We start from the raw sequence: 60,948 nt of genomic DNA on the forward strand, positions 1-60,948 counted from the left end.
TATCACACACACTAGAAATAGCCGTGGAGCGTGCCTGACTCTGCCTAGACGCCTCTTCACAGCCTAAGAGCTAGCTACCCCTAAAGATAGGAAACAAAGCCTCACCTTGCCTCAGAGAAATTCCCCAAAGGTAAAGGCAGCCCCCCACAAGTATTGACTGTGAGTTTAAGAGGAATACACAAACACAGGAATGAAATAGGTTTCAGCAAAGGAGGCCAGTCTAACTAAACAGATTGAGGATAGTAAAGGGATCTTTGCGGTCAACACAAAAAACTACAAATAACCACACAGAGTGTGCAAAAAGACCCCCGCACCGACTCACGGTGCGGTGGTGCCACTCTGCACCCCCAGAGCTTCCAGCTAGCAAAGCAATATCATGGTAGCAAGCTGGATTAGCAAGAAAACAATGAGCACAAATAAACTAGCAGGACTTAGCTTTTGCTGGAATAGACAGGTCCTCAGAAAGGTCCCAGAGAGATCTGAACCAATGCTAAGACATCGACAGCTGGCATGCACTAACGATCTGAGTGGAGTTAAATAGAGAAGCCAGTCTAGCAATAAACGAGGAGCAGGTGAGGAACGCACCTCAATGGCTAGTAGCTCCACTCACAGCCACCAGAGGGAGTTCACAGACAGAACTCGCCGAAGTACCATTCATGACCACAGGAGGGAGTTTGAGAACGGAACTCACAACAGAGTACGTCATATGGGATTAAGGGGTTAATAAATATGTTAAAAGAAGAGTGCCCAATACTGACCCCTGTGGTACCCCACTGCTAACCGCGACCCAGTCCGAGTGTACTCCATTAATAACCACCCTTTGTTTCCTATCCCTGAACCAGCTCTTAATCCACTTACACATATTTTCCCCTATCCCCATTGTTCTCATTTTATACATCAACCTTTTGTGTGGCACAGTATCAAAAGCTTTTGAAAAGTCCATATACACTACGTCCACTGCGTTCCCTTGGTCCAGTAAGGAACTTACCTATTCAAAGAATCTTATCAGATTTGTCTGACATGAACGGTCCCTAGTAAAGTAAACCCATGCTGATATTGGGTCATGATGTTATTCAGAATATTTAAAAAAATCACCTACCCAGTGTAACCAACAGGTTAAATACCATAAATAAATGACCAAAATTTGCCTACAAATTCCCTGCAATAAGCCTGACTGATTACCTACCTGGCTGTGGAGGCTGGCACCCTAAAGAGCGATCTGGCGCCCCCACTCACCGTAGTCTATCCCTATCACAACCCTTGCCACAAGGTTGGAAAACAATATGTAAACAGAATAGGGATGAAGAGAGTCTTTTAGATATGTACACTTAATAGACTTAATTCAGCAGAAATATTGTATGACAAAATTAAACATACAACAACAAAAACATCCGTAATCAGCCATTAATACTGCTCCCACCAAAAACACTTTCCACAGTAATACATATCATGTATATGCCCTTCTAGGCCTTGGTACCATTACACCTGAGGACATCCCAGAACAATTCATTGAGACAATGTCATAATGACCAATACCATAGTGGAAAGAGATAAATACCAAAATTATACTGGGAATCAAACTTATCTGATCCAAATATACCCCATTTTTTCGCTTCTTATTATTTATGTAAAGAAAGTCTTGGGATTATTTTTACTCTCTCTGGCAATGAGTCTCTCTGTCTGAATTTTTGTAATGCTACTTGATCTCATCACCATTGTTTCCCTTATTTATTTATTTTTGTAATTCTTTATTTAAGGAAATTGTAATAATCATACAATACAAGAACTTTATGGCTCAGCCAATTAACAATCAACATAAGCTCCATAAAGCAGAAAATATTTGCTCAAACAGTAACCAAAGCAATATATTAATTCTAGATAGAGTATCGGTTACATCTCTATGAAGCTGTACTGGCAGAGACCATTGAACAAGGGAAATAATAAAAAGAACGAATATCAGGTATTAGCAACTTAGTAGGTATAATAACGGTTCCCAAAAGAACAAAGTCGTATCCCTTGGAAACTTGCAAAGATGAGACACTAGGAGAAAAGAATGCAGAAAACAAGATACTTAAGGTAAGTAAAAAAAATGAGTAATGAGATCTATCTGAGTTAGAAATATTTGATACAAATTGATGAGATTTGAGGTCGGGCTCTGTCACGTCGGCAATGGAAGAGCACAGAATCTCGGCAGCAGAAAGCAGGACCAGGAAAAGGAGAGGGGAGTGTGTAGCCAAGACAAAAGTCGAAAGTTGATAGCTGTCAAGAAGAGGGAATGGGTTTATTTATCCACGGAAGCCAAATTTACCATGAGTGCGCGAATCCCAACTTGACAGCTCCTCCATTCTGTAAATATCCTGAACCTTAGGTATCCACTCAGCAATTGTAGGGGGGGAGGGTTGTCTCCAATGTATGGATATTAGGTGCTTTGCTGCTGCTAGCAAAAGAGGGAGTAGATCATGTTTCTTGGGCCTAAACTCGTTGGTAGGTAGCGATAATAGAACTTCTTGAGGAGTTAGGTTCGGCTTAGTTAAGCCTAATTGGCAAAGATATCTATTAATTTCTGACCAATATTTGGAGATGACAGGGCACGACCAAAAAATATGAGCCAGGTTTCCAACCGAACCAGAACACCTCCAGCAAAGGGGAGAGGAGGTTAAACCCATGTGGAACAGTCTATCCGGAGTTTTATACCAACGTGAGAGGATTTTTAAAGCGTTTTCCTGTAATAGAATACACCTTGAGAAGCCATGGGAGTTATTTAAGATTTGACTAGACTCCTTGGGAGATAGGGACAGATTTAGTTCCGATTCCCACGAGGATAAATAGAGTGGCTTGAATTGAGAGGGCGGATTGACAAGATTAGCATACAATTTAGAGATGAGTTTAGGGGGAATAGACCAAAGACCGAAGACCTACCAAAAATTCCAGCCATAGCCAATCAGAATTATGCTTATGTCCCGACCTGAGTTTTGAAATAATAAAGTTTACATGGAGTTTTTGTAAGAGATCCCGAGGTTGTTTCCTGGCTTCCTTTGGCCAGTCTTCTATGCAGGGGACCTGGTTTGAAAGAAGGTGTGAGATTGGTAGATTCGGTAAAAAATCCCAAAGTCCATAAACATCAACATAATTTGGATCAGTAAGCCAAGGGATGACTCTTAATGGGATATTGTCTAAAAAATAACAATGAGGTAATATATTAGGAACTAAAGAGCGTCTAATAGTTAACGTGCTATAAGTTATTGCATCAATCGAGTGAGTAGTCAGGGTACAGGAAGACCACAGAAAAATCTCCGCCATATTACCCATGAGACTAACTTCAAGATTTGAATCCCTCTCATCAGGGTTGGTCTTGACCATACGTAGCCAACGAGTAAGGTGAATGGCATGATAGTATTTTTTGAAGTCGGGAAGGCCAAGACCCCCTTTATGTTTTGGTAGAAAAAGAATTTTAGGAGGTAGACTGGCTCTTTTGTTTTCCATATGAATTTTGCAACTAATTTATTCACAATGATAAAAAAAGAGTTGAGAAGGGGGATAAGGACCATATTCATTACATAAAATTTTTTCGGAAAGATATAGGATTTGACAACGTTGATCCTTCCTATCCAAGAATGGTAGGGTAGATCGTATGAAATGAGTAAAGTTTGTAAGTTGGACAAGAGAGGGAGAAAATTAAATTTATATAGTGAAGAGGGGTCTGTGGCTAAATAAATCCCCAGGAATTTTAATTTCTCAGTGGGCCAATTAAAAGGGGTCGTTTGTTTTAGAATCGAAATCTACTTTTCTGATGACCCCAATCGCAGACTGTACAGACTAGGTTATATTGCATTTTTTAGTGTGATGTATTAATGTCACGTAACAGCACTCTGTGATATCTTTAGTTTGGCTTCTGTGCCTGCTGTGGCTGCTAACACAAATTTGTGGAAATGTGAACAGTCACGGTTGGTCTAAATCTACTGGGTTAGTTGTAGTGGAAGACGTCCCGGTCCCAATTATACTGTTTCTATTGTCATGACAGGTATTCCACTTCGGTAGTGTCAGGCTCTGATTTTGTAAAATGTGATCACTTCTGGTGGGGTGTCCATCTGCTGCATTGTGTGTAGTGGAAGACCTGTTGGTCCCTATTATACTATTTCTACTGTGGTGAAATTGATGCCACTTTGGTGGTGTCTTCCAATAATTTTTGGAAATGTGAACACTCCTGGTTGGGTGTCCATCTGCTGGATTGGGTATAGTGAAAGACCTGTCGGTCCCTATTATACTATTTCTACTGTGGTGAAATTGATGCCACTTCTGTGGTGTAAGGCCCTTATTTCTTTAAATGTGAACACTCCTGGTTGGGTGTCCATCTGCTGCCCTGGGTGTATTGGATGAACTTTCAGTCCCTATTATACTATTTCTACTGTGGTGAAATGTATGCCACTTTGGTGGTGTCTGTCAATAATTTTTGGAAATGTGAAAACTCATGGTTGGGTCTCCTTTATGCGTGTTGCCTGTAGCAGTAGGCCTCCAACACCATCAGGCCTCCACTTCCTTGGACTCAACTACCTGTGTTACTATCCTTAAATTTTTCTGACAATGGTAGTCTACAAAACTGATATTTGTACCAATTGAGTGTGACTCAGCATGAAAGCAGGTAGAGGTGTTGCGTGTGGTATCAGGGCTCCCAGCAAAGGGGCCCTACACCGATCCTTCACCCACCTCATCTGTAACATTCAATTGAAAGCTGTAAATGCTGTCCCAGACCCAGATACCTCATGCCTGGTTGATTGCTGCAGTTCCATGCTGCAATTTGTACTGAATTGAGGCCACTTTTCTGGTGTCTGTCCCTCATTTGTCTGATGAAGGGAGCTGAGTAGTCGCGAAAGCTTGCAATTTGTTGCCATCTTTACAGTTAGCCATTAAAAGGTATCAACTGTAATAGTATGCAGGTACTGAGTATGTCACCACGGAACAGACAGACCAACAGTTGAGGGGTTTAATAACAGGAAACAGGTTCTCCTCGCAGGGAGGAAGCAATGGAATATACAGTAACTAGCAATAAAACAGTGCAAAATTATGGGAGTCAAACAGTAACAGAAGAAAGCAGGATTTCTTGAGAAAAGAACACTTATCAGTCTGATGAGGACTTGCTTGAAGGGTCGTCTTATCCAGCGTAGGCGCCGAGAAACAGCGGCACTTGTCGTCCCTCTGTTGTCCGTGGGCTGAGTAGTCTCTAGGAGCCTGCTGCCTGGGGTTTCGGGAGTTAATGTGATATGCACAGGCTCTGAGTCTTTAGCTTTTACAGCTCAGCCTATCCCGGGAAAACGATGGTCAGTCTATTATTAAGTCTCTCACCAGGAATCAGGGGCTCTGCACTGTTAAGTCTCTCACCAGGAATCAGGGGTTACAGTCTCTGTACTGATACCGCGGGTATACTGCAGTCTCTACACAGGCCAATGTCTCTACTCGGGTCTCAAAGCGCCTCTCTCCAGTCGCAGCAGAGTCCGTTTTCATGTACTCACAAGATGCAGTCTTTCTGGGCAATCTCCCTGTATTTGTCCTCTGACCGTGAGCTCTCTCTCCCGGAGTGCAGCTGCACGATGCTCTGACCGCTGCTCACGCTGCTCTGTTCCTTGCGTGCGTGCCTTTCCCGCTCTCTGCCCGGCTTCCTTACCGTCCCAGTCTCTAAGTCTGCCCCCTGGGGAACCTGTAGCACAGCTCAATGGTTCCAGGCACAGAGCCGAGAAGGTAACCGCCCCCAGACTCTTCTTGTGCTTCACCTCCTTACACAACCACTGAGGACTCTCAATTCCAAATATTTGTCCCTCATTTGATGTGTTTTGGCAGCATTTGGGGCTGTTATAAGGTGTTGTGCATACGTTTGTTTTTGCCTCCCATTGACGTGAATGGTGTTCGGTAATGTTCAGTGAATATTCAACTAATAAATCGGCGAATATTGCAAATTTGGCGATCGTAATCTGAACCGAATATTGAGATATCCGCTCATCTCTAATTATGAGAATGACAACACAACTAACTTATTTGGCATGAAGGGCCCTAAGTGTGGATTTTTTCCTTGTCATATATGTATAGCTTGCCCAAATATGGAAAGGAGATTGACATTTAGCTCGAGTGATGGAAGTTTCAATTACGATATTATCCATCACATAACATGTGAGACAGAGTTTGTCATCTACTTTGCTACTTGTTCTTGCAAGCTAATATATATAGGACTCACGTCAAGGAAACTTAGAGTCAGAGTAATTCAATTCTAAAAAGATTGAAGACCTGACTCAATTAAAAACATTGCCGAGACATTTCAAGACAATATGTAATTGTGATTCCAGCTTAGGCTAGGGTCACATTGCGTTAGGGCAATCCGTTAAGCGCATAGCGCTAGCGGATTGCGCTAACGCAATGCTTCTCTAGGGTCCGCGTTCGGCATCCCCGCTAGCGCAGATCCCCGATCTGCACTAGCGAGGAACGGACCTCGGGCGCGCCGCGGACGCTGCAAGCAGCGTCCGAGGTCCGTCGCTCAAATGACGCGAGATCGCTAGCGCACGCCCAATGTGGGCGGGCGCTAGCGACGCGCTCACCATTATAGGTTATGGCGGCGTTAACGGACTACGTTAACACCGCGTTATGCCGCGGTGTAACGTAGTCCGTTAAACGCGGTCACATAACGCAATGTGACCCTAACCTTACTCCGTGTCTTTGGCATCGATAGGGTCCTGACTACCAATAGGGGTGGCGATTAGAAAAAGATCTTCTCACAATCTGAAACTAAATGGATCTGGCAACTAAATACCTTACGTCCAAATGGTCTAAATTAAGTTCTCAGTTTCTCTCCTTTCCTATAACGTGTTTAGTAGACCACATTCTCTACACCCTTTTTTAAATAAAAGTTTTATCTGATTTTAAGGTGTCTTATTTGTTTTTTTATTTACCTTCTTTTTTTTAAAAAAAAAGGTTTCCTCATAATACAATGGTCAAAAACTAGCCTATCTGCACTTTAACACTTTCGTGCCCGGCCTGTTTTTGCCTTCGTGACCGGGCAAATTTTTCCAATTCTGACTAGTGTCACTTTATAAGATAATAACTTTGGAATGTTTCAATGGATCCCTGTGATTCTGAGACTGCTTACTTGTGACATATTGTACTTCATGTTAGAGCTAAAATTTCTTCGATATGACTTGTGTTTATTTGTGAAAAAAAAACAGCCGTTTGGTGAAAATCTTGAAAATTTTGCAATTTTCAAACTTTTAGTTTCCATGCCCTTAAACCAGAGAGTTATATAACTCAAAATAGTTAATAAATTACATTTCCCACATGTTTATTTTACATCAGCACAATTTTGGAACCAACATTTTTTTTGTTAGGACATTGTAATGGTTAAAATTTGACAAGCTATTTTTCATTTTTTTAACAAATTTTGCAAAACCATTTTTTTAGCGACCAACTCACATTTTAAGTCACTTTGAGGGGTCTATAGGAAAGGAAATACCCCAAAATGACACCACTGTAAAAACTGCACCCCTCAAGGTGCGCAAAACAATTTACTTTCCTTTCACAAAAATGTTCCTTTAGACCTATTTTTTTTTACTTTTGCAAGGGTAACAAGAGAAAATGGACCATACAGTTTGTTTTGCAATTACTCCTGAGCATGCCGATACCCCATATGTGAGGGAAATCTACTGTTTGGGCGCACGGCAGGGCTCAGAAGAGAAGGAGCACCATTTGCCTTTTTGAATGTAAAATATGCTGGAATAATTAGCGGTTGCCATGTCGCATTTGGAGAGCCCCTGATGTGCCTAAACAGCGGAAACCCCCAACAACTGACATCATTTTAGAAACTAGACCCCTTAGGGAACTTATCTAGTGGTATATAGAGCACCTTGAACCCACAAGTGCTTCACACAAGTTTATAACGTAGAGCCTTGGAAATAAATAAAAGTAACATTTTTCCCAAATAAATCCTTTAGCTCTATATTTTGCATTTTCATAAAGGTAACAGAAGAAATTGCACCATACAGTTTGTTGTGCAATTTCTCCTGATACCTCCTTTGTGGGGGAATACTACTGTTTGGGCGCACGGCAGGGCTCAGAAGGGAAGGAGCGCCATTTGACTTTTGGAATGCAAAATTGGCAGGAATTGATAGTGGACGCCATGTTGCATTTGGAAAGCCCCTGACGTGCCTAAACAGTGGAAACCCCCAACAAGTGACCCAATTTTGGAAACTAGACCCCTCAAGGAATTTCTTTAGATGTCTGGTGAGCACCTTGAACCTCCAGGGGCTTCACAGAATTTTATAATATTGAGCGGTCAAAATAAGAAAAACATTTTTACCACAAAAATGCTATTTTAGCCCCCACTTTTTATTTTCACAGGGGTAGCAAGAACAAATGGACGGAAAAGTTTGTTGTGCAATTTCTCCTGAGTATACCAATACCCAGTCTGTGGTGGAAACCTACTGTCTGGGAGCATGGCAGGGCATGAAAGGGAAGGAGCGCCATATTACAGTACAGGTTTTACGTCATTGGTTTGAGGGGGCCATGTCAAATTGGCAGAGCCCCTGAGGTGCCAGAACAGCATAAACCCCCATATGATGCACCCCATAGGCAGCCTCTATAGCATAATGTGAGTCACCTGCCACAGCTTGGGGTACTTGGTACAGGGTCTGGTCACAATTAAAGGGGTGTTCACGGTGGCAGCAACCCGGTCTGTGGCCCTGGGCACTCAAGTAAATTGGGGAAAAGTCTTTATAGGTTTTAATACGGTTTGTGTTTGTGACGACACCTGTGGTATTCGGTCAGTGGGGACCGACGCTGCTTTAAGGGGTGTGCTGGGGTGATGTTAAGGAAGCTGAGATGGTGTAATGTCCCACAGGTGAAGTAGGTCCCCAGGGATCCCGGTTTGTTTGGCAGGGATGGTGAATGCTGGCAAATTTATGGAGGACACAGGGTTGCAGTCTTTACCTGATTTACTGAAGTTGTAGTCAGCCTCAGTCCAGGGTACCAGCAACAGGTATATAACAGCTCTCACATGTATACTTTACATCAGCACAATGTTGGAAACATAATTTTTTTTGTTAGGACATTATAAGGTGTGGCATAGCGCCTACTACGTGTCTTGGGGGACACTCGCTTGGCACGGGATTAACCCCTTCATGACCCAGCCTATTTTGGCCTTAATGACCTTGCCGTTTTTTGCAATTCTGACCAGTGTCCCTTTATGAGGTAATAACTCAGGAACGCTTCAACGGATCATAGCGATTCTGAGATTATTTTTCGTGACATATTGGGCTTCATGTTAGTGGTAAATTTAGGTCGATAATTTCTGAGTTTATTTGTGAAAAAAAACGGAAATTTGGCCAAAATTTTGAAAATTTTGCAATTTTCACATTTTGAATTTTTATTCTGTTAAACCAGAGAGTTATGTGACACAAAATAGTTAATAAATAACATTTCCCACATGTCTACTTTACATCAGCACAATTTTGGAAACAATTTTTTTTTTTGCTAGGAAGTTATAAGGGTTAAAATTTGACCAGTGATTTCTCATTTTTACAACAAAATTTACAAAACCATTTTTTTTAGGGACCACCTCACATTTGAAGTCAGTTTGAGGGTTCTATATGGCTGAAAATACCCAAAAGTGACACCATTCTAAAAACTGCACCCCTCAAGGTGCTCAAAACCACATTCAAGAAGTTTATTAACCCTTCGGGTGTTTCACAGCAGCAGAAGCAACATGGAAGTAAAAAATGAACATTTAACTTTTTAGTCACAAAAATGATCTTTTAGCGAAATTTTTTTATTTTCCCAAGGGTAAAAGGAGAAACTGGACCACGAACGTTGTTATCCAATTTGTCCTGAGTACGCTGATACCTCATTTGTGGGGGTAAACCACTGTTTATGCGCACGGCAGGGCTCGGAAGGGAAGGAGCGCCATTTGACTTTTTCAATGAAAAATTGGCTCCAATCTTTAGCGGACACCATGTCGCGTTTGGAGAGCCCCCGTGTGCCTAAACATTGGAGCTCCCCCACAAGTGACCCCATTTTGGAAACTAGACCCCCCAAGGAACTTATCTAGAAGCATAGTGAGCACTTTAAACCCCCAGGTGCTTCACAAATTGATACGTAAAAATGAAACAGTACTTTTTTTTCACAAAAAAATTATTTTAGCCTCAATTTTTTCATTTTCACATGGGCAACAGGATAAAATGGATCCTAAAATTTTTTGGACAATTTCTCCTGAGTACACCGATACCTCACATGTGGGGGTAAACCACTGTTTGGGCACATGGTAAGGCTCGGAAGGGAAGGAGCGTCATTTGACTTTTTGAATGAAAAATTATCTCCATCGCTAGCAGACACCATGTCACGTTTGGAGAGCCCCTGTGTGCCTAAACATTGGAGCGCTCCCACAAGTGACCCCATTTTGGAAACTAGACCCCCCAAGGAACTTACCTAGATGCATAGTGAGCACTTTAAACTCTCAGGTGCTTCACAAATTGATCCGTAAAAATGAAAAAGTACTTTTTTTTCACACAAAATTTCTTTTAGCCTCAATTTTTTCATTTTCACATGGGCAACAGGATAAAATGGATCCTAAAATTTGTTGGGCAATTTCTCCTGAGTACGCTGATACCTCATATGTGGGGGTAAACCACTGTTTGGGTGCACGGCAAGGCTCGGAAGGGGAGGCGTGCCATTTGACTTTTTGAATGGAAAATTAGCTCCAATCGTTAGCGGACACCATGTCGCGTTTGGAGAGCCCCTGTGTGCCTAAACATTGGAGCTCCCCTACAAGTGACCCCATTTTGGAAACTAGACCCCCCAAGGAACTTATCTAGATGCATAGTGAGCACTTATAACCCCCAGGTGCTTCACAGAAGTTTATAACGCAGAGCCGTGAAAATAAAAAATAATTTTTCTTTCCTCAAAAATGATTTTTAGCCCAGAATTTTTTATTTTCCCAAGGGTAATAGGAGAAATTGGACCCCAAATGTTGTTGTCCAGTTTGTCCTGAGTACGATTATACCCCATATGTGGGGGTAAACCACTGTTTGGGCGCACGGCAGGGCTCGGAAGGGAAGGCACGCCATTTGGCTTTTTGAATGGAAAATTAGCTCCAATCATTAGCGGACACCATGTCGCGTTTGGAGAGCCCCTGTGTGCCTAAACATTGGAGCTCCCGCACAAGTGACCCCATTTTGGAAACTAGACCTCCCAAGGAACTAATCTAGATGTGTGGTGAGCACTTTGAACCCCCAAGTGCTTCGCAGAAGTTTATAACGCAGAGCCGTGAAAATAAAAAATAATTTTTCTTTTCTCAAAAATGATTTTTTAGCCCACAATTTTTTATTTTCCCAAGGGTAACAGGAGAAATTGGACCACAAAAGTTGTTGTCCAGTTTCTCCTGAGTACGCTGATATGTGATATGTGGGGGTAAACCACTGTTTTGGCACACGTCGGGGTTCGGAAGGGAAGTAGTGACGTTTTGAAATGCAGACTTTGATGGAATGCTCTGCGGGCGTCAGGTTGCGTTTGCAGAGCCCCTGATGTGCCTAAACAGTAGGAACTCCCCACAAGTGACTCCATTTTGGAAACTAGACCCCCAAGGGAACTTATCTAGATGTGTGGTGAGCACTTTGAACCCCCAAGTGCTTCACAAAAGTTTATAACGCAGAGCCGTGAAAATAATAAATGTTTCCTTTCCTCAAAAATATTTTTTTAGCCCAGAATTTTTTATTTTTGCAAGGTTAACAGGAGAAATTGGACCCCAAAAGTTGTTGTCCAGTTACTCCTGAGTACGCTGATACCCCATATGTGGGGGTAAACCACTGTTTGGGCACATGCCGGGGCTCGGAAGGGAAGTAGTGACGTTTTGGAATGCAGACTTTGATGGAATGGTCTGCGGGCATCATGTTACGTTTGCAGAGCCCCTGATATGCCTAAACAGTAGAAACCCCCCACAAGTGACCCCATTTTGGAAACTAGACCCCCAAGGAACTTATCTAGATGTGTGGTGAGCACGTTCAACCCCCAAGTGCTTCACAGAAGTTTATAACGCAGAGCCGTGAAAATAAAAAATAATTGTTCTTTCCTCAAAAATTATGTCTTAGCAAGTAATTTTTTATTTTTGCAAGGGTAACAGGAGAAATTGGACCCCAACAGTTGTTGCCCAGTTTGTCCTGAGTACGCTGGTACCCCAAATGTGGGGGTAAACCACTGTTTGGGCGTACGTCGGGGCTTGGAAGGGAGGGAGCACCATTTGACTTTTTGAACGCAAGATTGGCTGGAATCAATGGTGGCGCCATGTTGCGTTTGGAGACCCCTGATGAGCCTAAACAGTGGAAACCCCTCAATTCTAACTTCAACACTAACCCCAACACACCCCTGATCCTAATCCCAACTGTAGCCATAACCCTAATCCCAACCCTAACCCCAACACACCCCTAACCACAACCCTAACCCCAACACACCCCTAACCCTATCCGTAACCCTAACCACAAGCCTAATCTTAACCCTATTTCCAACCCTAGCCCTAATTCCAACCCTAACTCTAATTCCAACCCTAACCCTAAGGGTATGTGCCCACGTTGCAGATTCGTGTGAGATTTTTCCGCACGATTTTTGAAAAATCTGCAGATAAAAGGCACTGCGTTTTACCTGCGGATTTACAGCAGATTTCCAGTGTTTTTTTGTGCAGATTTCACCTGCGGATTCCTATTGAGGAACAGGTGTAAAACGCTGCGGAATCCGCACAAAGAATTGACATGCTGCGGAATCCGCACAAAGAATTGACATGCTGCGGAAAATACAACGCAGCGTTTCTGCACGGAATTTTCCGCACCATGGGCACAGCGAATTTGGTTTTCCATAGGTGTACATGGTACTGTAAACCTGATGGAAAACTGCTACGAATTCGCAGCGGCCAATCCGCTGCGGATCCGCGGCCAATCCGCTGCGGATCCGCGGCCAATCCGCTGCGGATCCGCGGCCAATCCGCACATGCCATAACCCTAACCCTACCCCTAACCCTACCTGTAACCCTAACCCTACCCCTAACCCTACCCGTAACCCTAACCCTAGTTCTAACCCTAACCCTAGTGGAAAAAGAAAAAATAATATTTTCTTTATTTTATTATTGTCCCTACCTATGGGGGTGATAAAGGGGGGGGTTTATTTATTATTTTTTTTATTTTGATCGCTGTGATAGAACCTACCACAGCGATCAAAATGTACTTGTAATGAATCTGCCGGCTGGCAGATTTGGCGGGCGCACTGAGCATGCGCCCGCCATTTTGGAAGATGGCGGCGCCCATGGAGAAGACGGACCGACACCGGGAGCCTCGGTAAGTATAAGGGGGGGGAGATCGGGGCACGGGGGGGGGGCGTCGGAGCACAGGGGGGGTGACATAGGAGCAGGGGGGGAGCAGGCAGGAGGACGGGGGAGCGGAGCACAGGACGGAGGGGACCGGACCCCATAACGGAGGACTGGGGGGGCGATCAGTGGGGTGGGGGGGGTCACTTCAGGTTTTCCAGCCATGGCCGATGATATTGCAGCATCGGCCATGGCTGGATTGTAATATTTCACCAGTTTTTTAGGTGAAATATTACAAATCGCTCTGATTGGCAGTTTCACTTTCAACAGCCAATCAGAGCGATCGTAGCCACGGGGGGGTGAAGCCACCCCCCCTGGGCTGAAGTACCACTCCCCCTGTCTCTGCAGATCGGGTAAAATAGGAGTTAACCCTTTCACCCGATCTGCAGGGACGCGATCATTCCATGACGCCACATAGGCATCATGGGTCGGATTGGCACGGGTTTTCATGACGCCTACGTGGCGTCATGGGTCGGGAAGGGGTTAAAGCACTCGGGCACGGTTTTCTATAAAAACACAGTCTTTTAGGTTTATTTCTCCATAACATAAACCACATCCACAGGAACCTGGTAACAGTTTGAACACAGTCTGCATATATTCATCTTTACCACAGTTCGTCTCTTACCCCGGTCAGCATTATACACGGTTTTCAGACCGTTACCCGTTGGCAACCTTTACGGGTTCCTGGACACCCCTTGGCCTCCGAGGTGCCCATACACAATGTCTCTCACTCTGACCCTGGTCAGTGTCACACGGTTCCTTCCCGTTACCTGTTGGTGCCGCACAGGTTTCCCGGATCCCTCTTCTCCACAGAGGTATCCATCAGACGTTTCTCACACACACTGACTTCAGGTCAGTCCCAGGTCCTCAACACAGACCTCCCAGGTCTACGGTCTCCAGGTGCTTCCAGGACGACTCCACTCGCCAGAGCCTCCAACACCAACCGTCCGTGCTATGTCCAGCACGCAGGCTCTCCAGCCTGGAATGGTCACTGTGTGCTTCCAGGACGTCTGTCCCCACCTGGGACCGTCCAGCACACAGGCCACTTTGCAGTGTCCTGCCAGGACACCCAGAAGTGTGTCCAACCTGACGGACACTTAAGCTGGGTTCACATTGCGTTAATGTGTGCACGCTAACGGACAGCGTTGCACGGCGAAAATGTCGCAATTAACGCCGTGCAACGGGTCCGTTAGCGTGCCCATTGACAGCAATGTAAATTTCTCCTGCAGCGCATCACTAGCGCGTGCCTTTTTCGGCTCGCGCTAGTGATGTGCCGTTCTTTTGTGACGTGCCTCGGACGCTGCTTGCAGCGTCCGCGGCGCGCCTGAGGTCCGTTCCCCGCTCTCGCAGATCGGGGATCTGCGAGAGCGGGGACGTTAACGCGACCCCTAACGCGGCCCCTAAAAAAACATTGCGTTAGCGCAATCCGCTAGCGCTAGCGCTAAACGGATTGCCCTAACGCAATGTGAACCTAGCCTAACTCACTAACACTCACATTCCACCATGTGCTCCACACACCTCCTTTACATAGGTGTAATCACACCCAGGTACCTGTCACATGGCTAGTCAGGTGAGCGTGGCATCACCACAGGTCCTTGCACACCATATATATGCCTCAATGCATATCTCAAGGAGCACACACAGCGCCCCCTATCTGCCACAGGGGTCACTATACCACAAAGGGTTAAAAGTTGACCAGCGATTTCTTATTTTTACAACAAATTTACAAAACAATTTTTTTAAGGACCACATCATATTTGAAGTGACTTTGAGGGGCCTATCTGACAAAAAATACCCAAAAGTGACACCGTTGTAAAAACTGCACCCCTCAAGATGCTCAAAGGCACATTCAGGAAGTTTATTAACCCTTCAGGTGCTTCACAGGAACTAAAGCAACATGGAAATGTACATTTAACTGTAGTCACAAAAATGATCTTTCAGCACTTTTTTTATTTTCACAAGGGTAACAGGAGAAAATGTACCACAAAAGTTGTGGTGCAATTTCTCCTGAGTACGCTGATACCCCATGTGCGGGAGAAAACCACTGTTTGGATGCATGGCAGGGCTCAGAAAGAAAGATACACAGTTTGACTTTTAGAACACAAAATTGGATGGAATTGAGAGCGGACATCATATCACATTTGAAAAGCCCTTGATGTGCCTAAACAGTCATAAAAAAAATATAAGTGACCCCATTGGAAACAACAGTTCTGGCAAAAATTAAGAGACCACTGCACGGTTTTATAAAAATCAGCTTCTCTTCATGTCTGACAGCCATTCCATTCCAGTGTCAGTTGAATTCCAACCAGGGTGCACCTCATTCTACTTAATGTGCTTCTGATTATGTGATCATCTGAACCAAATCTTATTTAACGAAGAAAAGTATAAAAAAACCCTGCTGTGGTGTTCACAATCCTCTTGCAATAGGACAAGCTGGATGGCAAATCAAGAGTAATATCCCAAAAGTAATAGTAATGAAAAAATAACTTTTAACCATGCCAAAAGAGTTGAAAAGAAAAGTCTAGAGTGAGGAAAAGAAGGACTCAATTCTGGCTTTACTTACAGAGGGACACAGTGAGTGTCATGTTGCCTCCATCCTTAAAATTTCTAAGATGGTAGTCCATTACAACAAGGTTAAGCAGCAGACATTTGGGACAACAAAGCTACAGTCCGGCAGCGGGCAAAAACGACTCTCCACTTACCGGGATGACCGCCATCTTGTTCGAATGTCACTCAGCAACCGTAGGATGATGTCAAGTGACCTACAAAAGGAATGGCAAATGGCAGCTGGGGAGAAGTGCACGGCAAAAACAGTTCGTAACAGGCTCCTAGAGGCAGGACTCAAGTCATGTAAAGCTAGAAAAAAGCCTTTCATCAATGAGAAGCAAAGGAGAGCCAGGCTGAAGTTTGCCAAAGACCATAAGGATTGGACGATAGAGCACCGGAGTAAGGTAATGTTCTCTGATGAGTCTAATTTTTCAAAATGGTGGGCGCATGCGCAGTGCGCCCACCGAATCTGCCGGCCGGCAGATTCATTCCAGCTACATTTTGATCACTGTGATAGGTTTTATCACAGTGATCAAAATAAAAAAAATAGTAAATGACCCCCCCTTTATCACCCCCATACATAGGGACAATAATAAAATAAAGAAAATATTTTTTTTCCACTAGGGTTAGAACTAGGGGTAGGGTTAGGGATAGGGTTAGGGGTAGGGTTAGGGTTAGAACTGGGGTTAGCGTTAGAATTAGGCTATGTGCACATGGTGCGGATTTGGCTGCGGATCCGCAGCGGATTGGCCGCTGCGGATTCGTAGCAATGTTCCATCAGGTTTACAGTACCATCCCATGGTGCGGAAAATACCGCGCGGAAATGCTGCATTGTATTTTCCGCAGCATGTTAATTCTTTGTGTGGATTCCGCAGCGTTTTACATCTGTTCCTCAATAGGAATCCGCAGGTGAAATCTGCATAAAAAACACTGGAAATCCGCGGTAAATCCGCAGGTAAAACGCAGTGCCTTTTACCTGCGGATTTTTCAAAAATGGTGGGGAAAAATCTCACACGAATCCGCAACGTGGGCACATAGCCTTAGGGTTGGAATTAGAGTTAGGGTTGGAATTAGGGCTAGGGTTGGAAATAGGGTTAAGAATAAGCTTGTCGTTAGGGTTATGGTTAGGGGTGTGTTGGGGTTAAAGTTGTGGTTAGGGTTGTGGTTAGGAGTGTGTTGGGGTTAGGGTTGTGATTAGGGTTATGGCTAGAGTTGGGATTAGGGTTAGGGGTGTGTTGGGGTTAGTGTTGGAGTTACAATTGAGGGGTTTCCACTGTTTAGGCACATCAGGGGTCTCCAAACGCAACATGGCGCCACCATTGATTCCAGCCAATCTTGCGTTCAAAAAGTCAAATGGTGCTCCCTCCCTTCCGAGCCCTGACGTGCGCCCAAACAGTGGTTTACCCCCACATATGAGGTATCAGTGTACTCAGGACAAACTGGGCAACAATTATTGCGGTCCAATTTCTCCTGTTACCCTTGTGAAAATAAAAAATTGTTTGCTAAAACATCATTTTTGAGAAAAGAAAAATGATTTTTTATTTTCACAGCTCTGCGTTGTAAACTTCTGTGAAGCACTTGGGGGTTCAAAGTGCTCACCACACATCTAGATAAGTTCCTTTGGGGGTGTAGTTTCCAAAATGGGGTCACTTGTGGGGAGTTTCTACTGTTTAGGCACATCAGGGGCTCTGCAAACGCAACGTGACGCCCGCAGAGCATTCCATCAAAGTCTGCATTTCAAACCGTCACTACTTCTCTTCCGAACCCCGACGTGTGCCCAAACAGTGGTTTACCCCCACATATAGGGTATCAGCGTACTCAGGACACATCTAGATTAGTTCCTTGGGAGGTCTAGTTTCCAAAATGGGGTCACTTGTAGGGGAGCTCCAATGTTTAGGCACACAGGGGCTTTCCAAACGCGACATGGTGTCCGCTAACGATGGAGATAATTTTTCATTCAAAAAGTCAAATGGCGCTCCTTCCCTTCCGAGCCTTACCATGTGCCCAAACAGTGGTTTACTCCCACATGTGAGGTATCGGTGTACTCAGGAGAAATTGCTCAACAAATTTTAGGATCCATTTTATCCTGTTGCCCATGTGAAAATGAAAAAATTAAGGCTAAAAGAAATTTTGTGGGAAAAAAAAAGTACTTTTTCATTTTTACGGATCAACTTGTGAAGCACCTGAGGGTTTAAAGTGCTCACTATGCTTCTAGATAAGTTCCTTGGGGGGTCTAGTTTCCAAAATGGGGTCACTTGTGGGGGAGCTCCAATGTTTAGGCACACGGGGGCTTTCCAAACGCGACATGGTGTCCGCTAAAGATTGGAGCCAATTTTTCATTCAAAAAGTCAAACGGCGCTCCTTCCCTTCCGAGCCCTGCCATGCGCCCAAACAGTGGTTTACCCCCACATATGAGGTATTAGCGTACTCAGTACAAATTGGACAACAAAGTTCGTGGTCCAGTTTCTCCTTTTACCCTTGGGAAAATTGTTGCTAAAAGATCATTTTTGTGACTAAAAAGTTAAATGTTCATTTTTTTCCTTCCATGTTGCTTCTGCTGCTGGGAAACACTTGAAGGGTTAATAAACTTCTTGAATGTGGTTTTGAGCACCTTGAGGGGTGCAGTTTTTAGAATGGTGTCACTTTTGGGTATTTTCAGCCATATAGAACCCTCAAACTGACTTCAAATGTGAGGTGGTCCCTAAATAAAATGGTTTTGTCAATTTTGTTGTAAAAATGAGAAATCACTGGTCAAATTTTAACCCTTGTAACTTCCTAGCGAAAAAATTTTGTTTCCTAAATTGTGCTGATGTAAAGTAGACATGTGGGAAATGTTATTTATTAACTATTTTGTGTCACATATCTCTCTGGTTTAACAGAATAAAAATGTGAAAATTGCGAAATTTTCAAAATTTTCGCCAAATTTACGTTTTTTTCACAAATAAACTCAGAAATTATCGACCTAAATTTACCACTAACATGAAGCCCAATATGTCACGATAGAACAATCTCAGAACCGCTAGGATCCGTTGAAGCGTTCCTGAGTTATTACCTCATAAAGGGACACTGGCCAGAATTGCAAAAAATGGCAAGGTCATTAAGGTCAAAATAGGCTGGGTCATAAAGGGGTTAAGGTCTGCAAGCAATGCATTTTTTGTTATTTTGCCAATTTCTCATTTTCAGAAAATAAATACAAAATTTATCGCTTGGAAATTTGGATACATGTTGTCAGTAGTTTATAGAGTAAAAGAACAATTTACATTTTACTCAAAAAATATGCCTATAAAGAGAAAAATCAGACAAACTGAAAATTTTGCAGTGGTGTCTTAATTTTTGCCAGAGCTGTATACTACAAATAAAACCATTATTAGGACAAAACCACAAGCAATATTAAAATAAATAAATATTTTTTAAAATTAAACGTATATTTAATAGTATGGAAGGGGGAGGTATCAGAAATACAGAGTCTTATTGATTATTTGAATAATAACTGTTTTAATCTGAAATTCACTTACCAACATCATAACGAGACTGTGAACTTATTAGATATTAGTTTATCTGGCTATGCAGATTAAATAGTATCTGTAACACCGTAGAAAAAAATTCTCGGAGGTAAATAGTATTTTACAAGCTTCCTCTTGTCATGCCCTTCATGTAATCTATAATCTTCCAATTGGTGAGATGATTCACCCAATGGAAGATCTATCACGGTTCCTTCTACGCTCGCTAGATACACTTCTCTTTTTTTGCTTGCATACTCCATAAGTGACCCCATTTTGGAAACTATATCCCTCAAAGAATTTATCTAGAGGCATAGTGTTATAGTAATGATTATAATGTTTTTAGTTTTACTAGTGTATGAATTTATAATGTGGTGTTATGTGTAAGATGTGTGGCGTACATCAGATTGTAAAAGTGTGTTGGGTCAATAGGGTAAAAATTATTTTTTTAATTTGTGGACATGTGGTATGCTTTGAAGCAATCCTTAATTTAAACACCAGGTTTCTTAGGGCAGGTTGCACAATGATAAATTGTGTCCTTTCAGATTCCCCTCTTGTAGCGGACTCTGCACCGTTTTTATGATCTTCCTTTCTTCAGTTTGGGGAATCGGTCCTGGAAAATGTTGACCTGGGACAATAAGGGCACTATCAGTTTCAAAAGTACCGGAACCCTCACCTCCCTGAGTGCCAAACATTAGGGCCTTGATGACTACCTCCTGAAACTGAAGGAAGGTCCCTGTATTGCCTGCAGATCAGAACAGCACAAAAACATTGTACGGTGCCATTTATACAATGAGCACAGACAATTTTTCGTTCCATACTTTGGCTTTTCACATGTCACTGTATGGTTGGAGGATCTGATCTGAGAGATCTACACCCCCCATGTACCGATTGTAATCCAGGATACAATCTGGCTTTGGGACTTGTGTTGTGGTACCACAAACAGTGACAAGGGAGCTGTTGTCACAGTGTATGGTGGTGAAGATAAGAACATCCCTTTTGTTCTTAAACTTGACCACCAGCATGTTGTTGTTGCATTGGGCTCGGCTTTCGCCTTTTCTTTGCATTTGCCCAGTTAGCGGCTTAGGCAGGCCTCTCTGATTTTTTTACATGGTGCCACGTGCAACTGTACTTCTGACAGAGAGGGTCTTGAAGAGGGGGATGCTGGTGGGAAAGTTATCAATGTAGAGGTGATATCCCTTATCCAGCAGTGGGTGCAGCAATTCCCACACAATTTTCACACTCGCCCCCAGGACAGGATGACATTCAGGGGGGTTAATCTGGGTGTCCTTTGCTTTGTAGACCCTAAATCTGTGGGTGTACCCTAGGGTACTCTCGCACAGTTTGTATAGTTTAATTCCATACCTGGCCCTCTTACTGGGCAGGTATTGTTGAAATTTTAGCCTCCCTTTGAAATGAACCAAAGATTCATCTATAGCGATGTCCCTTTGGAGGTTGTACGCTTCAGCAAATTGTCTGAGGAAGCGTTCAACTGCCGGCCTAATTTTATATAGACGATCAAAGTTCAGATCATCTCGGGGAGGACACTGTGCATTATCATTATAATGCAATAATTTTTGGATCTCTTCAGATCGTGTCTTTGTCATTGCCATACAGAATACCGGTACTGTAGAGAACATCAGTACTCCAGTATTCGAGAAGCTCTAGTTTTCGGATTATGCCCATATGCAGCACAATTCCCCAAAATTTCATCATCTCTGCTGCATTTACAGGGGTCCATCTGGCGTATGATGACATGGTATTTTGGGTCAAAAATAGGTGGGCATACAAGTTTGTCTGGGGCACCATAAGATTTATTATTTCCTCACTGAAAAAGAATTTTAAGAAGTCAATTTCAGTGAGGCCAGAGGTGTCAAACTGGATTCCTGAGCTGCTGCTGAAATCCGGAATGACGGGCTGATAATTTTCAGGGGATGCAATCTATGTGGGATCGATTGTTGGAGAGGTTGTCTGGGTCCTAGGGCGCCTTGCTGGGGCTCCTTCCTAACTAAATGAGGAGGAGGACTAAAGGAATGTGGGATCTTCCTCACTGGCTGAATCTGTGTTGGAGGCAAGGAAAGCGTATGCCTCCTCTGGTGAATAGCGTCTTGACGCTTTTTATTTTTTTCTTTCAAAACCCCAGGAATGTGTTTGTAGGTAGTGCTTTATACGTGTAATGTGTGGAGCTTTTGTATAGGATACTATTTATTATAAAATGTAGAGAGAAAAAATTTAGAAGAAGCACTTAGAAGAAAAATGTGAAAAGAAGAAATAGATGTAAAAAAAAAAGTTTGTATAAAAAATATTAGAGATGTTCATTATACTAATGTCCGCCCTATAAATTTACCTGGCACTAACTTTTCTTTTTTTTTCTGTAAAAGAAAAACAAACGTCATCAACAATGCAACGTATGCTCCCCTAATGCACTCGCTAAAAATGCACTTGACTCAAATAATTATTTGTTTGCAAAAGAAAAATGAACATCACCAACAATGTGACGTACGCTCCCCTAATGCACTAGAAATTACCCAGCGATAACGTTTTTTGTGTGCAAAAGAAAGACGCTACCTCCCACTCTGTACAGGTACTCGTCACCAAATACCGTGACGTCTGATACAGTAACACACTACCTCGCTACGTATGAAACTATTCTGTGCAATTTTTTTTCTCTAAAACTACTGTATTTTTCGGACTATAAGACGCACCCCAAATTTTTGGGTGGAAAATAGCAAAAAAAAAGATTTTTATACGATGGGGTTCGGTCTAAGGATATGTGCACACGTTGTGGATTTGCCTGTGGAATTTTCTGCTCAGATTCTTCCTCTCTTGGCCGAAAATGCAGGTAAAAATTTGATGCATTTTTCATGCGGATTTTCATGCGTTTTTGTAAGCTAAATAAAGATCTATTATTTAGCAAAAAAAAAAGAATTGTGATGTCATTTCTTGTCCAACCTCTTCATTTACATGCTCCATTGAAAAATGATGTTTACACACATATAGATAGATCTATAGAAAGATAGATAATAGATAGATCTACAGATAGATAGATCTACAGGGTGGGCCACTGAGATGGATACACCTAAATAAAATGGGAATGGTTGGTGATATCAACTTCCTGTTTGTGGCACATTAGTATATGGGAGGGGGAAAACGTTTCAAGATGGGTGGTGAACATGGCGGCCATTTTGAAGTTGGCTATTTTGGATCCAACTTTTTTTTCCAATGGGAAGAGGGTCATGTGACACATCAGACTTATTGAGAATTTCACAAGAAAAACAATGGTGTGCTTGCTTTTAACATAACTTTATTCTTTCATGAGTTATTTACACCATTCACACCATTGTTTTTCTTGTGAAATTCTCAATACTTTTGATGTGTCACATGACCCTCTCATGGCACAGGGCCTGTCTCATGGCACAGGGCCCCCACACAGTATAATGTTCTTACAGTACCGCCAACCTTCAAACACATTATGATAATATGAGATGCCCACACAATATTCTACCACCCAAACCACTAGATAATAAATCCTCACTTATCCCCATTCTTGATACCATATAGCCACTTTCTGTTTTTCATGTAATATATGGAAGCCTACAAGAAAATGCTAAAAAAAAAAACCACAACATAATATAAAGAGAAAATAAAACACTGAACATGGAGACATTGCTATCAAATATCTCCTAATAATAATAATAATAATAATTTTATTTATATAGCGCCAACATATTCCGCAGCGCTTTACAACTTATAGAGGGGACTTATACAGACAACAGACATTACAGCATAACAGAAATCACAGTTCAAAACAGATACCAGGAGGAATGAGGGCCCTGCTGCTCGCAAGCTTACAATCTATGAGGAAAAGGGGAGACACAAGAGGTGGATGGTAACAATTGCTTTAGTTATTTGGACCAGCCATAGTGTAAGGCTCGGGTGTTCATGTAAAGCTGCATGAACCAGTTAACTGCCTAAGTATGTAACAGTACAGACACAGAGGCTATTAACTGCATAAAGTGTATGAGAACATGATGGAGGAACGTGATTATGTTGTTGTTTTTTATTAATAGGCCACACAGGGATAATTAGGTTAATGCGTTGAGGCGGTAGGCCAATCTGAACAAATGAGTTTTTAGTGCACGCTTAAAACTGTGGGGATTGGGGATTACTTGTATTAACCTAGGTAGTGCATTCCAAAGAATCGGCGCCGCACGTGTAAAGTCTTGGAGACGGGAGTGGGAGGTTCTGATTATTGAGGATGCTAACCTGAGGTCATTAGCAGAGCGGAGGGCACGGGTAGGTTGGTAGACTGAGACCAGAGAGGAGATGTAGGGTGGTGCTGAGCCATGGAGTGCTTTGTGGATGAGGGTAGTAGTTTTGTACTGGATTCTGGATTGGATGGGTAGCCAGTGTAATGACTGGCACAAGGTAGAGGCATCGGTGTAACGGTTGGCGAGGAATATGATCCTGGCAGCAGCATTCAGGACAGATTGGAGCGGGGAGAGTCTGGTAAAAGGTAGGCCAATTAGTAGAGAGTTACAATAGTCCAGACGAGAATGAATAAGTGAGACAGTAAGAGTTTTTGCAGAGTCGAAAGTAAGAAAAGGGCGATCTCCTTTCTTGTTGCTCTTACAAAAAAATATTTTATAAAAGCCTCAAACTTCTGTGTGTGAATCAGACATGAGATCTAACGTGATAGAAGATTACAGTGCGGGGAAGACGGGAAACCTTCATATAGACGGCCGGTGGGGATGGACTCAGTGACGGACTCTGGACAAATATGTTTCTAGAGCCGTAGGAGAAGATGGAGATGTCGTCCTCATCATGAAGTAGTTATTTCTCCTGTCACGTGTAATGAATATCTCCTGCAGTATTGCTAATGCCGATTCCAGGGTCGGTAAATGAGACGAGAATTAGTGTTATGGAAGATGAGTCTATGAGGAACGTATTCAGCTGCCGACTCTGAGGAAGAAACTGCTTGTTGTCTGTGGCCTAAATATATAGGTTTTATTAGTAGATGGAAAGAAGAAAACTGAATACTGTAAAATAATAAATCTCCTCATATGTTTCCCTTATTATCTCCAGTAATTGTATTATTACACAGGATTTTTATGATGTTACATCGGCTCGTGTTCTTCTCATTCAGGTCTCTACAATATCTGATCCTCTCAGTGAAAATCTTCTCTAGAATAGAATTTTCCTGATTTACCCATCAAGGCTGGATATGGACAGAGACAAGATGGCGGAGAGGATATTACACCTCACCCTAGAGATCCTCTACCGGCTTACTGGAGAGGTGAGAGATTCTGATGACGTCACATTACCTCATTCTTATCTATGGGAATAACAGATGGACAGAACTGGAGAGGTGAGGACTCTGGGAATGTCTGTAGTGAGATTTATTAATGTGTCTCTCCATAACCAGGATTACATAGTAGTGAAGAAGACCTCTAGTGAGCGCTGTCAGGACCCTGTGTCTGAGAGATGGGGAAGACCCCTGAGCCCAATCATGTGGTCTCCACCTCAACCCCTGATACATGAGGACATCAATGACCAGAAAATCCTAGAACTCACCTACAAGATGATTGAGCTGCTGACTGGAGAGGTGACACTGCTGGGGATGCTGGGACATTATATAGTAATGCTATGAAGGGACCAGGGGGATGATGATATCATTGTATGTGTCAGGTTCCTATAAGGGGCCAGGATATCGCCGTCTACTTCTCCATGGAGGAGTGGGAGTATTTAGAAGAACACAAAGATCTGTACAAGGACGTCATGGTGGAGGATCCCCAGCCCCTCACATCACCAGGTAATATACAGGACTAAATACACACAACATCTAATTATCTGTATGTAAAGAATGAATTCAGTCCCTGTATGTGTTTCCTCCAGATCTATCCAGTAGGAGGACAACACCAGAGAGATGTCCCCGTCCTCTTCTTCCACAGGACTGTAAACAAGAAGAAGCCAATGTTCCTCACAATTATCAGGTAGATGGAGAGAAGGTGTCATGAGATCTCTCCTATGATGTGTAGACTGCTGTGAAGGTCTTGTGCTCAGTCTTGTTTTAGCCACCAGTATTATATGTTTTATACTTGTGTAATGAGAACGGTGGAGATGGCAGGATTAGAGCTGATCATAGATGTGACTTCTCATCTGTCTGTGACTATTGCAATATTTGTTTCAGGGTGAAGATCTGACCCATATTAATACTACAGGGACATATGTGAGGGGTGATGAGTGGTGTAAAGAGGAGATTACTACATATGGCTACCCAGGTGAGTAGTAACCTCTAAATGCAGAGAAGTCACAGATTCTTCTCAGTCACTTGCTGTGGCTGCTTTATCAATGGTGTAGTCTGGTCATATCACAATCGTGTCATCATTTTGCCTCTAAACCACAACATTCTCCTCCATTTGGAAATGTTGAAATTACTTTGTGCAATTGTGAAATCCTTTTAAATAGAACTTACAACCTGGAGGATCCACCTACCTCCTGGGATTAGAAGACGCTGACACTTACCTGCCCAGATCTGTAAACCACAAAGCCAAATGACAGTAGATCCCTGATATCTTATTGGATGAATCTACCTTCTCCCCTTTATGTGCTGCTGAATGTGCTCATATGGTCCCTACAAGACCAGGTCCAGTCTTTCTGGCCAAGCTTCACTTTTATGATCGACAACATTAAATGTGCAGTGACGCCAAGTATGAATTTCTGTACAATAACAGCAGAGTTTCCCTTTATCCTGACTTCTCACTTTCTTTTAAAACCAACTAACTTCAAACAGGATTGTGATAAACTACATAAAAACCATTACACCTGTGCCATGATATATCTCTAAGCTGTGCTGGGCTGATGGCTGTGATATGCATTTATTCACACCTGCAGGAGATGTGTTGGCATGGCTCGAGCCCTGGTTTCATGGGTTCACTCCACATCATAAATTCCATTATGTTTTCAATCCTAAGGAATTCAGGTTACTGCACAATCTCTCCTGAAATGGGGGACGCTAATACTTTCTCTATTCTTATCTTTGACTATCTAATATTTGTTCTCGAAACTCATCTGACAGAAAATATTGGCCCTTTTGTTAGTTTAGATTGCCAAGAGCCATCGAGCCACATACAGTAATTACCCCAGAGAGGTTTCACCACTAGTTACTCATTTATTTCTGATGAAGACTGTTGAATTTGATCATTTCAGTAGATGTGTTATTGTCCATAGTCACAGTTTTTGACTACAGTAGTTAGTTGCCAAAATACTCTGATAACCAGTTCCTGACGCCAGTTTTGTGTTCCTAATCAGGGCCCATTTTTCAAATCTGACGTGTGTCACTTTGTGGTGAGAATTTTATTATTCTTTAAAAAATATAAACCCCATTTTTTTCACTTTCACAAATGGGAATAGCAAACAAATGGACCTCACAAATTATTTTCTAACGTCTCTTGAATCTTAAAATTCCCTATATACGGTTGTACATTACTGTCTGGGCACATGGCAGGGTTAAGAAGGGAAGGAGCGCCATTTAACAATTTGAATCAAGATCTTACTGGAATAGTTCGCAGACACAACGTACAGTAATGGAGTCACTGTTCAGGGTCACCTGCCAGCTCAAAAGATGGCCACCAAGGCTTGGTGCTATCTACTCCATTTTCCTGATCCCAGCCTTTAGAAGGGAACCTGTCAGTAGGATTGTGCACAGTAACCTACAGACACTGTCAGGTCGGCGCCGTTATACTAATTACAATGATACCTTGGTTAATGAAATCCATCTTGTGGTTGTTTAATCCTCATTTTGAGTTTTCGGTTAATGATATTCCCGTGCTCTGGACCAGCCTGTGGGGGGTCTTCATGTGGTGCTCTGATTAGGTATTCATCTGTATGGCTTCTGACAGGTTACTGATCACTCACTGACCTGCCCCCTAGTTCACATAATGAATATTATATATATCTTTGAAAAAAAATTCATTTGGAAATAGCGCTGGTCGTGCCTGCACAATAGCAGCTATCGATGATCTGATAGCTGCTATTGTGCAGGCACCGGCAGCACCATCTTGGTAGCAAAAAAAAAAAAATCTTCCAAGATGGTGCTGCCTGCATAGTAGCAACTATCAGCAATCGCCAATAGCTGCTATTGCGCAGGTGCGGGCAGCGTTATTTTGTAGGAGGATTTTTTTTTTGTCTAGCAAGATAGCGCGCATGCGCAATAGCAGCTATCGGATCATTGATAGCTGCTACTGCGCAAGCGCTACCAACTCGATTTCCAAACAGTTTTTTTTAATAGGAGTTTCAGGAAAACAACAAAGAAATGTATATATAATTAATTACATATGTGATTACGATGCTGTGCAGGTGCTGCCTCTGGCACCTGCCTGGAGAAGGTTTTTTTTTTTTGCTAAATGTGGTTTGTGCACACTGCAAGGCTCAGACACGAGGGGGAGATTTGACTTTGGGAGAACGGATATTACTGGATTGATTTATGGAAGCCATGTTGCTTTTGAAGAGCCATTGAGCCACTAATAATGTGGAAACTTCTGCTTTTTCACTGACAGACGATGGACCTGAGTGGGAACTTGTTTTTCATGAGATGAGTAGAAGTTTTTATTGGTATTATGTTCATCAGCATAATATTTCTTTGTGGCTTTTTTTCCATATTTGGGAGGCAGAATGAACAAACAGTTGAACACAACGCTCCACTGGATCATCCTATGAGGTTTTTTATTAGTTTAAAACAAGAGGAAGAAATATGGAGCTGAAGTCCAAAATACTAAAAAGTATAAGTTTATTCGATTGAATCAATTAGTAACATTCATTTAAATATATGTAACATTAATACAAGAGACATGTTCAGCAGAGAGATCAGGTAGATATCAGTGTGTAGACCAAATAGTACCACATCATTAGTTTAATAAAGTGCTTAGTGCCGTTCCATCATATCAGGGATAAAACCCAAAGGGGTAAGATGGTAAGTAGCAACCATAATAATCAGTGCCTAGCGCCAAAGTGCCCAAAATATATCAGACCATCTCCTATCCTATGGTTCCTTACCCATCATGTGGTATATCGGGACCCATGCCATGCAGCCCCTATGTGCGTTTCGTGTTGGCTTCATCAGGGTGCAATCCTGATACCTTTTAGTATTTGGACTTCAGCTCCATATTTTTTCCTCCTGTTTTCAACATATTTAGAATTGGAGTGTCCTTTTGTTAATGCTTGGTTCACTGTTTCCCCACATGGGGTGGAACATGCATGACAGATTTGCACTAATGGTTCCTTTTATGGTCTGTATTTATCTTATGAGGTTTTCTATTAGGCCGGGGTCACACTTAACGTATGAAAAATCAGTCCGAGTCTCCCTGCTGAGAGTCGCACAAATGTTCTCCGTATGGTCATCCGTGTGTAATGCGTTTGCAATGCGATGATGTGATTTTCTTGCATTCATGTATCCGTATGGCATCCGTATGACATGCATATGGCTTTACATTTCTCACTGCTTTTCCCCATTGAATTTAATGGCTCAATGGGCTGAAATGAGGAAAATGTGTGCGTATTTCTCACAAGTCACACTGATGGTCCGTGTGGTGTCCGATTTTTTATTTTTTCTTGCACCCATAGGCTTGCATTTGCGAGACTCGGGCGATATACACGTACAATCGCAGCATGCTGCGATTTTACATGCAAGCAGAATATGCCGAGAAAAAAATGTGATCTGCCCCATAGATTAACAGTGGTCCGAGTGCAATGCGAGGTTTTCTCGCATAGCACTCGTCTGTATTCAACGCTAGTGTGACCCTGGCCTTAGACTGTGAACTGTCATTGTCTTGGTGCATTATTTAATATTTTTACATAACTTGCCGTTTTTACAGACAGTTTAAGTATAAATGTTAAATGACATTCAAAGATATTTTATTCAAAAATAATTTGTTTTATTCTTAGCAGATGACTGTACCAGGAGATCAGAGGGACAGCTACCATTGTCTATTTTTAAATCCGATGATCTTGGGACCCCACAGGATATAATTGAATTGAATGCCATTACTCCAGATATACCATCATTCCTTCACAGCAAAGATCTTTTATCTGATCCTTTGAAACAGGTCCTGTCTTCTGATTCATTACCGACTGCTAAGGAAAATCAAAGTCACAAAATAAGCATTAAAAGCAGAAATAATCCTAAATCAAACAAGCCATTTTCATGTTCAGAATTTAGAAATTGGTTTCCCATTGAAAACATTGAAAAGTCTTTTCTTAAACATCCAAAAATTCACACAGTGGAGAAAAGATTTTCCTGTGCCATGTGTGGGAAATGTTTTAATCTCAAATCAAATCTTGTTAGACACCAAAGAAGTCACACAGGGGAGAAACCTTTTTCATGTTCAGAATGTGGGAAATCTTTTAGCCATAAAACAAGTTTGGTTCAGCATTATAGAACCCACACAGGGGAGAAGCCTTTTTCATGTTCAGAATGTGGAAAATGTTTTAACCGAAAAACGTATCTTAATAGCCACCAGAGAACCCACACAGGGGAGAAGCCTTTTTCCTGTTCAGTCTGTGGGAAATGTTTTAACCACAAATCACATCTTGTTATACATGAGAGAATTCACACAGGGGAGAAGCCTTTTTCCTGTCCAGAATGTGGTAAATGTTTTAAACAGAAACTAGATATGGATAGGCACCAGAGAATCCACTCAGGGGAGAAGCCTTTTTCCTGTCCAGAATGTGGGAAATGTTTTAAACAGAAACCAGATATGGTTAGGCACCAGAGAATCCACTCAGGGGAGAAGCCTTTTTCCTGTTCAGAATGTTGGAAATGTTTTAATCAGAAATCAATTTTGGTTAGGCACCAGAGAACCCACACAGGGAAGAATCCTTTTTCATGTTCATAATGTTGAAAAATTTTTAACCAAAAATTGTATTTCTTAAAGGGGTTGTCCTTTGCTTTTTCTTTTTTTTTTTTACTTTTGGTATGCTTCAATAGTCTCCATGCCAAACCACTTGTGACTTGCGATCACATGACAGAGGTCAACGGTGGGCAGATTTCCGGCGCGATTGCCGGAAGCGCAAGTTAAATGCTGCTGTCAAATACCGTTGTGAAACTTTAACGGGTTAATAGCCGCGAGTGGATCGCGTTTCCACCTTCAGCTATTCCGGGCACTTCTCAGCTGTTTAAAACAGCTGACATGTTCCGGGAAAGATGTGGGTTCACCGCCGAAGCCCACATCAAAGGGAGGGTGCCTGACATCAGCGTAAATGTACGCCCGATGTCGGAAAGGGATTTAAATACATTTTTCCTACATTTTTCAACCAAGAAAGAAGAAGGACATTTTGATATGGCTATATTTTAACTTTGAAAAAATAAAGAATTCATAATTTTAAACATGTCTTGGAATTGTGGAGTAGAAGCTGGATAAATCTTCTCCTTTCTAGTGAGATGGGGTTGTCCAAGAAGTGGACATCACCTTTAAACATCAAAAATGCCACACAGAGAGAAACCATTATCATACCTAGAGTGTAAAAAATAAATTAATGGACAATCGTATTTAAGTCTGAAAAAAGTGGCGCAAGGTGTTAAAGCTCTTTCCTGCAGCGAATAAAACAACCACAACAGAGATTGTCACAGGGGAATAGTAAAAAAGAAAAAAGTATATTGACGCTAGAAAAAGAAAAATAGAATGGGAAGCTGAAATAAATGCTCAAGCTCATACAATATGGCCACAGTAGGCAAGGAACTGAGTTAAGTTGATAGACTCCGCGTCATGCAGATCCTTCAGACCAGCCGCACATACCGTTCTCCTACCACACGGCATCTGGATACCAGGACCCGGAATCCCGCTGTTTACTGGAGACACTTCACGGAGTAGCTGCCACCGGTCAGGGCAGCTCTCCGATATCACTCTCCAATATCGCTCCACAGAACTTTTTGCCTATTTCACCTCACCATCCTTAAAGGACACCCCGGCTATTCCACTGACAGGACTATGTACCTTCCTAAATGGTAAGAGACCAGTATACCCTATTCTGTTTAAGATCTCAAAACCTTTGGCTGTATATTAACTGTATATTATCAAATTAGATCATTTGCAGGCACCACCTGCAGGACATATCTACTTTATTTACTAGGCACGAACATTGGAGTTTGTCAACTTAACTCAGTTCATTGCCTACTGTGGTCATATAGTATGAGCTTGAAAATCGTATTTTGTTAACCATCAAAAATAACTCAATAGGGGAGAAACTACATATGTTATTGAAAAATTGTCCAAAAACATAAGTCATATAATTAAATGAGAAGGGTAATTACTAGGAATGAGCAAACGTGCTCAGTGATACTCTGATATCACTTGAATATCTGGGTGCTTGGAAATACTTGGTGAGCATTAGCTGTTGCTCGGATTTGAAGTTCGAATCCCCACTCCACATGTTTGATGTCTGATAGACAGCCAATAAACATGCAGGGATTGCCTGCCAGTCACTGTAATGCCATAGCCATCTCGGTAGTGGCATTAATGTGATTGGCTGGCCGTATTATATAATCAGGGGTTATAAAAGAACAGGTGCAGCCACGCTCGGCACACTGATGCCAGTGCATAGCTCAGAGACAGTTCTTATTGGAGAAAGAGAGTGGTTGTACAGGCCTGTGTGTGCACAGTATAACAAATCAGAGTCCTGTAGTGTTGATACTGGTGCTGAAGCTGAACCATCATATTAACAATCCTTGTAAGGGCTAACCTTGTGCTTTGTTGTTTGTATCAGATACATTCTGCATTTAGCCTAGTGAGGGACAGTTGCATGAGCAGGGGGATTGGCTGAATACAGTCTCTAGGCAGGACTTAGTGCTTTGCAGTCCATTGCTAAATATATAGCAGCAGCAGTTGACCACATTCTTTTTTTCGTGGGTGAAAATAGACTATAGTGTTATCCATAGAGTATTACGTGCTTTTTGGTGCATTTCTGTGGAATATAACAATCCAAATAAGTGTGGAGAAATGTTTCTGGATTGAATTTGTCATCCATACACTTTTACCTGCTTTGTGTTACATTATGGTGATATTAAACTAAAAAACAAAAAAACGCTTTGACTGGTGCAGGTGACCAATTTTTTTTTTAATAAAAAAATAAACTTGGCTTCCAGAGACATAGCAATTAGAAAATGTGTAATGCATGCGGTAAGGGGCGGGGAAGTGGAGATGCTAACGATGGTGCACGTAGACAACGAGGACGTGGGGCAGATGCGACTACGCCTGTTGCTGAAGCACAAGAACCGCGCCCATCCACATCACCTAGGTTTCTGTCCCACTTTGCAGGAAGGTAAGTGTCACAGCATTCTTCTTCGGTATCACACAATCAACAGAGCAAGAGAAGAGTGAACAATCCCAAGACCTTTATTTAGGCAGAAATAGGAAAGGCCCATAATCCACCACACAAAGGATAAGATAGTCCAGAACCCGAATGCAGTTCAGTAACAGGATAATGGGAAATGATTCACTGACCCTGTGGAAAGATAATAGTACAATACTGTGGGGGGCTGATATCAGATGGCAACAACAGCCATTCATCGATTAGCAAATAACAACTCATCCTACAAAAGAACACCATGAAAATCAGTAAAATATTAATACAAACAAAATGATCCTCACATACCATATCACACCATCACACTAGGTACACCACTTCTGAAGCCAGAACAGGTGGTCCTTTGAATAGCAGATAATACTTACAGCATGCTTGGCAGCATCACCCAGTCTTCCATGCTGTCCAGTCTCAACAGCCAACATCCTCACCTTGATCCTCCTTTCATGTTCAGTCCCAGGAGATTAGTGCTCCCACACTAGGACATTCCGAGAAGCTCTTTACAACTTAATTTATTGATTGTGGCCTCTCAACCTGCATATTCTAAGAGTGACAAGAGGACATTCTGTTTAATTATGCCCAAAACTTAGAGTACTCACATTTTGTCTAAGAAGGAACATGATTATAAGGCACAGTTATTGACAAGTCACTAAGTCATGAGGACCAGGATGCAGTGGTTGAAGAGGGTGGATCACAAAGTCAATGACCGAAGGTGGGATGCAGAGCGAGGCCAGAAGCGCTGAGGAGGATGAATCGGCAGTACCAAAACAGACAAAGAGGCAGTGGGGTGACCAGAGGGAGAAGGTAAGCAACTGTTCCATAGAGTACCGACACTCGTGAATTTCTACATGAAAAAGTTAGGAGTTCCTCAGAATGGGACTTTTTTAACGAGAGTTCTGAGACCTGACTGCTAAGAGCTTAACCACCATTAGCGTGATTAACCCATTCCCGACATGTGACGGAATAGTACGTCACATGTCGGGACCCCCGCTTTGATGTGCGCTCCGGCGGTGAGCGCACATCAAAGTCGCGACATGTCAGCTGTTTTTTACAGCTGACATGTGCGCGCAATAGCGGCGGGTGAAATCGCGATCACCCGCCGCTATTAACTAGTTAAATGCCGCTGTCAAACGCAGACAGCGGCATTTAACTACCGCATCCGGCCGTGCGGCCGGATATGAGCGCATCGCCGACCCCCGTCACATGATCGGGGGTCGGCGATGCTCCTCCATTGTAACCATAGAGGTCCTTGAGACCTCTATGGTTACTGATTGCCGGTGGCTGTGAGCGCCCCCCTGTGGTCGGCGCTCACAGCACACCTGCATTTTAGCTACATAACAGCGATCTGATGATCGCTGTTATGTAGCAGAGCCGATCGGGCTGTGCCTGCTTCTAGCCTCCCATGGAGGCTATAGAAGCATGGCAAAAGTAAAAAAAAAAAGTTTTTAAAAATGTGAAAAAAATAAAAAAAATATAAAAGTTTAAATCACCCCCCTTTCGCCCCAATCAAAATAAATCAATAAAAAAAAAACCCAACCTACACATATTTGGTATCGCCGCGTTCAGAATCGCCCGATCTATCAATAAAAAAAAAGCATTAACCTGATCGCTAAATGGCGTAATGAGAAAAAAATTTGAAACGCCAGATTTACGTTTTTTTGGTCGCCACGACATTGCATTAAAATGCAATAACGGGCGATCAAAAGAACGTATCTACACTAAAATGCTATCATTAAAAACGCCAGCTCGGCACGCAAAAAATAAGTCCTCACCTGACCCCAGATCACGAAAAATGGAGACGCTACGAGTATCGGAAAATGGCGCAATTTTGTTTTGTTTTGTTTTTTGCAAAGTTTGGAATTTTTTTTCACCACTTAGGTGAAAAATAACCTAGTCATGTTAGGTGTCTATGAACTCGTAGTGACCTGGAGAATCATAATGGCAGGTCAGTTTTAGCATTTAGTGAACCTAGCAAAATAGGCAAGCAAAAAACAAGTGTGGGATTGCACTTTTTTTGCAATTTCACTGCACTTGGAATTTTTTTCCCCGTTTTCTAGTACACGACATGCTAAAACCAATGATGTCGTTCAAAAGTACAACTCGTCCCGCAAAAAATAAGCCCTCACATGGCCAAATTGACGGAAAAATAAAAAAGTTATGGCTCTGGGAAGGAGGGGAGCGAAAAACGAAAACGGAAAAACGGAAAAAGCTCCGGGGGTGAAGGGGTTAAGCACATGTCATCTAAGCTTCTTCTCCTCTGCTAGGTGCTTCCCAATCTCTTGTTCTTGACACTGGTGCAGATGCCTTCCACCCTGCACCTGTCCTTGCACATTATAATGCACCATCATTAGGCAATTCCAAATTGTGCTCCCAGCACAGCATTCAGACAGATTTGCCAGATCCTCTGATCAAAGTACGCTGCATCACTGCCCATTTCCACAAGCCTGCTACAGCTGCTGACGCTCTGGCAGTGCTGCAGCAGCGCATGCAAGTGCCAGCTCAGCGACTGCTATGCGATGTGTCCACGCGTTCGAACTAAGGCTTTGTGAGCAGCAGAGACCAGTTGTGCAATACCAGCTCCAACACGTACTCCCTGCTAGACCCATGCTACAAGCAGAACTTTGCATCTCTCCTTCCTGAGGCACAGAGGTCTTCTAAAATGCTGCTATACCAGAAGGCTATTGTGGAGAATATATTGAAAAAATTCCCATTAGACAATACTAGCTGCAGGGGCCAACCAAGGAAGAGAGGTGAGGGAGACACACAGCAGAAGCAGGGGTACACTGTCAAAGGCCTGGTCCAATTTCATTACACCATCCTAGCATCCAGCCTGATGACCGGGTATTTTTGACAAGGAGGGAAACATTTTTAAAAATCGTCAGGCAATACCTGGCTGACCAAACCAGCACACTCCCTAATTGCTCTGCTACCTTCAACTATTGGGTCTCAAAGCTGGACAGCAGACATGTTGGGCAGCCCTGCCGTTTGCGTCTTGTCTGAGAGGGTTTTTAATGCCACCAGGAAGGGTCATAGCAGAAAGGAGCTTTTGCTTGTCAACAGAGAACGCTGACAGGCTCATTCAAAAAAATTAATAAAGCCTGGATTAGCCCACACTTTTTCACACTACCAGATGGCAGCAGCACATAAAGTGTTTTTAATGTTCAATATTTGAATGAGGCCATCCAGTTGTTGCCTTCAAGGCTGTATGATTGATCTTCCTTATCATTTTTTTCCTGACTTTGTACTTTGTGCAAAGCCTTTAGGAGTGTTTTTATGAGTCACTCCACCTAGTGCCTTCAAGGGTGTTGTGATGACACAGCATTTTATCTTAATCAACCTGGGGTCTATTTTCAGTAAGCCAGGAGGCATTGACTGTTTTAAATATATATGATCACTTGTGAATGTGTTTTTCTGGTTGTTCAAGAAAACAGACTTTTCCCTTCACTCATGACAGCACACCTGAGAGTGGGATCCACCCAGTCAGGACAGGAAACCAGCTTAAATAAAAGGGCAGTACCTCTCCCTCACTTCATATAAATCAGGAGACCAATTGGAAGTTTTTTTGGAGAATATAAAGACAAACTTTATTAACAACAATAACAGATTAAAAACACAGGTCACTGTCACGTAGTAACAGTGCCATAGACATACGAAGTGCAAAAAGACACCGGACGTGAAAATCCACCACACACAAGGTATGATCTAATAAGGGAGAAAAACACTCAGTACATAACGCAGGTGCAAGTAGCACATATGGTTCTGTTCAATCAATATGCCCTAATGACATTGATCCCATGAGAGGTAGCCCATGTATATAAGGTGCAAGTAATCCATACATATATGTCCCGGCAGTATGCCTGAGTCACCCTCAATCATCATATGAGGGCCAATTCATGAGTATAAATTCTCCCTGGGCAGGGGACTAAGTCCATACTCAGTAACCCCTATAAAGTGTCTGGGCTATAAAATTAAAATGAAGCATACTTCACCTGAGTGTTGGTGGATCAATTGCACATGCGTTTCGCCGCTGTTCGCCTTGCTTTATCTCCCTCACTTCAGTAGGGTGTCCTGTCCTGACAGGGATCCTTGTCCTGATAACCTGGCGGTTTGAAGACTTTCTTATCCACTCCCCCACGCCTGTCCCGGCACTGGAAGAACAGGCAGAGCGCCTGTATGCCGGCCTTCAGGTGGTGGAAGCACTGTCCGCAGGTCCTGTGGGTCCTCGACATACATGCAGGCGAAGAGCGGTTAAGTCATGGGCCCAGTGACTCTTCTGCGGCTGCCCTGCTGCTCTCCCTCTTCCTGCTAACCGCCGCTTCATAGTGAGCTGGGCTACCGGGGCGTGCGCCTCTGACATTGTGCGCGAGGCACACTGGGAATGGGCGTGCCCGCATGACGTCGGGGGGTGTGCGCTGGGGCCAATTTGGCATTTCCATGGCTAAAAATCCAGCCAGGGTGCATGGATACTGGGCACATCCTGGCAGGGTGGCTGGAGGAGAGAGGTGCATGGATCGGTACCAGAGGAGGCAGGAAGCGCAATGAATCTCTCTTAGGCTACGTTCACATTTGCGTTGTGCGCCGCAGCGTCGGCGCCGCAACGCACAACGCAAATAAAAACGCAGCAAAACGCATGCACAACGCTGCGTTTTGCGCCGCATGCGTCGTTTTTTTCATTGAATTTGGACGCAGCAAAAATGCAACTTGCTGCGTCCTCTGCGCACCGACGCGGGCGCCGCAGCGACGCATGCGGCGCAAAACGCAAGTGCGCCGCATGTCCATGCGCCCCCATGTTAAATATAGGGGCGCATGACGCATGCGGCGCCGCTGCGGCGCCCGACGCTGCGGCGAGGACCGCAAATGTGAACGTAGCCTTATAAGATGACCACAGAAGTGGCGCTTGTGTCCGAAGCTCTCCATTATGGAGGATCACAGTGGACAGCAGCCCTTACAGCAGCAGCAGGATCATTAACCAGTGTCTATGCCTGGTCACCAGCTTGGGCGCACTAAGAGGAGCAGCCGCTCGAGTGGTGGCAGCCGTCCCGGCCAGAGATCGCGGGACTCCTCGGTATTCAGGAGGGACATAGTTTGTAACCCTGATCAGCCTCCGTATCTGCTACCCTTGGTTTGTTAGCGGGTGGTGAGTAATCTACAAGAATGTTACCTTTGTTGTTAGTAGGGAACTTTCTGCTTAATCACTGGGGGCCTAGGAAGGCTAGTGCCAAGACAAAGAATAAAGAGTGTGCCCTTTGTAAAACCCCACTGGCAGTTCAGTGGCAGAAGGATCTCTGTGCTGAATGCATACAGTAAACCCTACCGGAAGAGACCCCTGACTTCGCCACGAGCCTTAGGGCAATAATCAGGGTGGAGGTGAAAGGTTCCCTAAAGTCAGCTTTGAAAAAGGGAAGCAAGAGAGCTCGGGGGCTTGTCACGATTTTAGAGGCCTCGCAATCTGGTGGGGAATATGTGGAATCCCTGTCCCCTTCCTCCTCCTCCCCATCCTCCTTACCTCCTCAGACAGTGATGTAGGCAGTTGACCTTGCCTTCCGGCTGAGGTCACGGATGACTGGTTATGGCAGTCAGGTCAACTATGGGCCTAAAGGAAAAAACACCTAAATCCTTAGAGGATGTTATGTTTGGGGGGGCCTGGAGGAAAAAAGGAAGCGCACCTTTCCAGTTAACGCTAATAGTGATGAGGGAGTATACTTTTTGCACGGGTATTCCGGAGCATGCTTGGGTGGTCTCCAAGTATTTATGACTGGTTGCTAGGGAATCCCCACATGTAATCAAGCTTTCTAGTAGCTGCAAATCATCCAGCTGTGGTAAGGAAAATTAAATCTCCGAGCAGTCATAAATACTCGGAGACCACCCGAGCGTGCTCGGGAAAACCTGAGCAACAAGTATACTTGCTCATCCCTAAACATTAGGATAGAAATGCTCATAGAGGAGTAGAAAAAGCCAGAGAGGTCTGGTAGCCTGCCCTCATCTTCCAAAAGGAGATACCCCTTTGAGAAAAACAACTCGGAGGGTTGGGATAAAACACCTAGGATCGATGGAGCATTAGTTAAGTCCTCTAAAAAATTGTCCCTGCCCTTGGAGAACTCCGTCACGCTTAGAGACCGATTATATAAAAAGCAGATGGGTTCCTTAGGCACAACTGGGAGGCAGCCGCAGGTGGTCTGAAGCCGGCAATAGCTGGGACATGTACTGCCTGTTCCCTTATGGTCTGGCTGCAACAGATGGAGGAACAGCTGAGGAGTAAGGTTTCAAGAGATTAAATCTTGGTCAATATGACTATGTGGCAAGGAGCAGCGGCCTTCATAGCAAACTACTCAGCCGACTCGGTGAGGTTGGCAGCAAACCTATCCAATGCGGCTAGATGGGCCTTGTGGCTAAAAGAGAGACATGCCTTCGAAAAATAGACTCTGCTCCATTCCATGTGACGGTCAGTTTCTCTTTGGTCAGAAACTAGAGGACATCTTAGGCTACTTTCACACTTGCGTCGTGTGACGTACATTGCAATGCGTCGTTTTGGTGAAAAAACGCATCCTGCAAAGTTGCCCGCAGGATGCGTTTTTTCTCCATAGACTTGCATTAGCGACGCATTGCGATGTATGGCCACACGTCGCATCCGTCATGCGACGGATGCGTCATGCTTTGGCGGACCATTGGCACAAAAACGTTCCATGCAACTTTTTTTGTGTGTGTCGTGTCCGCCATTTCCGACCGCGCATGCGTGGCCGGAACTCCGCCCCCCCTCCCCGGACATTACAATGAGGCAGCGGATGCGTTGGAAAACTGCATCAGCTGCCCCGTTGTTCATTTATTTCACAACGTCCATCGGTACGTCGGGCCGACACATGGCAACAGCCCCGTACCGATGGAAGTGTGAAAGTAGCCTTAGAAGCTGGGGCTTCAAAGACAGGAAAGGGTCTGGATATTTGTTCAGGGGACCCTCTTCATCAAAGAATCCCCCCCAATGACATCAGGTCAGAGGTAGGGGAGAGGATCTCTCTCTTCCTGCCTTGGTAAACATCTCCCCCAGTCACTGGATCCTAAAGGTACCGTCACATTTAGCGACGCTGCAGCGTCGCTGTTTGGTCGCTGGAGAGATGTCACACAGACAGCTCTCCAGCGACCAACGATGCCGAGGTCCCCGGGTAACCAGGGTAAACATCGGGTTACTAAGCGCAGGGCCGCGCTTAGTAACCCGATGTTTACCCTGGTTACCAGCGTAAAAGTAAAAAAACCAAACATTACATACTTACCTTCCGCTGTCTGTCCCCCGGCGTTCTGCTTCTCTGCACTGTGTAAGCACAGCGGCCGGAAAGCAGAGCGGTGACGTCACCGCTGTGCCCTGCTTTCCGGCTGGCCGGCGCTCACAGTGCAGAGAAGCACGGCGCTGGGGGATAGACATCGGAATGTAAGTATGTAGTGTTTGGTTTTTTTTACTTTTACGCTGGTAACCAAGGTAAATATCGGGTTACTAAGCGCGGCCCTGCGCTTAGTAACCCGATGTTTACCCTGGTTACCAGTGAAGACATCGCTGGATCGGTGTCACACACACCGATCCAGCGATGTCTGCGGGAGATCCAGCGACGAAATAAGGTGCTGGCCTTCTAGCTCCGACCAACGATGTCACAGCAGGATCCTGATCGCTGCTGCGTGTCAAACACAATGATATCGCTAGCCAGGACGCTGCAACGTCACGGATCGCTAGCGATATCGTTGTTAAGTTGTTCAGTGTGACGGTACCTTAAGTGTCATCAAGGACGGTCTATTGATAGACTTAGTCCATCCACCCCGGCAGACATTTATATTAGCACCCCACAGGAAATCTCCAGGAGCTAGCCCTGGAGGCGGAGATTTTGGGACTGATGTAGAAGAAGCAGGTTCTGCACGAAGTCCCAGTTGAAGTTTTAGGAAGAGGATTTTATCCGCCCTCTTTTTTGATACAGAAGCAGGACGGTTCTCTAAGGACTATCGTCAACCTGAGGAAACTCAACCAATGGGTTGTGAATTACTCTTTCAAAATGGAGTCAGTAAACATGGCTATAAAACTGTTATTCTAGGATTGCTTCATGGCAGTCATAGACTTAAAAGATTCCTATTATCACATCCCAATCCAACGTGACCATCAGAAGTTCCTAAAGGTGGCTCTGTCTGTTCAGGCACTATCAGTATGCAGCCCTCCCATTTGGTCTGTCAGTGGCCGCAAGTTAAGACCGGAAAAGATACAATCCTTCCTGGGGTTGGTTCTGGACTTCAAGCACCAGGTCTGTTTCCTACCTGAGGACAAGATCGTGCCAAGCTCATTATTTTGGCTATCGGCAATGCAGGAGCCTATAATGACATTAAGAAAGGTGATGTCCTCACGAGGATCCATAACATCTTGCATACCGGAAGTAAGATGGGCACAGTTCCACCTAAGGCTGCTACACTGGGAGGTCCTGTCGGCACAGAGGTCGTTAAAATGGCATTTAGAGGGAAAAGTACATCTTTCCTTAGCTGTAAGAGACTCCCTTGCCTGGTGGTACACATCTGAGGTACTAATCAGTGCAGGGAACCTGGTCTCTAGAAAGAAATCAGGATTCAAATTTAAAGGAGCTGTGGGCTGTGGAAAGAGCCTTAAGACACTTTCTTCCCTTCCTTTGAGATTGCCATGCCCGGGTCATGTCGAACAGTCGTGCGACTGTGGTAGCACAGTGGTATCTCATATCAACCACCAGGGGGGAACGAGGTCCCATACCCTTATGGGGGCAGCAGACATCCTGCTCCAGCTAGCAGAACAACACCTGCTATCTCATACGGCACTTCACATAAGGGGTATAGAAAGCAGACTTCCTAAGTTGCAAGAAACTGAGGCAGGGAGAATGGTTTCTAAATCCTCTAGTGTTCCAGCAAATAGTGCAGGCATGGGGCAGGCGGGAGATAGATCTGTTTGCCAGTTTACACAACAGTAAAATGAGGAGCTTCTGCTCGTTAGACCTAAGGGAAAATCCATTTGCGGTAGATGCCCTTCAGATACCTTGGAAGTTCAGTATGGCCTACGTGTTTCCCCCGATAGCAATGATTCCAATGGTCGTCAGAAACATCAGAGAGGATCAGGCAAAAGTAATTCTCACTGCTCCATTTTGGCCGAGGAGACCGTGGTTTTCCCTTCTAAGATAGATATCTGTTACTGATCCATGGATTCTACCAGAGATCTCGGACCTGCTTACTGGGAACGGTGTGCCACTCTCAAGTGAAGGGCTTCCATCTGACAACATGGAATTTGAGAGGGCGTTTTGAGTCGGCAGGGATTCTCACCAGGGCTAGTCTCCACCCTGTTGAAAAGTAGGAAGCAGGGCCAGTGCCAGGAGTGGGCCGCTGCCGCTATCAGCGGCGCCAGGGCTGACTCCTCCTGCCAGCGCCGACTCACCCCCCCATTGCCCGCCCCGCAATTAACTATACCGGCGTCATGCCGGTACAGTTGAATGCAATGATGGAGAAGAGAGCATCCGCTGTTGCTCCCTCTCCCATCATTTCCCGCTCTGCCTCGCGCTGACACTGCGGGTGCGCGATGACGTCATATCATCGCGCACCTGCTGTGTGGCCGGGCAGACTGCAGCTGCTGAGACCAGAGCCGGGAGCAGCGCGGGGCACGAGGAGGGGTGAGGAGAGTGTGTTTTTTTTTATTATATATCAGTGAGTGATAACTGGATTGTGGGGCAATTGGGCTGTGCTGTATTACATTCTATGGGGGCTGGCTGCATTACATTTTATGGGGCTGGCTGCATTACATTCAATGGGGGCTGGCTGCATTGCATTCTATGGGGCTGGCTGCATTGCATTCTATGGGGGCTGGCTGCATTGCATTCTATGGGGGCTGGCTGCATTGCATTCTATGGGGGCTGGCTGTATTACATTCTATGGGGGCTGAGCTGTATTACATTCTATGGGGGCTGGGCTGTATTACATTCTATGGGGGCTGGGCTGTATTACATTCTATGGGGGCTGGGCTGTATTACATTCTATGGGGGCTGGGCTGTATTACATTCTATGGGGGCTGGGCTGTATTACATTCTATGGGGGCTACATTATATTCCAAGGGGGGTTATATTCTGTGGGGAGGTGGGCTGTATTATATTCTATGGGGGGGCTGTATTACATTCTATAGGGGGCTTATTACATTCTCTGGGGGCTACATTATATTCTATGGGGGCTGTATTATATTCTACGAGGGGTGACTGCATCATACTCTGAGGGGGCTACGTTATATTCTATGTGGAGCTGCATTATACTATATGAGGAGGGCTGCATTGTATTCTATGGAGGGGCTACATTATGCTCTATGAGGGGGCTACCGTATATATGCAGGGGCTGCATTATACTATATGAGGGGGCTGCATTATATTCTCTGGGGGGTTACATTATACTCAGGGGGCTCCAATATATTCTGTGGGGTGGCTGCATTATACTCTGGAGTAGCATCATTATACTATATGTGGGTTGCATTTTACTGTATCGAGGACTATGGGGAATACATTATACTATGGGAAGTGAATTGTACTACATCGATGACAATGGCAGTACATTATACTATATGGAGGACTGAGCAGTTTATTTTAATATATGGAGGACTATGAGGAGTGTATTATACTATAAGGAGGACTGAGGAGTGTATTATACTATATGGAGAACTGAGGAGTGTATTATACTATATGGAGAACTGACTAGTGTATTATACTATATGGAGAACTGAGGAGTGTATTATACCATATGGAGGACTGAGGTGCACATTATAATACTAGATGGTGGCCCGATTCTAACGCATCAGGTATTCTAGAATATGCATGTATGAGCCACGCAGTATATAACACGGGCCACATAGTATATAACACAGCCCATGTAGTATATAGCAATGTGAGCACCATATCCCTGTTAAAAAAAAAAAGTTATATACTCACCCTCCGTCGTCCAGCGAAGCTGTCCTGATGCGAGAGCCGCTGCCGCCAGCTTCTGTTCCCAGAGATGCATTGCAAAATTACCCAGATGACTTAGCGGTCTCACGAGACTGCTAAGTCTTCTGGGTAATTTCGCAATGCATCTCTGGGAACGGAAGCTGGCGGCAGCCGCGCGCACATCGGCAGACAACGGAAGGTGAGAATAGCAGGTTTTTTGTTTTTTTATTATTTTTAACATTAGAATTTTTTTACTATTGATGCTGCATAGGCAGCATCAATAGTAAAAAGTTGATCACACAGGGTTAATAACAGCGTTAACGGAGTGCGTTACCCGCGGCATAATGTGGTCCGTTAACGCTGCCATTAACCCTGTGTGAGCGCTGACTGGAGGGGAGTATGGAGCGGGCGCCGGGCACTGACTGGACGGAAATAGGGAGGGACTAATTCTTGGCCGGACTGTGCCCGTCGCTGATTGGTTGAGGCCTAGCGGCCTCGACCAATCAGAGACGTGGGATTTCCAGGACAGACAGACGGAAGTGACCCTTATATATTAGACAATTATATACATAGATATGGAGGACTATGGGGTGTATTATACTAAACAAGCAAAATGCTGCCTATTCATCGAGTGATTGGATTGTTTATGCGGGAACAGAAATCCTTGTTCTCAGCAGCACATCGCCGGTGTAAACTGTCTATATGCCCCGCATACATGTAAGTGTTTGAGGACAGGGTGGTTCTAAGACCAGATCCAGCTTATCTCCCCAAAGTAGTTCTTAAATTCCAAAGAAGCCAGGAGATCACCTTACCTTCCTTCTGTGATAACCCTAAAAATCCAGGGGAGGAAAAATGCCATACTTTAGACATGAGGAGTTCCATGTTGGGGTGCATGTCCAAGACTAGTCAATGGAGGAAAGATCAGTCCCTATTCATAGCCTTTTAGAGTTGCAGAGAGGGTTATGGAGTATCTTAAGGTACCATTGCCAGATGGATCAGAGAGGCCATTAGCTTATCTTACTCTGCGAGTGGCGCTCTGGTTCCTGAAGGCATCAGGGTTCACTCCACCAGAGCAGTGGCTAGTTCCTGGGCAGAAAAGGCAGAGGTATCGATTGATCAGATCTGTAAGGCCGCTATGGGGTGCTCACCATCTACTTTCTTAAGCACTACAGACTGAATCTGTCCTCCTCAGCTGACCTACACTTTGGTGGAAGGGTGCTGCAAGCGGTGTTCACTCCCTAAGAAATTTATTTCTCCAAAAATCTCTCAGGTGTGTTGTCATGGGTGAAGGGAAAACACCAAGGTTACTTACCAGTAGCTGTTTGTTCCAGAACCCATGATAGTGTAAGGAGGTGAAACACAAGAAGAGTCTGGGGGCGGTTACCTTCTCGGCTCTGTGCCTGGAACCATTGAGCTGTGCTACAGGTTCCCCAGGGGGCAGACTTAGAGACTTGGACAGGAAGGAAGCGGGCAGAGAGCAGGAAAGGCACGGGCGCAAGGGACAGAGCAGCATGAGCAGCGGTCAGAGCAGGGTGCAGCTGCAATCCGAGAGAGAGCTCCCAGTCTGAGGACAAATACAGGGAGACTGCCCAGAAAGACTGCATCTTGTGAGTACTTGAAATCAGACTCTGCTGTGACTGGAGAGGGGCGCTTTGAGACCCGTGTAGGGACATTGGCCCGTGCAGAGACTTCGACCCCCTGGTCCCCGCAGTATCAGTGCAGAGCCCCCGATTCCTGGTTCAGAGACTTAACATTGCAGAGCCCCTGATTCCTGGCTGTGCTGTAAAAGCTAAAGACTCAGAGCCTGTGCATACCACATTAATTCCCGAAACCCCAGGCAGCAGGCTCCTAAAGACTACTCAGTCCAGAGGGGTGACAAGTGCTGCTGTTTCTCGGCGCCTACGTTGGCGCAAGTCCTCATCAGACTGAGAAGTGTTCTTTTCTCAAGAAATCTTGCTTACTTCTGTTACATTGTTTTACTCTCACATTTTTGCCCTGTTTTATTGCTAGTTATTTCCCATTGCTTCCTCCCTGCGAGGAGAACCTGATTCCTGTTATTAAACCCCTCAACTGTTGATCTGTCTGTTCTGTGGTGACATACTCAGTACCTGCATATTATTACAATAGCACCCGTATATTCCCACTCTTCTCACCTCTTGGGTGTGCACTATAGTTTGGGTGTGTTTTGTTGATATAATGTGGTGTTGTTTTTCCGTGTAAATTAACCAGAGGACCTCTCATGCTCTGTAATCCAACTGAAGTGAGGTACCGCCCTTTTTATTTCAGTAGGTTTCCTGTCCTGGATGGGCAGATCACTCTCTCAGGTTTGTTGCCATAGGTTCAGGAAAAAATGGCTACCGTTAAGTAACCATGGTGTTTTGTTCTTATAAACCTGTAATATTGACTTGTAAATTGACATTTGATGTTACATATTGTGCTGTTATTCTGGATGACCAGAGACACAGGATAATTGAGTAATGATGTTTGCTGATATGTTGGTTACACATTTTCCAGGCCAGCTAGCTTGTTGACTTGCAAACAGAGGAGGAAAAACAATGCAAATGGATGAAATAATCAAATAATGCAAGTTGATCTCATTACCATTCTTCCCCTTTACCTCTGGATGCTGGCTTGAAGGACAGTTGTTAACTATAAAAGAGGATTTATGCACCTCTGTGACATATACTTACATATACAGATATACAGCTGTGCTCAAAAGTTTACATACCTCAGCAGAATTTTTGCTTTCTTGGCGTTTTTTCAGAGAATATGAATGATAACACCAAAAACTTTTTCTCCACTCATGGCTGGTGGTTGGGTGAAGCCATTTATTGTCAAACTACTGTGTTTTTTCTTTTTATACCATAATGATGTTAGCTGGTTAGTATATATAATTAAAACTTAACCTTTATTAAACTCATTAAACCTTCTTTCAAAGTGCAAAAAAAACAGTGCAAAAAGAACATGTGCTGGTGCAAAATATAGTGCAAAAATTATTTTGTACACTCCACATGTACAGTGGGGCAAAAAAGTATTTAGTCAGTCAGCAATAGTGCAAGTTCCACCACTTAAAAAGATGAGAGGCGTCTGTAATTTACATCATAGGTAGACCTCAACTATGGGAGACAAACTGAGAAAAAAAAATCCAGAAAATCATATTGTCTGTTTTTTTATCATTTTATTTGCATATTATGGTGGAAAATAAGTATTTGGTCAGAAACAAAATTTCATCTCAATACTTTGTAATATATCCTTTGTTGGCAATGACCGAGGTCAAACGTTTTCTGTAAGCCTTCACAAGGTTGCCACACACTGTTGTTGGTATGTTGGCCCATTCCTCCATGCAGATCTCCTCTAGAGCAGTGATGTTTTTGGCTTTTCGCTTGGCAACACGGACTTTCAACTCCCTCCAAAGGTTTTCTATAGGGTTGAGATCTGGAGACTGGCTAGACCACTCCAGGACCATTAAATGCTTCTAACGAAGCCACTCCTTCGTTGCCCTGGCGGTGTGCTTTGGATCATTGTCATGTTGAAAGACCCAGCCACGTTTCATCTTCAATGCCCTTGCTGATGGAAGGAGGTTTGCACTCAAAATCTCACGATACATGGCCCCATTCATTCTTTCATGTACCCGGATCAGTCGTCCTGGCCCCTTTGCAGAGAAACAGCCCCAAAGCATGATGTTTCCACCACCATGCTTTACAGTAGGTATGGTGTTTGATGGATGCAACTCAGTATTCTTTTTCCTCCAAACACGACAAGTTGTGTTTCTACCAAACAGTTCCAGTTTGGTTTCATCAGACCATAGGACATTCTCCCAAAACTCCTCTGGATCATCCAAATGCTCTCTAGCAAACTTCAGACGGGCCCGTACATGTACTGGCTTAAGCAGTGGGACACGTCTGGCACTGCAGGATCTGAGTCCATGGTGGCGTAGTGTGTTACTTATGGTAGGCCTTGTTACATTGGTCCCAGCTCTCTGCAGTTCATTCACTAGGTCCCCCCGCGTGGTTCTGGGATTTTTTCTCACCGTTCTTGTGATCATTCTGACCCCACGGGGTGGGATTATGCGTGGAGCCCCAGATCGAGGGAGATTATCAGTGGTCTTGAATGTCTTCCATTTTCTAATTATTGCTCCCACTGTTGATTTCTTCACTCCAAGCTGGTTGGCTATTGCAGATTCAGTCTTCCCAGCCTGGTGCAGGGCTACAATTTTGTTTCTGGTGTCCTTTGACAGCTCTTTGGTCTTCACCATAGTGGAGTTTGGAGTCAGACTGTTTGAGGGTGTGCACAGGTGTCCTTTTATACTGATAACAAGTTTAAACAGGTGCCATTACTACAGGTAATGAGTGGAGGAAAGAGGAGACTCCTAAAGAAGAAGTTACCGGTCTGTGAGAGCCAGAAATCTTGATTGTTTGTTTCTGACCAAATACTTATTTTCCACCATAATATGCAAATAAAATGATAAAAAAACAGACAATGTGATTTTCAGGATTTTTTTTTCTCAGTTTGTTTCCCATAGTTGAGGTCTACCTATGATGTAAATTACAGATGCCTCTCATCTTTTTAAGTGGTGGAACTTGCACTATTGCTGACTGACTAAATACTTTTTTGCCCCACTGTACCTATATATAAGGGAATCTCCGTATTATAGTATTCTCATATATGGTTTTTTTTTTCTCATTTTAATTTTTCACAGATTTTTACACGGTCCCCGTCTTTCTATTGGGTGACCTGTTTGATATCAATTACTGGACAGAATAATTAGCGTCGCTTATCTCCTAATCACCACATGACCATGATTTCTCCTGTCATTAATCAGAGACTAGTAGTCCAGGAAACAGCTATATCTGCATGAATCTATTCAGAGCACAATCAGGGCACCTATTTCCATTCTCACTTGGTGACCCAACACCTAACAAGCAAGCAGTCTCTTAGCTGTTTCATTCAGCATATGGCGGTACAGTAATAACAGCAAGCTCAGTTTAAACAAGGAAAGAAAACTATCGATCCAATTCTTACAGTATATCATATAGCCCAAATGACCACCAGCATACAGATATACCTCTCAACCATGAAAATTCACTCATAGGCATATGTGCCATATGGCATCATAATGGGTATTTTAACTAGCAAATAGTAGTTTACAGTAGTTTATACTCATCTAAAGGATCGAGTAGTCCACTGGTTCTCTTTCGGAGTTCCCAGGGTCCCATTAATGGTGGTGAATCATATCCCCTTGCCATGTGGTCCTTCTCATGTATAGTGTCTCCCAACGCTTTTCGTCATCTTTAGACTCATCAGGGGAATCATGACATCTATTCTATAAAATGCGAGTTTTCGTCAGAGCCTGAATTTACAGACAAAGAAATAGGTCTCCAAAACACCATAGAAAAGTTTCGATATCATTTAAAAGAAAACAAACACAAATTTTTCATTAGGGACCTACAAGAATTCCGAGACAATAAAGCATACTTGGTCTCAAATCCCAAACCATTTAGACTACAAGAGACTGACGTATCCTCATCAGAAGCTGAATTCTCAGACTCAGACACTAGATTCAAAAACACAAGGGGGAAACAAAGAGGGAGAGGAGGAACACATGGAGGCAGAGGGGCCAATAGAGGGTCACCACAGGGAGAACGTTTTTTAGATCTAGGATACCCACTCAGGAACAGGTTCAACTCCCGAAACCCCACGTAAAATGTCAGGTTATTAACCACTCAAGGGTGTAGAGGATAGAAGAACAGATGGCAGTTTTAAGTAAAGGGATGTCATTCGTCCCTACTACTGATTTTGAGACCTTTGAGGCAATAAAAGATCTTAACCTTTTTGCCCGCTGTTGAAAGTGGAAAAAAAACTTTATTCGTGAGAATAAGAAATGTTGTGCTGAGCTAGGCATTGAGAAGGACCTTCTGAGTGATGTCAGATTCTTGTTCCACTTGGGGGATCTCTGATCGAAATGAAATAGGAGAGGGTCCATTTACAGACCTAAATAATGTGAGCAAACGGATGCCGGCAGCCATGAATGATTTAAGTATGGTTGATGTATTTTTCAATTTTGTATCTAGAGACATAATTGAACTTGAAAAAAAAAAAGAAAAAGAGGAGAATACACAACCTTACTCAAGAATTTGTGTAGGAAGGAGAGGTTTGGGTTCCTGGAGAACTGGGCTGACTTCTCAGTTGGCTACAGGTTCTACACTAGGGACGGGCTGCACCTCAATGGGGAAGGTGCAGCTGTGCTGAGGGAGAAAATGGCTAGAAGGTTGGAGGAGTGTTTAAACTAGGGATTGGGGGAGGGTATTCATTTTATAGGAGGGGAGGATAGTGCAGATAGTGACCTGGGCACAAATAAAGAAGTTGGGAGTGGGGGTGGAATGGGGGGTGGGGTTAGAACAATTAATAATTTAAGAAAGAATAGAGGTACATAAAGGGCATGTATAGTAATGTCTGGAGCCTCGCTAACAAAATGGACGAATTAGAACTAATGTTGTTGGAGCATAATTATGACATGGTGGGGATATCTGAAACATGGCTGGATGAGAGCCATGACTGGGCTGTTAACTTGCAGGGCTATAGCCTTTTCAGAAATGACCGTACAGATAAGCGAGGGGGAGGGGTGTGTCTGTATGTAAAATCGTCCTTAAAACCCATTCGGCGTGATAATATAGGTGAATTTAATGAAAATGTAGAGTCCCTGTGGGTGGAGATAAGGGGAGGGGGAAAAAATAATAAATTACTGATAGGGGTTTGTTATAAATCTCCAAAAATAATGGAAGCAATGGAGAATATCCTCGAAAAGCAAATAGATGAAGCTGCGACTCAAGGAGAAGTCATTATTATGGGGGACTTCAACTACCCTGAAATAGATTGGGGAACAGAAACCGGCAGTTCCAGCAAAGGTAATCAGTTTTTGACAACTATGAGAGACAACTACCTTTCACAACTGGTTCAGGACCCAACAAGAAGGGGGGCACTGCTAGACCTAATATTAACCAACAGGCCAGACCGCATAGCAAATATAAGGGTTGGGGGTCACTTGGGGAATAGTGATAACAAAATAATAAGTTTTCATATATCTTTTATTAAGATGTGTAGTAGAGGGGTTACAAGGACACTAAACTTCAGGAAGGCAAGTTTTCCACGGACGAGAGATCTTGGTGCAATTAACTGGGATGATATCCTGAGACATAAAAATACACAAAGAAAATGGGAGACGTTTATTAGCATCCTGGATAGGACCTGTGCACAGTATATACCGTATGGGAATAAATATACTAGAAATAGGAGGAAACCAATATGGCTAAATAGAGCTGTAAGGGGCGCAATAAGGGACAAAAAGAAAGCATTTAGAGAATTAAAGGAAGTAGGTAGTGAGGAGGCATTAAATAAATACAGAAAATTAAATAAGTTCTGTAAAAAGCAAATCAAGGCAGCAAAAATTGAGACAGAGAGACTCATTGCCAGAGAGAGTAAAAATAATCCCAAAATATTCTTTAACTACATAAATAGTAAGAAACTAAAAAATGATAGTGTTGGCCCCCTTAAAAATAGTCTGGGTGAAATGGTGGAGGAAAAAGCCAATATACTAAATTACTTCTTTTCACCAGTATTTACACAAGAAAATCCCATGGCAGACAATATGATCAGTGATAACAAAAATTCCCCATTAAGTGTCACCTGCTTAAACCAGCAGGAAGTACGGCGGCGTCTAAAAATCACTAAACTTGACAAGTCTCCAGGCCTGGATGGGATACACCCCCGAGTACTGCAGGAACTAAGTACAGTCATTGATAGACCATTATTTTTCATCTTTAAAGACTCCATAGTAACAGGGTCTGTACCACAGGACTGGCGTACAACAAATGTGGTGCCAATACTCAAAAAGGGGACAAAAACTGAACTCGGTAATTATAGGCCAGTAAGCTTAACCTCTACTGTGGGTAAAATCCTGGAGGGCATTCTAAGGGATACTATACTGGAGTATCTGAAGAGGAATAACCTCATGACCCAGTATCAGCACGGGTTTACTAGGGATCGTTCCTGTCAGACTAATCTGATCAGTTTCTATGAAAATGTGAGTTCCGGACTGGACCAAGGGAACGAAGTGGACGTGGTGTATATGGACTTTTCAAAAGCTTTTGATACGGTGCCACACAAAAGGTTGTTACATAAAATGAGAATAATGGGGATAGGGGAAAATGTGTAAGTGGGTTAAGAGCTGGCTCAGGGATAGGAAACAAAGGGTGGTTATTATTGGAGCACATTCAGACTGGGTCACGGTGAGCAGTGGGGCACCACAGGGGTCAGTATTGGGCCCTCTTCTTTTTAACATATTTATTAATTACCTTGGGGGCATACAGAGCAGAATTTCAATATTTGCAGGTTACACAAAACTCTGCAGGGTAATCAATACAGTGGAGGACAATTTTATATTACAGGATGATTTATGTAAACTGGAAGCTTGGGCTGATAAATGGCAAATGAGCTTTAATGGGGATAAATGTAAGGTCATGCACTTGGGTAGGAGTAATAAGATGTATAACTATGTGCTTAATTGTAAAACACTGGGCAAAACCGTCAATGAAAAAGACCTGGGTGTATGGGTGGATGACAAACTCACATTTAGTGGCCAGTGTCAGGCGGCTGCTACAAAGGCAAATAAAGTAATGGGATGCATTAAAAGTGGCATAGATGCTCATGAGGAGAACATAATTTTACCTCTATACAAGTCACTAGTTCGACCACACTTAGAATACTGTGCACAGTTCTGGTCTCCGGTGTATAAGAAAGACATAGCTGAACTAGAGCGGGTGCAGAGAAGAGCGACCAAGGTTATTAGAGGACTGGAGGGTCTGCAATACCAAGATAGGTTATTACACTTGGGGCTAGTTAGTTTGGAAAACGAAGGCTAAGGAGTGATCAACGTATAAATATATGAGGGGACAGTACAACGACCTTTCTGATGATCTTTTTAATCATAGACCTGAGACGAGGCAAGGGGGCATCCTCTACGTCTGGAGGAAAGAAGGTTTAAGCATAATAACAGACGTGGATTCTTTACTGTAAGAGCAGTGAGACTATGGAACTCTCTGCCGTATGATGCTGTAATGAGTGATTCATTACTAAAATTTAAGAGGGGACTGGATGCCTTTCTTGAAAAGTATAATGTTACAGGTTATATATACTAGATTCCTTGATAGGGCATTGATCCCGGGAACTAGTCTGATTGTCGTATGTGGAGTCGGGAAGGAATTTTTTTCCTCAATGTGGAGCTTACTCTTTGCCACATGGGTTTTTTTTTGCCTTCCTCTGGATCAACATGTTAGGGCATGTTAGGTTAGGCTATGGGTTGAACTAGATGGACTTAAAGTCTTCCTTCAACCTTAATAACTATGTTACTATGTTACTAAAACGGAGATGGAGAGCCTGTGTGAACTTGAGAGAGATCGCAATAGGGTCATCAAACCTTCGGATAAAGGGTGTAACATAGTGGTCATGGATGTACCGCAGTACAGAAAACTATGTTACTCCCTTTTACTAATGGATATGGGATATGAAAGACTTGAAACCAATCCAGCAGATGTATATCATAGAGAACTAAAAGATCTGGTGAAGGAAGCCTTCCGTAAAATAGTGATTGACACCAATGAGAGAGATTTTCTTATACCAGCCCACCCGGTAGTAGCAACATTTTATTGCCTACCAAAAATCCATAAGGGCATTAACCCCTTAAAGGTAGGCCTATTGTATCCGGAATTGGTAGTCTCACACATAATTTGGGCCTATACGTAGATAGAATCCTCAGACCATTTGTGACTTCCCTTAGTTTATATACACGTGACAAGACGGACCTCCTTTTAAAACTGGATCATATTGAGCTAGATACAGACATGTTATTGTGCTCGATTGACGTAGAGGTGTTATATTCCTCAATCCCTCACAAAAAGGGTAAAATGGCTGTGGATTACTATTTGAAAACGCGAGGACGCCAATTTTGCAAGCATAATAGGTTCGTTATCCAAGCTTTGGAGTTTTGTCTCAACAAGAACTATTTTCTTTTTGACAACAAATATTTCCAGCAGCTCAGGGGCACAGTGATGGGGAGTCCCTGTGCTCCCTAGTACGCTAATTTGCTCCTGGGCTGGTGGGAAGAAAATGTCATTTTTGGGGATGCCACGTCTGTAGCCGAAGACAACATCATATTGTGGCTATGCTACATAGATGACGTGTTCGTAATATGGAGAGGAGCCAGTTTTGGCACTTTTGAGACAGGCCTGAACAAGAATGACCTAGGCGTACATTTCATATTTGAGATGAACGCCTCCAGATTGGATGCTCTGATTGAGAGAGGAAAAGAGGGTCAACTGGTTACTAGCACATACAGAAAGCAAACGGCATCCAATTCTCTCCTGAGGTGGGAGTCAAATCATCCAGCCCCCCTCAGGAGGGGTATCCAGAAAGGTCAATATCTATGAATTCGGAGAAATTGCTCAGACTAAATGATATATAAGAAACAAGCAAATGACCTAAGAGTGCGTTTTCATGAGCGTGGCTACCCAGATAATGTTTTGAAGGAGCCCTATACATCATCCCTCTTGAGGGACATAAAGAAATTACTCACTCCGGTACAAAAAAGAGAGGATAATAATGCCATTAGGTTCATCACAAGATATACTAATGGAGCGAGAGATTTAAGAGAGATTATGCAACGTTATTGGTCCATTCTCCAAATGGTTAATGATCTTAAAGACGTGGGGACAGCCTCACCACAGATTACCTATAGGAGAGGTCGCTCAATTAAAAATAGGATTGTCCACAGCCATTTTACCCCCCTCCTCATCCAACTAAAGGTACCTTCACACTAAGCGACTTTGCAGCGAGAACGACGACGATCCGTGAGGTTGCAGCGTCCTGGATAGCGATCTCGTTGTGTTTGACACGCAGCAGCGATCTGGATCCCGCTGTGATATCACTGGTCGGAGCTAGAAGTCTAGAACTTTATTTCGTCGTCAGATCACCCGCTGTCATCGCTGGATCGTCGTGTGTGACGCCGATCCAGCGATGTGTGCACTTGTAACGCAGGGCCGCGCTTAGTAACCCGATATTTACCCTGGTTACCATTGTAAAAGTAAAAAAAAAAACCACTACATACTCACCTTCTGATGTCTGTCACGTCCCCCGGCGTCCACAGGGTAAATATCGGGTTACTAAGCGCGGCCCTGCACTTAGTAACCCGATGTTTACCCTGGTTACCCAGGTGCTGCAGGGGGACTTCGGCATCGTTGAAGACAGTTTCAACGATGCCGAAGTTGTTCCCCTGATCGTTGGTCGCTGGAGAGAGCTGTCTGTGTGACAGCTCCCCAGCGACCACACAACGACTTACCAACGATCACGGCCAGGCCGTATCGCTGGTCGTAATCGTTGGTAAGTCGTTTAGTGTAATGGTACCTTTATTCTACCTGGTTAGGCGATCAGATAAAGGGATGCTATAAATGTGGAAACTGTAATTACAGCAGGTCTATGTTCCAAGGGAAAGAATTTACCAGTAATGTGACAGGGAAGAACTACCAGATATATCAGTTCATTAACTGTAAGTCCAGAGAAGTAATTTACAAAATGACCTGTGAATGTGGCCTAGAGTGCATAGGAAAAACCAGCATGGAATTGAGAAGGAGGATAGGCGAACATCACAGAGACACTATTAATAAGAGGGACACTCCAGTGGCCAATCACATTAATAGGATGCATAGTGGAATCTCAAAGCCGTCAAATTTAGGGGAATCGACAGAATTCATCAATCCCAAAGAGGAGGTGATTGGGATAGGCGTATCCTACAGAGAGAGCATGTGGATATTTTGTCTACAAACCACAAGTCCAAAAGGTCTTAATGAACAACTGAACTTTTCTTTCTTCCTTTAGCCATAGATGCACAACAGGGCCTTTAAGAGCAGGCTGATGAGTGGGGGCGCCACTGCGTAGGTTCTAGGGAGCCAACCTCCACAATAGTCAGTATGTATAATAGTTAGGGGTTTTATAGGTATAGAATGCAGTGGCACCCTTTTCTGTCTTTCCATACTCCATACATATCCAAAGGGGTACTGTCGTGTCATAGTGTATGTTCAAAAATAATTAAGGACCGTGAATGGAAAGATTCTGGCATGTGTTTCCAAATACACTTGTGCTGATATTTGATGGTATAATAATATCTTTGGGGTGGATGCACTCATTTTGCGTGTTTATGATGTAAACTAGACATACAAAAAACCTTAATTCATTGAGGTGTAAGAGAATATGGAATGTAAGAAAACCCAAACCTGTCTGTAAAGCGTTAAAGACTTTAAAATGAGCGATGTAAATAATTACTCATTTAATAAGGCTCCCATAGTATAGATGATGTTCTAGTACCTTGTAATGGGCCATACGCTCACCACAATATAGATTATGCGTTAGAAAAGTAATAGATTCCGCATACCGGACATGATGCGGGCGGTCCAGCAGGCTCCGGTTGCGTTCCAATGTCCGGAAGTGACACGAGCGTTCCATGAGACATCGCGTGCGTTCCAATAACCAGAAGTGATACACCCGGCGGCCGGAAGCACGCGGATTGAAAAATCTATACAGGATAGATATCGCGATTCCCCTGATGAGTCTAAAGATGACAAAATGTGTTGGGAGGCACTATACATGAGAAGGACCACATGACAAGGGGATATGATTCACCACCATTGATGGGACCCTGGGAACTCCAAAAGAGAACCGGTGGACTACCTGGTCCTTTAGAGGAGTACAAACTACTGTAAATTACTATTTGCTAGTTAAAATATCCATTATGACGCCATATGGCACATATGCCTATGAGTGAATTTTCATGGTTGAGAGGTATATACAGTATGTATGCTGGTGGTCATTTGGGCTATATGATATACTGTAGGAATTGGATCGATAGTTTCCTTTCCTTGTTTAAACTGAGCTTGCTGTTATTACTGTACCGCCATATGTTGAATGAAACAGCTAAGAGACTGCTTGCTTGTTAGGTATTGGGTCACCTAGTAAGAATGGAAATAGGTGCCCTGATTGTGCTCTGAATAGATTCATGCAGATGTAGCTGTTTCCTGGATTACTAGTCTCTGATTAATGACAGGAGAAATCATGGTCATGTGGTGATTAGGAGAGAAGAGACGCTAATTATTCTGTCCAGTAATTGATATCGAACAGGTCACCCAATAGAGAGATGGGGACCGTGTAAGAATCTGTGAAAAATTAAAGGGAGAAAAAAGAACACATATGAGAATACTATAATACGGAGATTCCCTTATATATAGGTACATGTTTTATACACCACACTGATATGTAAATGTGCCATAGCAGCAGGAAGTGACCAGAAACAGAGAAAAATTATAAAAGTAATATTTTTATTAGTAACAAATATAAAACAATAACAAATTGAACATAAAAGGCAGGGGAATGAAGAAATTACCTCCAGGAAAAACGAGGAAGGAGACAGCAAAAAAGAGCCAAGAGCCTGCACCAAGGCAAAGATTGTTGAAAAGGAGGAAAAAAGGGATTACAGATATCCAGTAGCGTAGCTACCGGGGGGCGCAGAGGGGGCCATCACCCCGGGCCCCACGCTCTGAGGGGGCCCACCCGCAGCTACGCTACTGTAACTGCATTGGTGCGCGCAGCACGTCGATGCAGTTACATTCTTCGGCAGAGCAGGGAGAATAAATCTCCCTGCTCTGACACTATGGGGCCCCTGAGCAGGCGGGGGGCCGGGTGCCAGCAGTGGGCCCCCTGCCCGTTATCGCAAGATGAGCTGTATCGGCATCTAGCCGATACAGCTCACAGCATTGATGAGGGAAGGAGCGCTGCGCTCCTTCTCCCACCATCCCCCACACTGACAGCGGGCGCGATGGCATCACAGCCCAACGCCTGCTGTCAGTAGATGAGCGGGAGCAGGGAGTGCCGCTGAAACAAGGAGGAAGAGAGGTGAGTATTTATTGTTTATAGGATCTGCCTATGGGGGGTGCCTTATATACAGGATCTGCCTATTGGGGGGGTGCTGCCTTATATACATGATCTGCCTATTGGGGGGGTGCTGCCTTATATACAGGATCTGACTATTAGGGGGGGGTGCTGCCTTATATACAGGATCTGCCTATGGGGAGGTGCCTTATTTACAGGATCTGCCTATTGGGGGGGGTGCTGCCTTATATACATGATCTGCCTATTGGGGGGGTGCTGCCTTATATACAGGATCTGACTATTAGGGGGTGGTGCTGCCTTATATACAGGATCTGCCTATTGGGGGAGTGCTGCCTTATATACAGGATCTGCCTATTGGGGGGGTGCTGCCTTATATACAGGATCTGCCTATTGGGGGGTGCTGCCTTATATACATGATCTGCCTATTGGGGGGAGTGCTGCCTTATACACAGGATCCGCCTATTGGGGGGGTGCTGCCTTATATACAGGATCTGTCTATTGGGGGTGCTGCCTTATATACAGGATCTGCCTATTGGGGGTGCTGCCTTATATACAGGATCTGCCTATTGGGGGGTGCTGCCTTATATACAGGATCTGTCTATTGGAGGGGTGCTGCCTTATATACAGGATCTGGCTATGGGGGGGGTGCTGCCTTATATACAGGATCTGCCTATTGGGGGGGTGCTGCCTTATATACAGGATCTGGCTATGGGGGGTGCTGCCTTATATAAAGCATCTGCCTATTAGGGAGATGCCTTATATATAGGATCTGCCTATGGGGGCTGCTTTATACTACAGGATCTGCCTATGGGAGGGTGCTGCCTTATACTACAGGATCTGCCTATGGGGTGCTGCTTAATTCTACAGGGTCTGCCTATGGGGGTACTGTCTTATACTACAGGGTCTGCCTATGGGGTGCTGCCTTATACTACAGGGTCTGCCTATGGGGTGCTGCCTTATACTACAGGGTCTGCCTATGGGGTACTGTCTTATACTACAGGGTCTGCCGATAGGGGTGCTGTCTTATACTACAGTGTCTGCCTATGGGGTGCTGCCTTATACTACAGGGTCTGCCTATGGGGTACTGTCTTGCGCTATAGGGTCTGCCGATAGGGGTGCTGTCTTATACTACAGGGTCTGCCAATGGGGATGCTGCTTTATACTACAGGGTCTGCCTATAGGAGTACTGTCTTATACTACAGGGTCTGCCTATGGGGGTGCTGGCTTGGAATATATTGAGGACTATCTGGCACATTATACTATATGGAGGTTATCTATGGAGCCATCATACAGTGTGGGGATTACAGTGAAGGGGCATCATACAGTGTGGGGATTACAGTTAAAGCGCCATCATACAGTGTTGAAGCCATTAAACAGTTTGGAGGCTAATAAGGGGTCAGTATACTATGTGGGTGGTACTATACAGTTAGGGGGCATTATACTGGGGAGCTGTACAGGGGGGAGACTCAGGACATTATTAAATGTAAAGTGGGCACTTATTGTTATAGAGGAACTCAGGTTACTGTGACTATCAAAGGGGTACACAGGGCAATATTACTTTCTAGGGGCAAAATGTGGGCACTGTTTTCTAGGGCACATGCACCCGGCATTACTTTAGAGGGTGCAGAGAACCACACAGCAGGTGCAGTAATAGGGACACATATGGCAGCAGCGGCTCAGTATTGGGGTATAAGGTGCAGTAATAGGGACACATACGGCAGCAGCGGCTCAGTATTGGGGTATCAGGTGCAGTAATAGGGACACATATGGCAGCAGCGGCTCAGTATTGGGGTATCAGGTGCAGTAATAGGGACACATACGGCAGCAGTGGCTCAGTATTGGGGTAGCAGGTGCAGTAATAGGGACACGGCAGCAGCGGCTCAGTATTGGGGTATCAGGTGCAGTAATAGGGACAGATACGGCAGCAGCAGCTCAGTATTAGGATATCAGGTGCAGTAATAGGGACACATAAGGCAGCAGCGGCTCAGTATTGGGGTATCAGCAGAATGAGGAGTTTGTGCAGGTTGGGAATAGATGGTGTTGGGGCTGGGATATTAGAAGTGAAACGTGTCTTTGTTGTAATCTCTGCAGACGAGTTGTGGCTGGAAGAAGTTGTCATGTCGGTCTTGGCCAGATGGAAAAGACGTGAAAAGTGATCAATTCCATCATAAAGGACATCAGCGGTAAGACATTATCTGTAACTGTGCTGTGATCGCTTACATGTTCTGCAGGGCTGGTATCTACCACTGACCATATGGCGGTAATATCCATGTTGGTCTTTATATAGAGATTATCTTCAATAATAGCGTGGTCATCTGCTGAGGTTCTCCTCCACCATTAGAGAGCGTCACCCAGTTATAATCAAAGTTACCTGGTTAGGGGCCCACTCAGAAGCTTTGCCCCCCCGAATCAAAACCTTAGCTACGCCTCTGCAGATATCCCAGGAGTATAAAGGGCAAATGGTTATGAAAATCCAACACTTAGTATGTCCAAAACAAAACCTCCCTGCTAGTAATGTATAAAACTGAAGTTATACTAGCAACCAAGGGGGTATAAGGACTGGTAAAGATCCAATAACCGTTATATAGCCTGAATACTGTTCTTTTATGAAGCAACTCCCTGCAACAAGCATAATCTCAGTAAGCTTTCTATAACTATTAAAATACTAAGGTATAAAGATATTACCTATAGAAGTTATGCTGTTGCTGCCAGAAGGTGTGACCAAAATGGAAGTGCTGTGTTCCACTCTGCTGCTCTGTTTTCCAAACACCAGACTGACACTGACACACCCAAACTCTATATTACAGGGCTTTTAACTAGAATCTGTGGCCTTCAGGAACATGGAAAACTTGGGCCAGGAATGAAACTGACTGCACCACTAACATACTGCAGTCATCTTCAAAACACAACAACCCAGAACAGGTTTTCCCCTGAATCTTTCTTGAACAACCAGCATGTCCAAGACCTATGCTCACTTAATCTGCATTGCAATTACAGCTACGCCTGCGACTGCAATGCCCTCTCATGGCCTCAGTAAGCCTCCGTGAGTATCCTGGGGAGAACACACTGTCATGATATGTACTTTTGCTGTGTCCTGTATTTGAATAATATGCAATTTGATGTATGTAACTGTTCTCTGGTTTCTGTTAGCTGAAATTTATGTATTTTCTTGTGCTGGGAGTTCACCTGTAACAATATGTCTCCTTCCCCCAATACTTGCAGCCCTAAGCTATATTGTAAT

The 60,948-nt window shown here is 43.8% G+C and overlaps 1 protein-coding gene and 1 long non-coding RNA gene across 4 annotated transcripts; one reads left to right on the plus strand and one right to left on the minus strand.

The window, feature by feature from the left end:
* The first annotated feature begins 24,572 nt into the window (after nucleotides 1–24,572).
* On the plus strand, nucleotides 24,573–32,444 carry LOC143767698 (oocyte zinc finger protein XlCOF7.1-like). Of its 2 annotated transcripts, none has more exons than XM_077256199.1 (6): nucleotides 24,573–24,718; nucleotides 24,848–25,027; nucleotides 25,111–25,234; nucleotides 25,318–25,415; nucleotides 25,613–25,703; nucleotides 29,365–32,444. In XM_077256199.1, the coding sequence occupies exons 1-6, from the start codon at nucleotides 24,647–24,649 to the stop codon at nucleotides 30,312–30,314; spliced, it is 1,515 nt and encodes a 504-aa protein (XP_077112314.1). In that variant the 5' UTR covers nucleotides 24,573–24,646; the 3' UTR covers nucleotides 30,315–32,444. The 2 variants fall into 2 exon arrangements, with proteins under 2 accessions (XP_077112314.1, XP_077112316.1); XM_077256201.1 differs by having other exon boundaries at nucleotides 29,368–32,444.
* On the minus strand, nucleotides 29,420–60,468 carry LOC143767721 (uncharacterized). Of its 2 annotated transcripts, none has more exons than XR_013213755.1 (3): nucleotides 60,393–60,468; nucleotides 33,147–33,321; nucleotides 29,420–29,553 (listed from the first exon to the last, which is right to left on the minus strand). It is a non-coding gene; the product is annotated as an uncharacterized LOC143767721 (long non-coding RNA). The 2 variants fall into 2 exon arrangements; XR_013213756.1 differs by lacking the exon at nucleotides 60,393–60,468 and adding an exon at nucleotides 46,320–46,384.
* Between the last annotated feature and the right edge of the window lie 480 nt (nucleotides 60,469–60,948).

Source organism: Ranitomeya variabilis, chromosome 4 (genome assembly GCF_051348905.1).
Source record: "Ranitomeya variabilis isolate aRanVar5 chromosome 4, aRanVar5.hap1, whole genome shotgun sequence".
Lineage (NCBI taxonomy): Eukaryota > Metazoa > Chordata > Amphibia > Anura > Dendrobatidae > Ranitomeya > Ranitomeya variabilis.

Bases quoted from the DNA above. Each gene is read 5' to 3' on its own strand.
- LOC143767698 (XM_077256199.1), top strand. From the start codon at position 24,647: ATGGACAGAGACAAGATGGCGGAGAGGATATTACACCTCACCCTAGAG. The intron at 24,719-24,847 runs GTGAGAGATTCT...CTCCATAACCAG, and splicing joins TCTACCGGCTTACTGGAGAG to GATTACATAGTAGTGAAGAA. The intron at 25,704-29,364 runs GTGAGTAGTAAC...TTTTATTCTTAG, and splicing joins TACTACATATGGCTACCCAG to CAGATGACTGTACCAGGAGA.